The 71,468-nt window shown below is 32.7% G+C and overlaps 8 protein-coding genes and 1 pseudogene across 8 annotated transcripts; 2 read left to right on the top strand and 7 right to left on the bottom strand.

Moving 5' to 3' along the window:
- Positions 1–3,641: 3,641 nt before the first annotated feature.
- LOC124840813 (uncharacterized) lies at positions 3,642–8,342 on the bottom strand. The gene is made up of 5 exons (XM_047316937.2): positions 8,080–8,342; positions 7,150–7,344; positions 5,802–6,465; positions 4,181–4,299; positions 3,642–4,098 (listed from the first exon to the last, which is right to left on the bottom strand). The coding sequence occupies exons 2-5, from the start codon at positions 7,243–7,245 to the stop codon at positions 3,904–3,906; spliced, it is 1,074 nt and encodes a 357-aa protein (XP_047172893.1). The 5' UTR covers positions 7,246–7,344; positions 8,080–8,342; the 3' UTR covers positions 3,642–3,903.
- An 804-nt stretch (positions 8,343–9,146) lies between these two features.
- LOC124840814 (uncharacterized) lies at positions 9,147–14,684 on the bottom strand. The gene is made up of 8 exons (XM_047316940.2): positions 14,367–14,684; positions 13,130–13,242; positions 12,972–13,021; positions 11,911–12,144; positions 11,622–11,774; positions 10,338–10,433; positions 10,216–10,236; positions 9,147–9,616 (listed from the first exon to the last, which is right to left on the bottom strand). The coding sequence occupies exons 1-8, from the start codon at positions 14,651–14,653 to the stop codon at positions 9,449–9,451; spliced, it is 1,122 nt and encodes a 373-aa protein (XP_047172896.1). The 5' UTR covers positions 14,654–14,684; the 3' UTR covers positions 9,147–9,448.
- Positions 14,685–15,513: 829 nt separating this feature from the next.
- On the bottom strand, positions 15,514–17,334 carry LOC124840818 (transcription factor bHLH30-like). The gene is made up of 2 exons (XM_047316944.2): positions 16,626–17,334; positions 15,514–16,183 (listed from the first exon to the last, which is right to left on the bottom strand). The coding sequence occupies exons 1-2, from the start codon at positions 16,935–16,937 to the stop codon at positions 15,710–15,712; spliced, it is 786 nt and encodes a 261-aa protein (XP_047172900.1). The 5' UTR covers positions 16,938–17,334; the 3' UTR covers positions 15,514–15,709.
- A 29,200-nt stretch (positions 17,335–46,534) lies between these two features.
- LOC124840819 (ketol-acid reductoisomerase, chloroplastic-like) lies at positions 46,535–51,531 on the top strand. The gene is made up of 10 exons (XM_047316945.2): positions 46,535–46,941; positions 47,068–47,160; positions 47,942–48,007; positions 48,582–48,722; positions 48,925–49,152; positions 49,240–49,357; positions 49,437–49,576; positions 49,877–50,044; positions 50,116–50,271; positions 50,997–51,531. Exons 1-10 carry the CDS (start codon positions 46,687–46,689, stop codon positions 51,363–51,365), a joined length of 1,734 nt encoding a protein of 577 aa, XP_047172901.1. The 5' UTR covers positions 46,535–46,686; the 3' UTR covers positions 51,366–51,531.
- Positions 51,532–51,894: 363 nt separating this feature from the next.
- LOC124840822 (senescence-specific cysteine protease SAG39-like) lies at positions 51,895–54,023 on the bottom strand. The gene is made up of 2 exons (XM_047316947.2): positions 53,277–54,023; positions 51,895–53,193 (listed from the first exon to the last, which is right to left on the bottom strand). The coding sequence occupies exons 1-2, from the start codon at positions 53,713–53,715 to the stop codon at positions 52,604–52,606; spliced, it is 1,029 nt and encodes a 342-aa protein (XP_047172903.1). The 5' UTR covers positions 53,716–54,023; the 3' UTR covers positions 51,895–52,603.
- Positions 54,024–55,167: 1,144 nt separating this feature from the next.
- Positions 55,168–56,692, top strand: LOC124840825 (senescence-specific cysteine protease SAG39-like). Its single transcript, XM_047316950.2, has 2 exons — positions 55,168–55,892; positions 55,971–56,692. The coding sequence occupies exons 1-2, from the start codon at positions 55,454–55,456 to the stop codon at positions 56,561–56,563; spliced, it is 1,032 nt and encodes a 343-aa protein (XP_047172906.1). The 5' UTR covers positions 55,168–55,453; the 3' UTR covers positions 56,564–56,692.
- A 10-nt stretch (positions 56,693–56,702) lies between these two features.
- Positions 56,703–57,456, bottom strand: LOC124840823 (auxin-induced protein 6B-like). Its single transcript, XM_047316948.2, has one exon. The coding sequence runs from the start codon at positions 57,205–57,207 to the stop codon at positions 56,929–56,931; it is 279 nt and encodes a 92-aa protein (XP_047172904.1). The 5' UTR covers positions 57,208–57,456; the 3' UTR covers positions 56,703–56,928.
- Positions 57,457–58,135: 679 nt separating this feature from the next.
- On the bottom strand, positions 58,136–59,405 carry LOC124840824 (indole-3-acetic acid-induced protein ARG7-like; annotated as a pseudogene).
- A 1,033-nt stretch (positions 59,406–60,438) lies between these two features.
- On the bottom strand, positions 60,439–61,774 carry LOC124840821 (senescence-specific cysteine protease SAG39-like). The gene is made up of 2 exons (XM_047316946.2): positions 61,310–61,774; positions 60,439–61,225 (listed from the first exon to the last, which is right to left on the bottom strand). The coding sequence occupies exons 1-2, from the start codon at positions 61,746–61,748 to the stop codon at positions 60,633–60,635; spliced, it is 1,032 nt and encodes a 343-aa protein (XP_047172902.1). The 5' UTR covers positions 61,749–61,774; the 3' UTR covers positions 60,439–60,632.
- Between the last annotated feature and the right edge of the window lie 9,694 nt (positions 61,775–71,468).

Below are 71,468 nucleotides of genomic sequence, written 5' to 3'. Positions count from 1 at the left end.
ACTCAAGCCTCCAATTGTCACATTTCAAAATTCAGTTTATTCTGTTAATTCTGATGTAGTTTACATTCTCATGATGTGTTTAAATACATGACAAACTCCAGTGTATTAGACAACACTTGATAACGCTTTACAACGCAATAATATTCAATTTAGTTTCATCTCTCTGTTTGTTTTCATTTCGTTCAGACTGTTCGATCATACACTGATATTGATCGGTCACGCCACTTAGCCACTCTCACACCGATCGGTCTAGGTCGCGTAGCTCTCTCAATTCTTTCTCCCCACCTCTCCAAAGAAATTCAACTCGAAAAAGTATTTCATTTTAGATTTTAAGTCAAAAGATTGATATGAATTTTATTTTTAATTATATCTTAAAAAACAGTCAACATTAAATGGTTTGAACATATCAATTTATATTATTTATATTTTAGATGTAAAATTAAGTTGAGTTGAATTTGAAAAGGACAAAACTGATTCAAATTAACTGTAAAGCTAGTTGTTGTTTGAAATTAATTTTACTTTTAGTTGGATCTGAAAAAAATGTTAAGCATATTTATATATTAAATGTGTTTTTATTTTCTAAATTTTAAACTAAAATTGAAATTTATTTTTGTTTGAAATTTTGAGACATTTGGGTTTTTAAATTTTAAAAATGAATGACTATAGTCTTTTTAATCTAATTGTATTAAATTTTTTGTTATATCGAACACATTTTCCAGCTGATAATGAAATAAGAACATATTAAAGAAAGTAGATAACTTAAATAATAGTTTAAAACGTATTTGATACATCAACAAAATTTAATATAGTTAGGTTAATGTGACTACATCTATTTATTTTTAAAAGTTTGATTATTTTTAAAGTTTGAGGATAAAAATATATTAAAATTTTGAATAAAGATGAATTCTAATTTCACATCAAAATTCAGATACTGAAATCATATTTAACTCTGGTCCATGCAAACCAAAAATTACTTTTAGTATTCTAAATGAAATCCAAACACACCTTTAATGTATTTTGCAAGCCTAATTTTTTATTTCTTCAACATGACTCAAACAAAATATGATATAAAAATGACAAATATTTTTGTTTCTTTCTAAACCATTTAAAAAGATTATATTTCATCCATAAACTAAATATATATTTATTTAATACCTATATTTTATAAAAAGTAATATAAATGTAAAAATTATATTATAATCTACTGTAACACTTAATTTATCATATAACGAATGTATCATTCATTTGTTAAAAATGACATTTTACATTACTTTTATAAAATATAGGATAAAATAAATAAATATTAATTTAAAGATAAAATAAAATTTTCAAAAATATATTTAATCCTATAAAGAAAACACCAACTAAGATGGTCCGAAAGATAAACAATAGCTATATTTTGGATTTTCATACACTTGCAATTGTAATACTTGATTTTTAATTTAAGCCAACAAAAAATATGAAGATCCCTTACTTGATCTCAAAGCAGGTGTTTTATTTTCAGTAGACAGAAACATTAATGTAAGATATATTTTGTATGGCACTATAGGTAATAAACAAAAGGGTCCCAAAAGTTTAGTCAATTATTTATGAAGTTGTGGTACTCATTCTATTACTATTTTTTTATTTTTCCCAACGCTTATATTATCAAAGTGTCGGTGAATAACACTACACCATAGATATGAAGTTCTTAGGTTGAGCTGGAAGTTCATGAATAAGGAGACAACAGTTAGTTAATGCCTTACTTAATTGTTACTAGGAATTGCTATTTGGAATGGAAAAAGAAAGTAGCTACTATAGTATAGTATTTATTATACTTGTATTATTTGTTTCTATTAATCAACTAATTAATGTAACCTAGATTGAATGAATTGTTCATAGCTGGCATAAATTATTAGCATGACTTGTTTATGCTCTTGTCTCTCTCAATGAATGAATTGCTTTTAGGTAGCTCATCTAAGGGTTACTTATAGGGTTCTTTTTTTAGATTCTGAGTTGTGCTTTTCAAACAATTTGGTCAGAAGTTTAAAAGATATGGCTATGATGATTTGTTTTTTTATTAGGAAATATTAGTTGATAGTTTTGTTAATTAGAGAAGTTGAATCTATAATTTCTTGCACCAATTTTTTTTAAATCTTTTCAAATAATCTTATATTTTTTTTATATATTGTAGTGGCTTAAATATGTTTTTAAACAGATTTTTATTGGTTAATTTTTTTTGTATATTATGAGGATGAAAGTAGAAATTACTCTAAGAAGATAAATTAGGATAATGACTAATAATAAACCATTTTAATGTTCACATAATACTTCCCATTAGTGACGAACTTTAACTAATATTTTAAGAGAGTTAAAATCTTTATATTGATGTATAAAATTTGTTAAGATTACCAAATATATTAAAACTAAAAAAATGTTTAAATTATATATTAGTTTATATAAATATAAAAAAAATAATTGGAGCCAAGGCACCTCTATGAAAGTCCTCCAATTCTAAGATTTTGTAATAAACTTTTGGAAAACATTACTCATTACAATGGCAATTTCTACTTCTTTACATTTCTTCCTTTACCTTCATAATTTTTTATATTTCGAAATATATAAGTAAAAAATAAAATTTATATTATATATTTTTTATTTTATATTATTGAATTTTTTATTTAAAATACATTTTTTTTGTATTTAAAACTATATAATTTATAATATATTTTTTATTTATATTCTAGAATATATAATATATAATACAAAATGTTATATTTCAGAATACAAAAATTAATGGGAGTGTAAGTTGACATTATGGAGGTACATGAAGAAATGCAACACTACAGTTTTCTCTAAGCCAACCAAATTCAAGGCTATTCTAAAAGAACAAAAATACACTTTAAATATTTTAGTTATTTTTATTTCAGTTTGATTTCCTAAATTTAAAAAGTTTCACTTTTAATATTAAAATGTCACTGATAGATGAAATTGATTTTTTCATCAAGTTTTTGTGGTAATAATGTTGATTTTAATTAATGTAATGAATATCTATATTATATGACATTTTTTACAGTTTATCTCATATCAACAAGTTGAATAAGTCAGTAACAAATAGATGAAAAAACAATTTTGTCTAGCAAGATACGCTTCTATTTTAAAATTCAGAAAATCAAACTGCAGAATAAAAGAGAAACCGAAAGAATTATTCAACCAATCTAAAACATCAAGTGAAACCTTAAATTCGTCTATAAAAATTTTGGCAATGAACATGTTACTCTTGTTAATAATACTAAAATTCTACATTACCACGAACATTAATCATATTAATCCTTAAACACAAGCTACTTTAGTCTTTGAAAAAAATCAATATAATCAGCTCTTGAGATTCAGAACTTAAAATGCTGTATTAATAAGAAATAATGTACCCTTTTTGTTCAAAATTTGAGTGTTTTCTCCACCAATGAGTTTAGACAAGAATCAGACTCAAAGTTCCAGTGGAGTTTTTTTGCATCGCAATTCACAAAGCCATCATTCAAGAGCCACCAAAAGTCTCATGTTGATGGGAACTACTTCTGATTATCACTTCAAGAGATATTTCAGGATCATGAAATTATGCAGAAAGGATGAGCAATTGATTATGGCAGTCAGTGGAGAATATGTACATAAAAATGTTCAGCATTCATAAAATAGATAGCAGTTTCACATATTTTATTCGAGGTTCTCATCTGAATGGCCTAATTACAGCTTCTCCTTTTCCCTTTTCTGTGAGCAGCAAAAAGAAAAAGGTTGGATAGCATAAAATATTGTATGAACTTAAATCATTTCAACATCTTAAATCTCCACAAGGACTAATGAGTGAATCCAAAGTAGCAGCATTGGCCGAGATTGTATCCACACAATTTAATCATACTGGTGTTAGAGTTAGAGAAACTCCCACTCAGATTCAGATATACTACGCAGAAGTGATTTCTTGTGATCCTGTGGTAAAGTTGGATCAAAATTCTCCATGCAATCTCCCTTTCCTTTTTCACTGTTCAGATGCCATGCTGCAAGCTCCTTATATTCTTGCTTTCTTGCAGATTTCTTGGACAAAGAAAAGGGTTGCCGCGATTTTTTCTTAAAATGGAAAAATATTTTAGTTAGAGTTGAGTGTGAACATGTATCAAATAAAGAGGAGGGGGGAAGTTGAGTGTGGTACCTTGTGAGTATTCAAATTACCACTTGCTTTGGGAGGTAATTGAATTTCATCTCCATCCACCATTATACAAGATTCCTCAAGCTTCAGATGATCTTGTTGCATTAAACAATGGCCTTGTTCTAAAACAGTACCAAACCATCAACCTTTGTTACACTGAAACTGGTTTTTAATCTCTTACATAACAGAATGTATGAAGTTACCGTGACATCAGAATTCACACCAACAAACAACAAAAAGACTTAACCCATCTATCCGCTTATGTATTCCTCAGCATGTCTGAGATATGGAATATAGCCTAATTATACTCACTGAGAACAGGTATCTGAGTGACTTCACTAGACTTCACTAATTATTGCAATCAGAAAATTTTGCTGTTAGAAATAATGTTTTGTTCATGGATGTGCTACTAGTTCTCCACATGTTCTCTAAAGCAAGCAGAGTTGTTTAGTGAAAGGGAAAATCCATTCAAGACAAGAAATGGAGTAGATAAAACATTTTTTCAGCCACTAATGAATTGGCTATAACACATGAATGTCAAGGAACCTTGGGCAAGAAATGTAAAGAAATGGGCAAGATTCTCGAATGGGAGACGATGATTGTCATAAAGTTTCTATATAGTGAAAGTATATACAACCAACCGGTAAAACTGAAAAAGTTTGTGAAAGAAAATTAGGAAAGTCACCAGTGTCATTAAAGAAAATAAATGAACTAATTCAATAGCCTGGTAATTTAATTGATCAAGTGCGACTAGCATTTTTGCCCTAGTAAAGGTTTATGATTAGCTTCCATGAACCATAAATTTTTCAGTTGTTGGATAGTTATCTATCTAGAACCCACCAAAGGGGAAAGAATCAAATCCATAAAAGATCTAAGTAAATTTAACTATTTAAGGATGGTTACTGCAAAATTTTTAAGTTGATCCTGGCTTGAAGATAAAGAAAGATGATACATTCCTCAAAATAAACTAAACAAATCCCATGTCACACACTCCTAATTCCTACAACCTAACGCAATGTTCCTTTTTCAACCACTAGGCTTCAACTGTTAAGGAAAAAAAATATGAATATATAGCTCTTTGACAAAGTAACATGAAGCAATAGATGGAAAAGGCTATGCAAATCATGGTTTGTGCCTATGTTTTTTCATCATATACTGTAGATCAAGAGTGGATCTTATACTTGAAGATTAAAAGAAATTCTTTCAATGGAATTGTTCCGACCTCTCAAATACAGCCAAGAGGTGAAATATCAAACATATTTTCGTTTAACATAAGAAAAGCCAACCTGTACCATGATACAGTTCCTCAAATTCAACTTCAACCAAAATGTCCATAGGTTGAAACCAATTAGAATATTCGAATATGTCATGTTAATACCTACAGTGTAAGCTCTTCAGAGTGATACCAGTCAACGTCTAAATTCAGTAACTACACAGAATGATCTGTATTTGAGATAGAAGCCCTTATTATAAGTAAATCATAGGACTGCAGTGTTCTATCCATGAGAAACCTACCAGAGAAACTACATACTTACCAAACAAAAAATATCAGAAATAAAAAGTGATCAACCTAAACGATTACTACAATTTTGAAACTATAACCAAGAGATACTTAAGTACTCACCAACTGGCTCTTCAAATGAGACATGAGAGGAAGAAATTGTATCAATTTTTTTCTCTCCAGCTGATTTAACTAACACCGGATAATTGGGGCACTGTGTGGTACTATCATTTTCAATTCCATCAGAAAAGTATGTTTCAAAGTAAATCCATGCCACTCCATGATTCTGGATTTGGTTTTGGTTTGAGGTCTCACAAGATTGTGATGTTATGCTTGCAATTGTTCCTGCCAAAGTGGTTTCAGCCAAAGTGGTTTCATCAATTATCTTGGTTGCAGCCATTTTATCATTTACTGGAAGGTTTGATTTAACATCCATTCTTCCAACAAATTGTCTTGAAGGTGAACTAATGGAACTTCTCAAAGATGGCATGAACAAAGCATCGGCCTTAGAAGTTCCATCATATGCAGTAGTAAGTGTGGCAACATTATCAACACCATGATCAATCCTTGAATCCTCAGTTGATTGCTTGGTATCAGTTTTTACATGTCTTTCGTTAGAAACTTGAAATGGCTTCTTACAGAGCCCAGCTTCAGCATGCTTATCTATAGACAATTCAATGCCTACCTTTTCATTTGAGGGAAGTAAATCTTCCATAATATCTGAATATAATTTTTTAACACTTTCTCTGACAGCCTGCATTTGATCCTCTATGTACTTAACTGTATCCTATACCCAATGAACAAAAAAAATATAAGAATATAGTATCTGGTGAGAATGTATTTTAACAGCAGGGTAGGGAACTATCTGTCTCAGAACAGTTTAACCCATCACTGTTAAAAAATTGAGAACATAAGCAGAAACCCTTTCAGAAATATTATCACAGATAACAAGACAAATATAAGTATAGTTGCATTCAACACTCATGTAAGATCAAGGGAGTCAAAGGAGAAAGGAACCTGCAAAATCCTAGGGGTTTCTGATGCAGGCAATATGTGTCAAAAGAGGGCATATCATACAAAAAGAAATAGCGTAAGCTTTGGAAAGAACACAATCAGTAAAATGCTTCTAGTTTGCACTGATTTTTCTTATATATTAGTCATGGCAATCATTCACTCTAAAATATATAAGATATGTTCAATCTACAAAATCCTAAGCTGTAGTTTTTCTCATATCACGTTGATCATTTAATATTTTACTAATCATAACAGGAAATGCATGCATTCATGCCTATTAAAGGTATGCACTTCAACAGCAAGAGACACCGATCCCTTTCCATTCACCTTTAACTACACTACAGTTGCTAATAAGTCATACAAAATAGCAACAAAGGAGATACAACTTTACTGGTGACAATGGTCAAAGCAAAACATAAAAGTTTAGGTATTCAATCAAGTGACAACGAAGACACACCTGGTATATCACGTCTTCTGCTTCAAGGAACATATTCTCAAATTTCTGGTACATATTTCCAACCCATGTTATGCCTTTTACATCCATAGTGATCATAATATCCTTTCTGGAATAGCAAATTGTCCTGATATTGTCTGATTATAGCAAGTTTGCAATTACTCTTGTCTCAACTCCAAGGTGGTTGTACTCAATTATCTGCAATAAAGAAGAAAGAACATACTCTCAACAGAGAGACTAAATTGATCGGGAAGTGCCATTCATTCATTATAATAACAAACATGTAACATGAATTGCAGATATATTCCAGCCAATAGCACAATTATATTTAATAAGCATCCATCCAACAGCCTATATAATAATGAAAAACCATTCACACATGTCCTTATCTAATAAATCTAAACTTTAAAATACAACTTATATTGTCCAATTAGACAACCTGCCAACAAGGGGACCACCCTATAACTTTATCTTCTAAAACATACTAGAACTTCAAGTAATTCCCCACACATAACCCTGAATGTTTAACTTCATTGTCGAAAACAATCTGCAGCTTCTAGCTCAAACCCTACTAGCCTCTTTTCCCAATCACCACAGAGAGATAATCTAAACACACACACACAGACTCACATATAATTGAGCTTTAACTTTCATTGATCAATTTACCATAGACTACCACTAAAGCAAGTCAAGAGAATAAATTTGCCTCAGAAAAAACTAATAACCAAATTAAAAACAAAAAGATACGCACACAGCAAATTATGTCAAAAGAATAAAAAAAAGTAAGAGGGTTTATTTAACGCCATAACAACAACTACCTAACAACTGCTAAAAAAGGAACGAGCTTTCGTTCAGAAAACAAAAAACCCATGTTGAGCATGAGGAGCGAATTCAGTAGTAACATATTCGATCATGAAAAGGGTAAGAGAATACCTGTTCTACGAAGAGCAAAGAAGAAAAAAATTTCATGAACCACTTGCAGGATGAGTCATGTGACACCCCAATTCGCCAATTCCGTTGCTTTCCAAAGGGACAAAAATGAAAAAGAAGATTCGAATACGAAAAGCTTGGGAGCAGTTCGATAAACTTGGGAGGATTTGTTAGTTTTGTGAAGAAGTGTACGAGGAGGAACAGAATAAGGAAACGTACACACTAAAGATTCAGCTCCTGACAACCCTACTTTGCACACGTGTACATGCTCTTCATTCCTAACATACACGTCATCTTCCTATTATATTCCTATGTTCATTTGGATAATCTGATTTTATATTTATATATAATAATTGTGAGAGAGAAAGTTAAGGTTTTAATCGTTGCATTGAGTTCTGTTTGCGATATGCATGGAATCTGGTGGAACGGTTCTGAGTATAATATATTTGTTATTCAGATAGATGATTTTGAAAATAGAAATAATCATCCTTGAATAAAAAGAAGTTAGTAACAAAGTTATCTACCGGCATTGAAATTCGACAATTTCGATAAAAATACGAGAAAATTATAATTTCTTTAAAAAGTCTACTGTCATGGGAGATTAAAAAAGTTATATGAAGAATGATCTTAGTTTTCTAATAGATTCTAATTCTAATAGTATATCTATACATTTATGTTACATTTCCTCATTTACTTTATTTTCTCTTCATTTTATTACTCCTTTTCTTTCTCTCCCTTTCTTGCTCCTCTTACATCAATTTATATGTTCGAAGTAGAAAGTTAGCTTAACTTTTTTACTTGCTTCACAAATAATTAAGTGCGTAGCCTTTTACCAGTTATAGAAAAAAAAGTCGTATTTTCATAAGAAAAAAGTATCTGTGCTCTCAAAAAAACTCCTTTTTGTACTGAAATGGCAACCAAAAAGAACTGAAAACAAAGTTATAAAGATAAAATTACATCTTGTACCTTTAACTATTGTCTTGTTATCTATGCTTACTTTTCCTTCAACGTTTACAATCAGAAGAGCGCAAGCAAACAAAGAAAAAGAGAAGAGATTGGCAAAACCCAAATAAGAAGGACACGACAGTAATTGATCGGTGCTTCAAGAAAAGGACAATAGTACATCTTTGGTAATGGATATTCATGCTTATGTTGAAAGGAATTTATGTTGCACCAGATCTTGGGATACTATACAAAACCAAATGATAATAACAACAGACCGTGGCACATTGATACATAACTAAAAAATTTTGGACCACACTATTAATTTGGAAATACGTCTACCAAGTGCTAACGTGCTTGATGCCAAACCCAAGAAGATGTTTGTGTACCAAGCAAAATGAAAATAAAAAGAATTTCAAGATGTGATGTTTCATTGAGGCACCGTTGCTGTAACTGTGACGTGTTTGGGGTCTGTAAGAATTGATGTTATGTTCACAAAACCAGCTTCCCTCAGTGTTTCTTCCATATCAGTCAAGACATACTCGTCCATGAAAGGCTCTGTGCTCTTGAGCAGTGTAAACAGGACAGGAGACAATTCCTATAAGAGAGAGAGCAAGGGGAAGAACATGTTAGATGATGTTCCTACATGGACAACAATGTACATGTACTACTAAGTTAATCATGAGTCAAGGATGACCAAATTTTCCAAGAAAATTAACCTAGAATTAAATACCAAGATCAAGCAGTCCCCAAAGGTACTTTGTGCTGCTCTTTATCTCATTTACGCATATTTTACTTGTTAATACTCATAGGTCTAGCACAGTTAAACAAAAAGGCCATAGCAAATATAATGTCTTTTTGGTTCATCTTATTTTTTTTATTTTTTTCATAGCTTAAAAAGTTTCACTTCGGTCTCTTTAAGCATCCCTTTGGTTCTTTGACTAATTTACAACACTACTTTGGTCAACGAAATAACATATGGCAAAGGGATGGTCCATCAGTTAAAATTAAGAGAAAACTGATTGAAGGATTAATTTAGTCTAACATACACTCTAAAGAATCAAAGTGGATCCTTTTAAACTTAATAGACCGAACTAAAATAAAAAATTAAGAGGAGAAACCGAAAGTGTATTTTAGCCTACAGAATATTTATGTAAAGATTACAAAAGAAAATTGGGCATAAAAGTAATACAGTACCTGAAGAACCTTTGACTTCAGCTACAGAAGGCAGAAACAATAATATGAGCATTTGTTATAGGGGGCATGAAACCAAAAGGGAAATGGACCAAAAGGAAAATTGTAATCATGACATTATATACCGACAAATCTGTCAAAGCTAGTGTGCCTCCAGGCCGAAGGAGACGAAAAGCTTCCCTCACTATATTGACTATAGCTCTTGTAGGACATTCATGAAGCTGCATATGGTCACGGATTCCAGATATTAAAATCCACTAGTAATTTTTCCAAATATTATTCGAGCAACCTATCTGTTCTTCTAGTAACTGTCATGGGATATGAAACTGGAAATTCACAACTGATTTAATGCAAGAACACTGAAAAATATTAGTCTCTTGGTAGAATTCAACGATTCAGTTATGTGAGTCTTAAAAAAAATTTGTATGCCTTTCAGGCCTTTGATTGAAGAAAAATCATATCACATTTCAAGAAATCATGTTCAACTGAACAAAGGGATTTCTGTATTCTCATTTTATGTTGACTAGATTGAGATAAAATATTTATATATATAGAAAAATAGTACATTTTCTTAAACCTTTTTTGGGTTTTTTTACATCAATGGATAGTTTTACCCAGTACTTACGAAAATGGGCGGTTGACTGGGAATTTACAAGACAGGGCAAGTCATTATGACCTAAGACGACTTTAAAGTGAATTCATATCGAATGAAGCTGCTTCACGAAATCAGAAAAAGAGAAAGCCGTCATATATGATAACGACTTCTTTGCAAATTTTTGAACTGAAGTCGTTATATATTCCAATTTCATTAGATGAAAATGAAATCATTAGATGTAATAATGATTTTCAATTGATCTGAAATCATCCCCAGTTATGCTAACCAATACTGTTAAACTCGAGGATCGGAAAGGAAATGAAAACTCATCTCCTTAATGATTTCACTTCAATTGGAAGTCATTATTACAATTACACCTAACGATTTCATTTTTTCTCAATGAAATTGTAAGTTGTTATAATACATAATGACTTCAATTAAAAAAGTTTTGCAAAAAAGTTGTTATCATACATGACGACTTTCCCTTTTTCTGATTTCGTGAAAAAACCGTCTTCATTCCATACTACTTCCCTTTAGAAGTCGCCTCCTGCCTCATAAATTCCCAGTTAACTGCCCATTTTCGTAATTATGGGGTAAACCTACCCTATTGATGTAAAAAGTTACCCTTTTTTGGTAGGTTTCTGTCAAGTATAAATCTTGCCCAACATATGATCAGACAATAAATGGTAGTACTTCTCCGGTAAGGATCTGAACAGTAGTTCACTATTTTATGAGAACAAACTAGTTAATTTCTCTAGACCCAACCCTTTTTGGTCAAACTTTAAAGGACTGAAGAGGAAAAGAAAAATCATACCACAAAGGCAAGAGAAACAAGGTCGAATGATTTAGAAGGCAAGCCCGTGTCTTCCCCATTTGCATGTATCCATCTTAGAGGAGTTTTCCTGGGCATTGCAGTCTTTTCTTTATGCTGAGCCACAGCTAGAAAATACGGTGACAGATCTAGCCCCTGGAACAAAAATATTAATCACAAAGTACATCAGTACCATGTATAACACTTTTATTCTCAGTAAATCCAAGTTCGAAAAGAATGATTTTATAGTATTAAGAAAGCAAATTCAGACATCCATTAAAAACTCACTCACTGTGACATTGGCTGTGGGGAACTTGTCTGCAAGATATTTTGTGCTTACACCGACAGAGCATCCAATATCTAGAATGTCATTAATCACAGATGATTCTGAATACTGTATATGGTGTTGTTCAATTGCAAGAAGCCAATTCCCGCGCAGTACTTGATTTGCTTCGTCCAATGAGGAAGCATTTGGAACTACTCGTCTAACCATTGACATTGTAGCAGCCTCTGCTTCTGCTGCGGCCTATAATATTTGAATCCAGATTTTATAATAAAATGCTTCTTTTTTTTTTTCGTTTGGAAATTACTATTACATTTCCATCCATATGATTGCCTGCTTAACAAACGAGCAAGTCCAAGACACCTTAGACTTTAACAATTTCTAAATAACATAAATACATCGGAAAATTACACGATTTTAGTCAATAGAGCGCATTAATAGATACTAATGTTCACAAGAGCCACTAAAGTTGACCATCTGCAAATATGACAACCTACAGATCATACACATGCTTTAGCCAAAACATGTTATTGAGGTTCAATAGCTCTGGCCAAAAGAAAATTTGCCAACAAAAAGTTGTCAAATATGGTCTTGTTTGGATAAATATCTTCGTTAATACTTGTAGGGAAAGAAAATAAGAATATGAAATGCATTAAGCTTCTTCAATAAGATGATATTAATTTATGTATCCTAACATTTAAGAAAAGTTACATGCATAGCTTGGATGGATATGTCAGGTCAGAAGGCACAGTGGTATATTTACAACAATAAAGTGGAACTTCTGACACAACTTATCTATAATTAGAATAAAATTTGAGGTGTTTCTGCCATGTCTACATTTCATGAATGAAAAATATTAATCATGGCTTCAATACTAATAAATTTGAATTAATGAAATAAACGAAAGTCGCACACAATGTGTACGTCATAAAAAGAAGTGCTGGGAGAAACAAGCACAACCAACCCACCGACCAAACAGGAACTTGTTAAGTATTGTCTGATTATCAAGAAAGAAGTGACCAAATTAAGCCATCAATTGACAAATGGGAAAATTCAGAATTATCACATACCAGCCATGTAAGATTGCCCTCCTCGTATGCATGGAATGGATTCAAATAATCTGTAATGTGATTGAAGGCATTCCATCCTTTTCAATGATATGCAAGAGTAAAGACAACGATGAATAGAAGGGTAACATAATGTAAAACCTAGATAGTCACAAACTTACAATCAGGGTACACTAAAGACTGGTTTTGAATGATGTCCATCTCCCTATACACTTCTGACTCTAAAATCTCTTTCGCCATCTTCGTCCAAGGTATGTTGTTCTTCTCAGCTGTACTGTGCATTCACATTGAAAAAATACACTCACTTCCCAACAAAACGATGCTTATCACATCTTCATTTCGTCATGTAACCAATAGCAACTGGATTCTAAAACAGTAGAATAAGAAGGCACACACACAAAGACAGTAATTTAACGAAGTTCAAAAATGTGGCCACGTGCTTGGGAGCAGAATGACTGTATTTCTATTAATATCAGAATTGGGATTACATTAAGTATATGTACATTACATTATTACCGTTGCTCCATACTGCGGGAGATGAAGTTCACAAAATGAGTCATGACAACATAATAATATGGAAGAGATATACATTATGGGACAAGCTAGAAGAACCCATAACCCTAATGTATAAAGGTTTTAAAAAGAATGTGGTGTCAAGTTCATTTGGGTTGTTCATGGTCCTTTGAAGAAAATCTCTCAATAACAGACACAATTGCACATCCCTTATTGTGTAGAGATATGACCAAGTTAGACACATGAACACAATTCCACAACCCACTCACAATTGTCGAGTCCTACAAATGTCATCCTTATTCCCATTCTCAAAGTGAGAGGGTGATGAAAAACCTAGAGATATAGTAAATTATAATGTACAAGTGAGACAACTCTAATCTTATAAGTTGATTGATTTTGCGGGATTGTGTTAGAGTCAAACCTAAATTCTAAGAGACACACCAATCAAATATTAGTTCAATAATGTAACATAACAACCAAACTCTTTTTCCTGCAAAACGGATTTGGTAACATGCATCAAACTAGTAGCCAGACCCTTTTAAACGTCAAAAGCTGACACAATACAACGATTATACGAATGCAGACAGATGAGTGTATTTGGAGGTGTGTGTGAAAGAACAAGTAGCGAGAAATCCTCTTTATTCTTATTCTCAAATGTTTTAAATCATCTACAATTGGCAAAATGTTGATTAACACAATACCATATAATGCTTCGATTAATAGAATTTACTCTGCAGCAAAAAGTTCCTAAACGAGTACAAATGTATATCCAAATCTTCAAACATGATCAACCGTCAAGTACACACCTTTCGAGCATAAAAAAGTTACAAAGTAATTATGCAAAATTCGAAGTTGAAGTAAAGGGAAGAAGGCGCAATGAAGAACCTTATCAAAACCCTTCTAGCACCAAGCTTGAGAACAAAGTACAAAGGCTTGAAGGAGATGATAGCTTTGACCAGCCGAGAAAGAGGGGTCTCCCCAGTCCACTTTGGTCGCTCAAGCTTCCCTTCTTCGTACTCGCCGAACTGCAGCGGGCCGGCGGCGCTTGTATTGGACGCCACCGAGTGAACCTCCCAGCGCCGCCCCTTCGGAGGCCGAGATGCTGCCGTTGTGGCATTACCGGTGGCGGAGATGACTGCGGAGAGGTTCTGAAGTGGCAAAGAGAGAGCCATGTCGCTTCTAAGTTGTGTGTGCAACTGTCACCAACAGAAAGACTTTGCTCTGCATTACCACACAATCTCATTCGCGTATGCTATCTCGCCACGTGGAGTTTGGAAGAAACGTGATATCTTCTTGCTCCAACGTGGATTTTATAGTGTTAATATACGCATTATTTTATTGTTTTCAAAAAATTGTAATAACAGCCTTATGCTTACTTTCTAGATTTAAAAAAGAATTTTAATCTCTAAAATTGTTAAAATTGAAAAGCTAGGAAAAATAATCTTGTATTAGAGTCTTATTAAGTCCCTCTCATAAGAAATCAAAGCAGAATATTCCTATTAGAAATATTCATTTTTGTTCATTAAAGGTGTGGTTAAAAGTTGCCTTGATAAAGGCATTGGTTACCCTTTTGCCTAAACTTAATGGAATTACTTAATTGTTTTACCTCAGTATTTATATGATAATATAAATTTAACCATACTTCATGGAAACTCTTTTAAATGTTCTTTATACTTTATTTGCATGAAAAAAAATCAAAATTGATTAGAAAAAATTGAAAACCTTTCATAACCACAACTCATAATTTTGGGTTTTTCAATCATAGAGTCATCTCATTCTTTTCCTGCAGTCAAAATTCAGCTTCCACAGCAGCATTTCTTGATTTTTCTTTTGAAGAAAAGGTATAGGGACTTAGTAGAAACCATTGCCAAACCTTGACCAAATCAACAACTTTTTCCAAACTAACATTTTATATTTGTTTGCTGTATACTTCTCATGAAGATAATTCATACCAATTGATATCATAGACTCCAGTTTGTGTGGATCAAAGGATGAAAAGATGTTACTTTGATAAGTTAACCATCAACCAATCTGTCAAAGCAACTTTAACATTTTGTACACCCCAAAAAAGATGCCCATTATATTTTCACATGATTTGTCTTCTCAAAAAGTACATGTCCATATCAGAAAGCATGGAAGGACAACATTTGAGTATGTATACATGAGTCTACATGGTACATGAAGAACTTACTGCTATCACTCATCACATTAAGACTTGGAAAGGGAGGTTACAAGAAATCTTCCAAAGATGAAGAACTGAATATAGAAATCCTTCTTCTTTTCCTGGTTCCTAAAATGTCCTCTGAAACAGAAAATCTATTGAGCACAGATCTAAGAGCTTGGTGAACAGAACCAGCCAGAAACTGACGGTATGAAGCATCTTCAAAGTTGTGTTCTTTGCAGCTAATGATCACAAAAACATTCTTCATTCTGCCTTCTAAGGTTGCAATATCTGCCCTTGTTATCATAAGATGAAGAGAATCTAGTGCTTGTCTTATATCAGACAACAGGCCAGGTTTATATTCACAACATAGTGATGCTCTAATTGAATAAGGAAAACCATTCAACCCACCCTCTTGTTCTTCAACACTTATTTCATCATTGTCCTTTGGTATCATCAAACCTTCACAAGCCTGTGCTGCATTCCTTTTCAGCTCTTTCAAATGTCTGATAACCTCACCAAGTAATGATGCTTTGTCCATCTACATGTCCAAAAGTGAAGCTCAAGTTTTCAAACAATGAATGAATAGTGAAACATGTTTATTTCTACTGACATCTGAGCTTCTCAAATCAAACTAAAGTTCACATAGTTAGATAGAAAACTCAAATCGAGTCATTGACAGTCAAAAGTAACAATTAAATTCAAGCTAACAACACTTTTCATCAGGACACTCTGAGATGGTAATGGAAGCAGAAGAGAAGGTTAAAAGCTCAAATGAAGATGACGCAATACTACAAACATGATATGAACCAAATTCAGATAAAGTTAACCAGATCGTTATTGCACATCCCTTGAATTTCATGACCCAATTCAATTAAATGACTACCTTTCTGACAAACATTCAAATGGTTTACATGCTTTCTAATCATTTACAGGAAAAGGAAAAGAAAAATTATGCCTGAAAAAAAAAATGTTGAACAGACCTTCATAGCACCGGGAATGACACTGCGAAGAGTATCAAGATGTGCATTAATCCTTGCCCTCCTTCTCCTCTCTGCCTCGCTGTGGTTCTTCAAAGCTTCAGTGGTTCTCTCAGTGGACACCCCTTTTCTCTCCAATTTCACAGGAGCCTCCACAAGCTCCCCTCTCTCCCTATCCAAAACCAGAGAGAAAGATGAACCACACCCACTTCCAATCATTCCACTGCTTCCTTCAAAACCATCACTGTTCCCCTTAGGAACATCCCCATCAATGTCACCACCCCATAAAAATTCCTCCATTTCCATGATTTCCATGGCTCAGTAACAACAGCAACAGCAAGAAGAATAATAACAAAAGCTAGTTGGTCAAAAGGGTCGGCAGTTTCAGAAATAGCAAGTGAAACATAAAGTGGGGGCTGTTTTGTTCTTTCTCATTGTGGGTTTGGAGTGTATCTTTGGAGCCAAAGATAGAGAGTGCAAGTGGTGAGTGTCAGAAACTGTGTCAGTGGCAGCATATGAAGATGGCAAAGGACGTAATGGTAAAGATCTGAAGGGTACTTACTAAGTAAGATTACAGAAAACTTACCAGTGTTGCTAAGGATGGAAGAACACACACAAACACCTTTTATATTATATTCGACTAGTTTGTCCCAACAAAAATTTGAGTGTGCCTCCTGCAACATTTTATATTTTAAATATCTTTCCCGTACCAGAATCATGTAGAATCCATTCATTTTTCATTTTTAGAACAAATTAAATTCAGATCTGTACTTGCTCGGTCAAATCTTCCAATAGGGTGGTTTTCAAATCTACCAAAATTGATTTTTGAAGCAGTCCACTATTCAGGAATATATATAATTGATAAATCTGTGATGGAAATTATGCAAAAAAAATTGTCAATACCTAACTTCATACAGTACTCTATTTGTTGGTAGAAGGAAACTGGGTTCAAATATTTTAAACAAAGTCAAGTTGAAGGTTTTGGAATAAATAAGAAAATTTTTAAAAATTACTAAATGAGTAATTATTTTTTTATACAGTTAATCAGCAGTAAAAGTTGACATTACTACACACAATTTCACCAGAAGATAGAAAAATAGATTTTGAATTCTGGTAATTACTGTTTTGTGAGTACAAAAAGAAAAGGAAGAAAAAGTGATTGGATAGATGGTTTGAATCGAAGATAAAATAGTCAAAAATGAAAGGAAATGAACGGTAAATTTATAGGTGATTTAATTAATTAGTGTAGTGGAAAAATTTTATGTATATTAAAAGAATATTTCTAAAAAAATTACAATATAAATTAAAATTAAAACAAACAATTATTATTAACTTTTAATGAATAAAACATTATAATTCAAAATAAATATATATTAAAATGAATTTATTTATTATTATAATATATTTATTTTAATTACTTATTACATTATGATAGAAATATAATTATAATTACATTAAAAAATTAATTGATTATATTAAAATATAATTATGTTAATTGATTATATATTTTCCAAGCAAATAGTTCTTCAGCTGCCAAAAAGAGTTTCTTATGTATAATGGTTTTTGTTGAGCGATTTACATATTTTTATTATCTTATTTTTTTAAACTTTATTTTTGATACAATATTTCTGTGTGTTTCTTCTCTCCGAAACAATACCTTCTTATGGTCAATGTTATATTATAAAAACCAGAAAAGTATTTTAATAAAAAAAAATCTTATTTACATTTTTTATTAAAGGAAAAATGTTCAGATTTTAATCACTTACTTAAACTTGGAAATTTTTCAACAAAAAATTAAAAATGAGAAAATTTTATCTCTCTAGTTCTTAATGTTTTCATTGATAAAAAAAAAAGAAAATAAAATCGTCTTTCTTTTAAAAGTTCTACTTGAAAAAATTACAGTATTTATTATGTTAATTGATTATACTTTTCGCTCAAATACTTCCTTAAGAGCAAACTGAAAAATGTTTTTTTTTTCTCTAGAAACCAACACACTCTAATAATGAAATTACTAAAATGGTTAATATTAAGTTATAAGGAAAAAAAAACTACTCTTATTACAAACTTTTATTTTCATAAGGTTTTCTTTAACAAAACTCGTCCTTCTTTTAATACTTTTTCTAAAAAAAATATATATTATTTATTTATGTAACATCCCAATTAAATAGAACTATCTTACTAATTAAAATGTTATAAATTAAATATTAAGCATAATCAAACTTAAAATTATATAAAATTTATTTATAATTTCATGAAAAATTAAAATTTTAAACTTTCAAAATATATAAAAAAAAAACTTTGATAAATTAGGAAAAACTATATAATACAAAAGAAAATTATATATTTAAGCAACAACTCTCTTTTGAGTATCACTTCTTTACATCTTTCCCAATTTGCATCATCTTCTACTTGAGATAAACTTAAATTTTAAGGTTTTATTAATAATTTTTGTTTAAATTTTCTGTTATTAGTTTTGGATATAGTAATATTTAGTTTGATTTTGATAGAGATAAAATAGAAATAGGTAGTTATAATTTTCGGTTTATCTAGGTATAATATTATTTTATAACAAATTAAACATATTTTATTTGTAAGATAGTTGATATTTTATTTTCAGATTTTATTTTTATTTCGTAATATTATAAATGTCACGGCTATTTAAAGTTCTTTAATTATCAATAAATACAAGACTCAATTTTTGGAAAATATATGAGTGTGTGTAACGTGAGATTTTTTTAACTGAGTACTGAGAGAGAGAAAAAAAGAGAGAGTCAAACATCCTGAGAGAAAAAGTGAGTGCTTGATTTTTTTTGTGTGAGAGAGATGACAAATGTTATCAATGGTATGAGTGTGCCACAATTGACGAGAAAAACCAAATATGATAATTGGTGCCCACAAATGAAGGCATTATTGAGATCCCAAGACGTTTGGGATATGGTGGAAGACAAGTACGTTGAACTTGATGAGGATGAACATCAGACGACACAGATGACAACATTGAAGAAAACATGTGCAAGAGATGGGTCAATATTGTACTTTCTCTACAATGCAGTAGATGAGTCAGGATTCGAAAAAATAGTGAATGTTAAATCAACAAAGGAAGCCTGGGAGATATTGGAGGTTGTGTATAAAGGTGACAACCGCGTTAGACAAGTCTGAATACAAGCTCTGATAGGAGAGTTTGAAGAGTTGAAGATGGAGCTCAAAGAGCATATAACCGAGTACATAACTCAAGTGGAGAAGGTGGACAACCAAATCGGCAGGAATGGAGAACAAATGCCATTTGGCCAGGTTGTGGGAAAAATTTTGAGATCCCTTACAAAAGATTTCAAAAGTATCGTGTGTGCCATCGAAGAATCAAATGACTTGCCGGTTCTCACAATGGATGAACTTGTTGGGTCATTAAAAGCCCACGAACAAAGGAGAAAGGGTTGGATGATCAGGTTGAACCCGACGATCAAGCACTACATGTATAGTTTGACTTGAATAAAACTCGAATTACTCAGAGCCGAGATCTTGGCGGTAAAGGGCGAGGAGGCCGAGGACGAGGTGGACGTGGACGAGGTAATTTTGAGAATGATAGTGAAGAGCAAATCGGTCAACAAAATTGGCCTAATCGAGGACAAGGGAAAGGTCGAGGAGATCGACCAAGAGTGAAGTGTTTTAAGTGTGGCAAGTATGACCACTATGCAAACGAGTGTAGATCAAGCAAGTGCTACAACTGTGGAAAGGCTGGCCATATTGTGAAGTATTGCAAGACTAAGACAAAAAGGGAGATGATGTAGAAGAAGAGTGTGGAATTCTCTAAGAGCTCAGATGCAGTGGACATGGAAAGCCCAATTCCAACAATGGATAAAATGATCTCGGTAAAGGATGCAACAATTGTGGAGAAGGAAAACCTAGAGAAAGAACTCAAACATAAAGATGAAGAGATTCAGCGGATAGGGAGGCTTCTAGATGAAGCTAATGAAATTATGAATAAACAGAGGGTTGAACTTGAGGAGTTGAAGAAAGCGGCTCTTGAAAAAGAAGAGAATGAAAAAGAAGAGAAGGCATCCCGTGTTCTTGAACCAGACAAAGAGGAAGATGAAGATGTTGAAAAGAACCCAATGAAGATGTCAACCAAGATTGTTGAGAAATCGCCTAAGGTCAGAAACGAGTTGGTCAAGGTTATTGAGAAGTCATTATACTATATATTATTTGTTCTCTTGTTGTCATTATATTTTTGTTTTCAATTTTGGTAAATTAATTTATAGAAGTGATCATCTCAAATTACTATAAAATTTTATTATGTTATTTGGATCCATAAATTTTGAAATATTTTTATTACTTAAATATGCAAGTTGGTCGAAAGAAAATGATTTAAAGTAAGGAAAGTTATTTATGTTTTTTTTTATAAAACTTTATGATAAATAATTTGGATATAAAAGTGACAATATTTTGAGTTTTATGCAAAATTATGTGTTGTTTCAACTTACTTTTAATATTTGAGTTTAAGACGATAATTGTATAATTTGGATGAATGAAATTTGTTATATTATATTAATCCATTTTAGATAAATTAACTTAAATTATTTTTATTTGAAAGAAAATGTTTTGTTAATTAATGAGTTTGATGTAAAATATATATATATATATATATATATATATATATATATATATATATATATATATATATATATATATATATAATGAGTTTGAATGATCAAGATTAATTTGAGATGAATAGAGGATGATGTTTGAAGAAATTATGGTTTGAAACGATTATTTAAACTAATTAGAAATTCTATTATCAAAATATTTTTGAGAATATGTTTGGAAAATTAATTGATTTTGTTGATGAGACTAAGTTTTATTATATTTTCGCTTAAAAGAAATTTTTTTACTCAAATAAAAATAGAACGGAAATTTAAACTTCCTATGAGGGAACATATTTTGTTTTCTCAAGTGAAAACTGTAGCAAATGTGAATTATTAAACAATTCTAATTCATGTGCAGTAAGGATAAATGGAATGTTTCTTTCAGCAACTATTATTAATGGGATTGTGCACATGTGAATGTATATTGTAGGATATGTGAATGTGCAGGAAACAAAATATATTAAAATAGTTAATATAATAATAATAAAAGTTTCTATATAATGAAACCTAAGAAGAGGAATGAAAACTCTTTATTTATCTTTTTTCTTCCTTTCTCCACTTTCACATACATTGTTTTTATTTATAAAAAAAAAATCAAATTTCACATAGTTGAAAGTAACTTAGTCTATTGATTATTTAGTTTGGATAAGTTATTTTAAGATAAAAGAAGTTAATTGTTTTTCTAATTTGTCTTTTGATTGTGTTATTATACATAAAGGATTGATAAATGAGTGGATTTCCTTTGGTAGGATGATGATGATTGTCTAAGGATGACATTAAGGAATTTATAAGTTGTAAAAAAAACATTTATTATTTTATATATTTGATTTATTTATATTTATTGATTTATTTATTTTATTTTATTGTTTTTATTTTTTTTATTTATTGTTATTATTTTAATATTAGTGAGGTATTTATCACTTTAATTTTTTTGTAATTATTTTTATTTTATTATCTAGGTGTTAATAATTTTATTTTTATTTATTTATTATTGTACTGATAATTTTAATTTTATTTATTTATAGTTATTATTTTTATTTTATTAGTGATGTATTTATAACTTCACTTTTATTTATTTATTATTATTATTATTTTATTAATGAGGTAATAATAACTTCATTTTTACTTATTTATTGTTATTATTCTTATTTTATTAGTGAGATGTTTATAATTTTATTTTTATTTTTTATTATTATTTTATTAGTGAAGTATTTATAATTTTATTTTTATTTATTTATTATTGTTATTTATTAGTGAGGTATTTATAATCTCATTAGTAATGATCTATCATTATTATATTGTTAGTGAGGGTTGAGAACGTTTTTTAATTATCTATGGTTATTGTTTTTATTTTATTAGTGAGGTATTTATATTTTCATTTTTATTTATTTATTATTATTATTTTATTAATGAAGTGTTGTTAGTTTTACTTTTATTTATTTGTTGTTATTATTTTTATTTTATAAGTGAAATATTTATAGGATCATTTTAATTTATTTATTTATTATTTTATTTTATTAGTGAGGTGTTTATAATACTGTTTTTATTTATAAATTATTATTACTTTATTAGTAAGGTATTGATAACCTGATTTATTGTTCATTTAGAAAGGTTTTATTGTGCTTTTAGTTTATTAAGTTTTATAGGATTGATTAAATTATTCCTGGTGAGGTTTAGAACAAGATGATTATTATCTTTTTAATAATCGATTAAATCAGGAAGTTAAGAAATTAGGTTTTGAGATAATAGTTGATTACACTATTCTATAACTGATTAAATTTGTTTTTCCACAAAAAGCTAATTTAATCTATTAAAAGAAAAATTGTTGTAATTCTTTTCCAAAATTTAGTTAGAATATTTGATTAGCAGCTTGGAATAATTGATTAAAAGTGTGAATATCTCATTCATTCCATAACAAGAAGAATTGTGAATGGAAAAAGTGAATTTTGGGTGAGCAATTAAAGATATTTTAAATACTAAAAAGAGCTTTCAAGTTCTAAAATCATAAATGTTGTGTTATATTAAATTTGTGAATACTTTTCTTGTGAAAAATATTTTTGGTAAAAGAGATTCATTTAAGAAAAAAACAGCAAGGACGTTTGAGTTCCACAATAGAAATGAAAAAAATATCATAAAAAGAAAATTTATGAACTTAAAGTCTTAATATTTTGAATAATGGATAACATGAAATCTCTTATATAGATTGACCCATCCCTCACAAGTATCAAACATTTCGAAGGAAAACGTTTTCTCAAGCCATTTATTAGTATATCAAAAGATTTTGTAAAAGAATTAAAATAAAGTTCATTACATATACCTACTCCAGCCAGACAAACTTTCAAGCATCAACCAAATCTTTCCTAAATATTTGTAAAAACCTCAGGAAAAGTTTCTGTAATATTTACTTAATCATTTCTAAATTTTTTCTTTTTTAATCTCTCAAAATGCCTTTTTAGAACATAAATTATGAACTAGACAACTTTTTAAAAGTAGTAAATCTAACAATTTAGTGAACTTGTAATCAAAATACACCACTCTTACTCCCGTAGTTTGAATTGGAAGATTTATTATTATAGTTCTAATCTCTCATATAACTCGCAGCTTAAAACGTCACTTATAAATAGATTCTTTTTGGCTTAATTACCTACTTAGTCCCCATGTTCGGAGGTAATTTGCTGTTTAGTACCCGGTTTTAAAAATGTAGGCATTTGATACCTATGTTTTGAAATTTGTATCAATTGAATCCTACCCACTTAACGCCGTTATAAATCTAACGTTTTTCTGACTGTGTATGTGATTTGCGGACGAGCGTTTGTGGACGAGCGACGAGGACGCTCGTCCAACGAAGAGGACGCTCGTCCAGCGAGGCAGAAGAGGACGCTCGTCCAGCGAAGCGAACGCCCAGTCAGGTAGAAGAGGACGCTCGTCCAGCGAAGCGGACGCCCAGTCAGGCAGAAGAGGACGCTCGTCCAACGAAGCGAACGCTCGTCCATAACCGCTCGTCCACAAATCACATACACAATCAGAAAAAACGTTAGATTTATAACGGCGTTAAGTGGGTAGGATTCAATTGATACAAATTTCAAAACATAGGTATCAAATGCCTACATTTTTAAAACCGGGTACTAAACAGCAAATTACCTCTGAACATTGGGACTAAGTAGGTAATTAAGCCTAAATTTTTTGGCTATTAAAACTTTTCTAGAATACAATCAAAATAAGATCATTAAATTTTAATTTATATAATATTTTAAATATGATGATTGTCAGAACCAGTAAAGTCAAATGTCAGAACCAGTAAAATCCACGCACGTATCGTTTAGTGGAGTTCACGTGTCAGGATGGAGACTCGACACTCAGATGACGAATGCCAGGTGTCAAGCGAAGAGGATCCGAAAATCAGTTAGTGGAAAGCAGGTGTTGACTGAAGATGGGACGTTCGTTTTGACGTGTGCAGGAAAACTTGAATTTTCAGAAAAACCTACCCCACTCTCTGCATGAACCCTCTTTTCAAAATTTCTGAAGAATTTCATTCTCTCCTCCTTCTCTCTACATCCTCTTCATTTTTCTCTGAGAAAACACTCACTTTCTCTTCTCCGATCACTATTTCGGCACCGTAGAAGTACTTCCGGCGTCAAGAGCTTCCAGCTAAACCGTTCGGTTTGTGAAGCTGAGCTGGTAAGTCCTTCTCTGCACCCAATCGTTCGTCTTCCTAGGCATGCAAATCCAGTTCTGTTTATCTGTGTTGATCGCCATTCTTCAAATGAGTAGTCTGAGAGTGTTTTGATTTTCTTGGTTTAGTTGAAAAATTGTCGAGCGTTGAGAGTAGAAGAACCGGTAGCGGTGGACTGTACTTCTGCCTTTAGAGCGATCGTTCACATTAGAGGTAAGGGAAGCTTATTTAATTTAATTTGTATGTTGTTGTATTGTATGAACGTTCGTTATTTGACTGAATGATTTTGATGCATGATGGTTGATATGATTGGATTGAATGAACGTTCGTTGATTTAATTAGTGGAAATGAAATATGGCTGAGTTATGTATAATGTATGAAATATATGAAACTTATATGATATGGATTGTATGAAGTATGAAATTCGATTATAATATGAATGTATAAAGTTATGAAACTATATGTTAAGAAATGAGACAGATATAAATGAATTCTGAATATGAAATTTCTCATATGAAAGTGTACGTTCGTTACTGAACGGTCTTCGACCGTTCGGTTCTTCTAGTAAATATAGTTGAAATGGGATTCTTTCATTTGGAGAGAATCCTAGTTGAGGACGAGCGTCCTCGTGTGGTAATACTATGCTTGAGCGTTCGGCCAAACACAGTTGTACCTGGGTATCCTGTGATAAACTAAATTTCTATATGTAACGGTATATTTTGTTGTTCGTAAACACTGCTTCGATAGTATCTTATTATATTTATTAAGCCTTTTATTATAAGTTCATTAGTGCTCGGTCTTACACCAAGCGCTCGTACTGAGTAGTGCTCGGTCTTACACCAAGCGCTCGTACTGAGTAGTGCTCGGTCTTACACCAAACGCTTGTACTCGTTTCTTATATAATCTATATTGATGAAAAATAGCGTTCGTCTAACTTCAATAGAATTTTCTTCTCTACCGTGCTCGGTCATTGACTGACATTCGGATTTCTTGATGTAAATTCAACTAAGCTAAATATTCATAAGCGTTCGGTTTCTTCATGGAAATTCTTCTAAATATTATTACTGAAATGTCTTGATGAGTTTGTATCGATTGATTCTGGCCTAAAGTTGTAACACTTGGCGAGACCTTTCCAGCGTTCGGTTAGAGCTATCACGAGTCAGTCCCTATAATTGATTCACTTGGTAATGAACGATCGGTTCATTCGTTTCTTGCTATATTTATTACACTCGGTTTTTCTCTGAAACCGACCGTAACCCTCTCGGTCTTATTCTATTCTAGAACTGGAGACCTCTTGGTCTCGTTCCAAGTGTTCATCCTCATTCTGACTGAGGATTGAACGTTCGGTATCTGGTGTCTTTATAAATCTTTGAACAAAGAGGAAATTGAAATGATTGACAATGAAAGATGAAATTAAGATGATTGATAATGGAAGATGAGGAGAATATGATATGAATGAAATGTGTTGGAATTATGAACGAGCGTTCCGGGGAGGAACGACTCATGTTTGAATATTGAATTTGTAAAGTATGACTATGGGAAGCTAATGCTGGCGGTTCATCCTGATGTTCCGTGAGTACTTGTCCTCACGTAGAGGAGGGTAGGTCATGTGTGGGAACGGCAGGAGGTCCTAGTCCTTAGGGGTACTTTGGACAGATAGGGCTAACCTCGGGTGGCAGCTGTTGAGTGTATCCCAGTTACTACATCACCCGGGTTCACGAACGCCTGTACCTACATAGATTTCATACAGTCCGGACAGTCAGTCTAGTGATAGGCTTTGTATGATACGTACGTTGAAATTTATTTGTTGTTGGATTATTTGAAATGTATGTTTATGCATGAATTAAATTACATAAGCTTACCCTGTGTTTCCTGTCGTGTCTGGTTTTGTACGTCCGTCCTTGTCATTGATCATTCGTGTGGATGTGAGCAGAAGGAGACGAGCTGCTGGAAGAGGCACTAGAAGAAGAAAATTTGGAAGAAATCGAAGTCAAGACCGAAGAGTAGGACGTTCGGTCAATAGTCTAGTTATAGTAAGGTGGTCGTTCGATCACCTTTTTTGTTAAGAATGGTCGTTCGATATTTTCTTCTGTAAACCGTTCGGTCAGGTTTGCTTATCTTGTACGGTTTAAATTTGTAACTCCTCCTGTAAGGTCGTTCGGCTATGAGCGTACGTTCGACTCTAGTGTATGACTGATCTGGAGTATTATTAATGTGATCATTCTATATTATAGTTTATTGTTGTTTTTTTGGGATGTTACAATGATCCTAATTATGCCAACAAATTTGAAGTGGAATCAGAATCTCTTATAAGTTTTAAATTATTTAATATATAATATATATTAACATTAAATTGTCATTATAATTAATATAAACACACTTCTTAATCACTATTAAAAAAAATAGAATTGAATTAACATTTATTCAAATGGAATTTCACCTCTTGTATTGGAGTTTTATGAATAAAAAAGCTAAAACATAATGAGATATAATTTAAAGTGATGAACTGATTGTTAATTTTTATAGTCTAGTATCACTAACAGAAAAAAAAAACTTTTAGTGTCTAGTATTTTAGTTTTTGACATCTTTTGAAGTTTTGAAGTCATGGCAGGTCGATGTAATTGACATAGGTTTGTGAGTGTTTTTTTTTTTTTTAATTTATCACCAATATTTTTTTCCATTGAACCCATATCAATATATAAGACACATCAATAAAAAATTTTAGAATTTTCTAAATATTCTGGATATCTCAAGTAAAGTTGGAAAATATGAAAAAATTGATAAACAATACTATAAAAAAAAATCTTATACCATGAATTTTTGAAAATTTCAATATCTCAATTCCATTTGAGATTGGCTAACACCTATGTCATCCTATTTCCTAGAACTTTAATTTTTGAAACATCTTGATGTCTATGGTAGAAGTTACGGTGTTTTAAAACTTTTCACACATAATTTTGAATTTGAGATCAATATGTAACATGTGAACACTTTAACTATTTTACACAAAACATAGAAAAGAAGATGAGAAAACACCAACTTTTTTGTAAAATACAATTAGAGAGAATGAAAGTTGAGCCTAAACGATCATCTCTATGTTAATATGGAGTGAAATGGATTGAAGATGAAATTACATCATGAGAGAACTTAGAAGAACTTTAACAAAAAAGAAAAATAATAATAAAAAGATTTCGTCTAAATAATGTCGTATTATTTTTTTTATGTTTTTAAAATGAGTTTGATATGAGATAAGAGTATGATAGACTAACATCATCAATTTGATATTATAAAATCTTTTGAGATTAGTTTTAGAACACAAACATCATAAATTTGACATTATAAAACCTTTTGAAATTAGTTTTTGAACAAACAAACATCAATTGATATATGTTACAAAAGAGCTGATAACAAATTTGATTTAAATATGTTACAATGTAACCGGCATCATTTTTGTGATTTTAATTATAAAAATATCATTTATCATTTTTAAAGTTAATTATTTCAAACCGTGATATAATATCATTAATTATCTATATATTTGTTTAGTTTGTTAGCTCCTTTTGCTAACAAATTTAACTGAAAAAAAAACATAATAACTATTTACATATAATATCCGAGAACTAAATAATTGGGTATAATGTCTAATTATATTTTATTTTAATATTAATAAATATATATTTTTTTATAAAATTCATATAAAGGATTATTTCTCAACTAAACCAATACTTGAGAATTTTCCTATCCTCCATCATCACATCAACCGTATTATAAAAAAAAAAGTAAAATACAAAAAATATGAACTAAAGTCAAATTAATATTCAAAAAGTAAAAACAAAAAGGCAACTGGAACATCTTTACAAAGGTGTTGATGAATATTTTGACATTTTTTTAATGTTTGGTGAAACTAAAGTTACCTAAAACTTTTGGAATGAAGAGAGAAAATGTTGAAATGAAATGGAATAAAGACATGTTGTTGGTATTGAGTGGTGGTAAAGTTTGTTTGAATTGATATAACCAAAATTAGCATTTTTGGAAGTGATGAATGAATTTGTCCACACTCACATTTAAGACGGCAAAATAAAACCCTCACTCTCATCACCTAAAAGAAAGAGTTTGGATAATGACAAATGGTGATTTGAGCAACTTTTCAAGGGAATCTTGTTGAGTCATTGAAGAATATATATTATCCATTATTTGACATTAAACCAATAGTGCCATTGATGTCAAATTAGCAGTGCTTAAGATCTTATGCAATCTCTCACTTCCTTTTTCTTATTGCCTTAATTTGCTTTTATGTCTCTTCCACACTTCAATTCATCACATTCACCTTCAATTTTCTTTTGGAGTTATGCATAGTTGGAGAACGTGAAATTTTTTAGGGTTTTTTTGTTGAGAAAAGACAACTTTTTTATGCTACCCTCATGGCTAAAGTAAGATCCATGTAATCCCTTTTTAAATTTAATTAATCCCTTTTAATCACAAGCTTTGACATTATAATTATAATATTGCTATGGTCCACATAATTGATCACACAAAACACCTCTTTAAGTGGACATATCCCATTAGATTCGCACCCTTTTGCTCTTAATGCCTATGAGAGTTTCATTTTTGTTAAATATTTTAGTTAGTTTTATGATAGTTGTGGTCACAAACCTAATTTTCATCAGGTCTAGTCTTCTAACTTTTCTTCTCTTCAGATTTTAGTCAAGATAATTTTAAATTGAATAAGATTTTCTTATGCGTAAGAATCGCATTTTTTTTTCTGAAAATAATTTTTTATGGAACTATGGGTTTGATGCTACTAACTATGCTTGACTCAAGTTAGTCTTTTAATTGAAAAATATAAATTGACTCAGGCTTTTACAAGGTTTTGGCATTTTACTCAGATAAATGACATCTAGCATCAATAATAAGAAAATATTACCAAGCTGTAAATATATATATATATATATATATATATATATATATATATATATATATATATATATATATATATATATATATATATATATATATATATATAAGTCTGGGTACCAAAATTAGTCCACACCATTATACATTATTTGCTAACTAGATTTGGTATCACATTTCAATTTAACCATTTTAACCTTTAATAATTTAATAAATAAATTTTACATATCTTGTGACCAAAAATTATATAGTTTTCATTAATCTCAACAATATTTTTATATAAGATAGAAAATTTACCGATCTCAACAAACATCTTTCCAAAATATAATTTATTTGACTAAAATTATAAATATCATATCTAGAAATTAATATTTAAATTAAATTTATAAAAACATTCACATTCAATAAATTAGACTGGAAAAATAAAACAAAAGGAGTTTTTTTAGCTTGATCAAAAATATGTTTATTTAAGCGGGAATTGGACAAAAATTAGGTTAAATTACAGTGTTATTTTCGTTTGAGTAAAAATCTTTTGTTTGAACAAAAATATAATTCAGAACAAGTTATTTTTAACTTTATTTTTCTTGAGCAAAAATAGGACTAAGAACAACGTCTTGGATCTTTGTTTTACTATTTGTTTAAACAAAATTCTTTTGCTTAAGTAAAAGTATTAGAAAAATCAACCTTAACAGCAAAATTAATCAAAGATTAATACGATCCTAGGAAGTCTTTTGAATTTTATGTGTAATTTTTATTTTTTAATTAAATATAAAAAATAATTGTACATATAATGAAGATTCAATACAACATTAATGAGCATTAATATTAGTTATTGAAAATTAATGTGGAATTCGTAGGATCTTACCTAATTCATCTTATAAAAAGATACACTTTGTAATATATTGATGATATATGAATTCTATCATAAAATTAAGTTTTTTTCTTTGGGATAACCTTTTTGAGTTATGAGATAAACAAACTACAATTTTGATCTTATCAGAGTAACTTGTAGCGATCAAAATAATATGCCTCTCGTCTCTCATTAAAGATAATCTCAAAAATATCGTAAATCATCCAACTTCTACACAATTTAATTAAGTAATCAAACCATGATTTACTTAATGTAATCTTTTACTCATTTTCAATCAATCTTGTTCCTTATTGAATATGTATTTTTATAAGTTATCATAAGGAAAGATATAGAAATTTACTTTATTTATCTAAATTATATTAAAAACATATTAAACGATCTTTTATCAAACAAAACTTAACAACATTCAAATTCATATTTCGTTCTTGGAAATTAGCTTTCCAAGAAACATATTAGAATACAATTCTCTTATCTTTTTCCTCCATTTCTCATGTGAAATTATCAAATTCGAGATTCTAAAACATTTTGACCAAGTTGATATTTTGACAAAGGAGTTATTTCTCTATTTGAGAATCTAAAATTCTAATTGGTTCTATGTACATAGATATAATTTATTTTACCAACACTGAATCACATTTTATGACATGATTGGGATCAAGTGAATATTTCCTTAACTAGGATATATCAAATATGTTGTGAAAGTTCCTTAATTAGGTTTGTCCTAACCTTAGGCCATCGACCCTTCTTAACCTTGAGTCTAGTTTGGTCTGTATCGATTTTTGGTTCGTCTTGATCTTTGGCTTGGGTAAGCTCATCTCAAACCTCAATGCAAAAGCACTTGTATGAAATTTTTGTTTGAAACAACTCGTTTAGACCTTCAGTCCAAGCCGAGCCATCTTGGCCTTCGATCCAAGACAATATGATTTGATATATATGACCCAGAAGGTATTGCTTTTAAGAGTTAATTAAGTTTTTATAGTAAGACTAAACCCAACTTAGCCTTGATCCTAACTTACTTTAGAAAAGGGCTTTGGGGCTGAGACTTTTTTTTTTACCCCTCAATTAGGGTTCTTAAAGGAGGCTTATTCAAAGATGAATTAAAACTAACCCATAGATAATGGGTCAAGTTAACCACTCTAATTGTATCTTAATATCTAAATTAAATTTTAATAATTTCTTTGATAAACTAATCTATAATGAAAAGGTAATATGATATCACAATTTAAATTATTTATTATGAAATGAAAATATAACTTGTACATTTAAATCTATTAATTATAAAAGTAAATCACAAACAATAATTGATAATATTTATTTCACATGCTTCTTCTGTTATGACCCTTGGGCTTGAGGCTATTTCTTCTTACATCACCATATTTTCTTCCTACATCCCATAGCTGAAATTAAATGACTTAAATATCCTTGATTAAAAATTATTAAAAATTAAAAAGACTATTTTTTTCCTCTGTGTTTGACCTAGCCGCCACATCTCCATAAGCTTTTGCACCTCTATACACAGTTTTTGCACCTCCATACACACAGGTTGTGCATCTCCATTGCCAAAAGTCACACTTCCATTGCTCGAAGACTACAACGACTTGTATCTCGATTTTTAGAAATCTCCATTGTAACGTTCTGCATGTCCCCATTGCTCAAAGATTGTAGAGAAGAAGTGGTTTGTCCTTATTATATGTCCCATACAGAGGTAATTGTACAATTAGACATATACAAATACATATTGGATTGTACAATCCAAAACACAACTTCCAAATTTGAGTCAGACGATAGAATCTGATATGTTAAAAATCTCAAAACACATTTTATTGGTTGTGAGCTACGATCTGTGCCCTCTCCATGATTGTCATAACCATGCCGTCCAAATTTGTCAATAAAAGACCTATGGATTGAGCAGGTTGGAGAAGCACAAGAGGTTGGAGTTCTCCTCATCACAACAATAATTCCTTTTGTGCTCACTTGGTACGATGGAGATGAAAGCAACAATTGTTGGAATGTGTCTATAGAACAATACAAAGATGGCATTTGGGATGGATGAGGGCATTGGTGGATTACGTGGAATGAAGGGTGTTGTAGCGGGTGGAGGTGCGAGATTGAGTAGAAAGGAAGAAGAAAGGGATAAAATTGACATTTTATCTACCATTTTTATCTTCAAAATCTTAAAAAATCCAAAAGTAGATTTTGAGATCTGGAAGAATCCCAAATCCAATTTTTTAAAATCCTAAATCATTTTTCAGAATCCTAGAAAATTTAAATCCAAATTTCGAAATCTAATAAATATATAATCCGATTTTGAAAGTTTGGAAAATCTAGAATCAAATTTTAAAATCCAGAAAATTTCGAAATCAGATTTGAAATCAGTGAAAGGATTATAAAGACATCACAATGAAATTTGGGGTCCAGAAGAAAAACGTGGGGTGTAAGAAGAAATTCTCAAAAGAAATCTTAAAATCCTACAGATCTTAATTAATAACTGTAGCAAAAGAGAAGCAGTATTAATTGGGTTAGTACTTCCTGCACCTTAGTAATTAATAACTGTACGGGTTATTACTTCCTCACCCTAGTAATTAATAATTATACGCCAATAATAATAGCAAAAGAGAAGCATTAATAATTATACGCCAATAATAATAGCAAAAGAGAAGCAGATAGAAAATGTGGGAAAAAACTCAATCTAGAAAGATATTTGACTTAACATGCACATAATCGAAGTTTTTACTCGTAATTTCTTGAGAAGTCGAAAAGATAGGTCGGAAATCGTGATAGAAGACGACTCAAATTGCCCTGTTGGAACCAAGTTATGATGACAAAGTAAAAGGAAACGACATTGGATCATGAATGTATTGACTATGCTAATGTTGCGAGAGATTATGTTGCATGATTATATACTTTGCAGTTAATATGATTATCGTATATGCCATATTATGGTATACCTGGTTGCTCACCCTTACTTGCTTGTGATTGTGGTTTCCACCTAAGATGATCGTACTTGTACGAGAGTAGATGGTGTTGCAGATAAGGTCGGTATGAAGTAGCTGACGAGAGTGAGGAAGTCTAAGTTTGAGATTTTTTTAATACTTTGTTTTATTTACTTTGAATTTTAAACTTGGTGTTTCATGTAAAAGTGACGTTTCGAGATTTTCGTTTTGTTGGATTACGTTTATAAGTGTATGTTTCCTATTTTCGTCAACTTTATTTGATGCGGAATTCATTTTTTCCGAATGTTCAAATAGTCCATAATTTCGTAATTTATAGTCAATTTGATCATTTTTGTTGACGACGTTTAAATCGTTAACGTCACAAAATCCAGATCAGCCATTAGTGAATGAGTTAGTTTTTTAAGATTTAAACCCTTCCTTGGTCTTCATTTTTGTATGAAAATCTCAGTTCGGTCCTAATCTTTTCATCTGTCTCAATTGAGTCATATTTTTTTTTAAAATAAACATATTTTACCTTAACCGTTAACTGGTCTCAGACGACGTTAAATTAAGGCCACGTGTGGTGTGGTGTAGAGAGAATGTGCTTATGTGTGTTCCTCATTTACGTAGAGTGTTTTGATTAAATTAACAGTGGTGATGTGACATTATTTACTTATCTTTATTTAATATTTTTAAAACCAAGTTTTATTTATTTTTTATTTACTTTATAGAAGACTTTTTTTTAAGTTTCACCACCTACAGGATATAACCTGGGTTAGAACAGAGTTATTCTTCAGAATTAAATTAGTTTACTTTTAATTATTTATTTTATTTATTTGATAATTTTTATTTAATATTTTAATTTTCAAATTTTACATAATATTTTAATATTATCTTTTTTCTTTAAATATAAATACATAAATATTAATTTTTATAAAAAACTGCTTAAAATAATTGTAATCATTAGATATATAATTTTATTACTTTGAAAAGTTAAAAATATAATATATATGTGAATTTATTTAAATTTAAAAATAAAATAATTTTAAAAAAATATAATAAACATATTTTAGTTTAAAAAGAAATATTTTGTGAGACCTCGGAAAATGCACACCCTTAATTACCTGTCACCTCCCTTTATTAATCCCGAAAAAAACCCCTCTGCAGTGCATTAAAAACGCACATGCATTCTCTCTGTCGCACTGCCAAGTGTCACCGAGATAGAATGGGAGTCAGTAATGGGGGTACAGGTGTCGACAGGGGAGACGCACGTTCGTGCGAATGTGGGAAGGAACAAAATGAACTTTTCTGGAAAACCCTTCCTCTCTCTTCTGCACTCATCTTCTTCCCTTCAATCTCAGACCCCATTTTTCTCCTCCTTCTCTCTAGAACCTTTCATCTTCTCTCTACTGTAACTCACCACCATCTCCTCCGATCACGTTTCAGAAACCATAGGACTGTTCACGGCGTCGTGAGCTTTCACTGGAACCGAACGCTTTAGAGTTCTGTAACCAGTAAGTTATCAAACTCTAAACTCTCCTTTCTGAGTTGCATGCGGACCCAGATACAGCTGCATGTTAGGGTATAAACTAAGTTCTTCTACGTTTCTCTTGGTTAGACTTAGTGGAGCACTTGAGAAGAACGTTGAGGGTAGGAAACCATAGTTGGACGAGTCAAAAAATCACTCGCTTAGGGCGTTCACTACTGGACCAGGTAAGGGAAGCTTAGTAATTTAATTGATACTGTATGTTGCATGTAAAAGCATGAAGTGGACTGGATGTATGAATTGTATGTTGTTTAATTATGCATGAACGAACACTGTGTTGATTGAATATGGGTGATATTGTTTGAATTGTATGATGATGATGAAACGTATGAATTGGAAAATGGATAAGTTATGTAGAGTATGAGATGATAATATGAATTCTATAGAGTATGTGATTTATGATGGAGATAAAATTATAAGATATGAAGCGTATGAAAAATGTGGAGTTAATGTAGATGAAAAATCTGAAAAAAATGATATTCCTTACCTTGATAATGCACGCTCGTCATCGAACGGTCTTATACCGTTCGGTTTCCCCTGAAAATGACTTAGAATAGGAATTCTTTCATTCGGAAAGAGTTCTGTTTGAGAACGAGCGTCCTCTTGTGAAAGGCTAGGTTTGAGCGTTCGGCTCAGCCTAGTGGTATCCAACGAGCGAAATTAATTGAAGTTATATTAGTAACGCTCGGTTCTATAATCCGGCGTTCGTTATAGGTAGCGCTTAGTCTTATATTAAGCGTTCGTCCAAATGAGCTCTCGATCTTATATCGAGCGTTCGTTCTAGTTAGTGCTCGGTCATCTACCTAGCGTTCGTCCTAAGTAGTGTTCGGTTTTATACTGAACGCTCGTCCTTACCCTTGAATTCTCAACGTATGAAAATAGCGTTCGTCCAAACAGTAAATTAATATTCGTTACCGCGTTCGGTCATTGACTGGCGGTTAATATTTTTTTTATATATAAATTCGTATCCGTATCAACATCTAAAAGTCTTGCGATGTCATTATTCATTTGGATTCGATCTAAAGTCCTTGAATTTAAATTATTCTAAGTTTCAGTTGAATCGTTCTAGAGTCAGTCCATTTAACGGATTCAAGTGGTCATGACGTCCGTCCTTGGAAAGATGTTCGTTTTCTTTCTTTCAGAAACGAGTATCTCTTGGTATCATGTTAACGTTCGTCCTCATTATGAAGGGGACTGAACGCTCGTCTTTTTATGAAAGTGGAACTAAGAATGAAAAGGTGATCTATAGGAAATTGTATAATGTGTGAACGATATATGAGGTGATATTATGATTATGGAATTTGAACGAGCGTTCCAAGGAGGAACGTCTCTATGTTTTGAATATGAGAAGTTGTGTAGTATGACCATGGTAAATCTGCTGATGGCAGTTCATCCTGATGTTCCGTGAGTGCTCGTCCTCAAGTAGAGGGGAGTAGGTCATGTGTGGGAACGGCAGGAGGTCCTAGTCCTTCTGAGTACTTTGGACTGATAGGGCTAACCTCGGGTGGCAGCTGTTGTGTGTTTATCAGTTACTACATCACCCGGGTGCACGAACGCCTGTAGATACATGGATACATACAGTCCGGACGGTCGGTCTTGTGAGAGTTTGGATGAATTGTTATATGCTTTGATATATTGTTAAATGTCTTGTATGTTAAATTTTATGTTGGTAGTATGAATTAAATTACCTAAGCTTACCCTTGTTATTTCCTTGTGTTGTCTACTGTTTATGTACGTCCGTCCTGTTAATGCAATGATCATCCGTGTGGATGTGAGCAGATGGAGACACCCTTTTAGAGGAATTGGTTGAAGAAGAGAACCTGGTGGACGTCGAAGTGAAGGCCGAGACTTAGATCGTACAGTAGGCTTAGTTTACTTTAATTTTGGACGTTCGGTTATTAGCTTTTGTAAACCGTTCGTCATCGGGCCTTGGTTGTTATTGTATTAATTTTTGAACCCTGTATTTAATTTAACGTTCGGCTTTGATAGCTGTTTTAGTTAAGACTGCACTGTTTAATCATATAAATGTGATTAGTTCTAATTTATGGAAATTAATATATATTGGGATGTTACATATTTTCTCTCAAATAGTCATATAAAAAAATATTAAACAAGTTATTATTAATTAAATTGGATTATTAATTAAATTAATATATTATCTTAATGTATTTTTTAATATTATTAAAATAAAATAATCAACATATAAAAAAATCATAAATTAATAGGTAGGATTTTAAGACTTTATAAACATTTAATCATATAAACTTTTTCATAAAATTACTTTTACTTCTATTAAGTTTTTTTATCCCAATCTGTATGATTTAGGATTAAGTTCTATAAAATGAAATAATTTAACAATATCATATTAAAAATACTAAAATAAATCTTTAATATATTATAAGATGCGATGTTTTGTCTTATGATAAAATAATATTATTATAGTCAATTACGGTATTTTATATATTTTTTATTTATATAAATTTATTTTTAAAGGAAAGCTCAGAAAATTAAAAAGAAAATATATACTTAAAAAGTTTACTTAATAGATTGATGTACAATAGTTAATTATTTATCTATATTATTTTTGTATGAATTTCATTAAAAAAAATATAATTAATATAAAAAATTGAAGAGAAAATATGGTGATGTGACTTTAGGGATATTCACTTTAGGGATTTCATTTCCTTTAATCAAAACACTCCACATGAATGAGGAACACACATCAACACATTCTCTCTACACCACGTGGCCTTAATTTAACGCCGTTTGAGACCAGTTGACGGTTAATGTAAAATGTGTTCATTTTTACAAAAAATATGACCCAATTGAGAAAGATGAAAAAATGAGGACCAAACTGAGATTTTCATACAAAAATGAGAACCAAGGGAGGGTTTAAACACTTTTTTTAATATACGTGGCAAATTAAAAGAAAATATGGTATTTGGCAAATTAAAAGGAAATCTGGTATTTGAAACTGGTTTTATTGGAACCCTGACCCACAAATCCCGAGAAATAGAATCCAAAAACGCAAATGTCAAATTCGAAACCCTAACCCTCAAATCGCACCAACAATATGTAGATGAGCATCAAGAACACATGAAATTCCCAAACTAGAAAATCAAGAACACAAGGACTTCTCAAAACAACATCCAATTTCAAATTTCAATTTGAAACCCTAATCTAAAACGCGAAAACATAAAGGAACCAAAATTTTCCAAATTAGAAAACAAGATCACAAACCCTAAATTACAAGATTGAAACCACGATTCCCTCTGCTGTCGTCGCCGGTACCCCTTGCAACGCATCCCCGCTGCCTTTGCCAGCCACCGTGACATTGTTTGCACCCAAACCGTGTCGACCTTCGCGGGTTGCTTCAAAGGGGAAAACTCTACCACTACGAGAATGCGTCTTTGCGCCACAGAGACGTCGCCGCTATGAAAGGAAGGAGAAGAATATCTCCCTGCCCGATGAAAGGAAGGAGGTGGGCGGAGGAGGTGGGGGAGTTCACAATGACGATGCAACGACAATGGAGTTTAATTTGTCACATTCAAATACCAGATTTCCTTTTAATTTGCCACGTATATAAAAAAAACAAACAACTCATTCACTTATGACTGACCTGGATAGTGTGCTACTAACGATTTAAACGTTGTCAGCCAAAATGACCAAATTGAACAGAAATTATGAAATAAGGGACTACATTGAACATTAAAAAAAATGAGTCCTATATTGAATAAAGTTGATGAAAATAGGGACCAACAATGATATTAAGCCAAAATATTTTTTGAGTACATTTCATGTGCTCCAAATGCTCTTCATCTCATGTTTTATCATTTCAAAAGATTCATTCTAAATGATATAATGCGCTTTTTTAAAAATTCATTCTAAAAAGCTTGTTGTAAAATATATTTCATGCATTTTGGAAACTTTGTTCCAAAATTCTCGTTCCAAAACTTTGCTTCAAAAATTTTGTTCCCAACACTGGTACAAAAACAACGTACAACGTCGAATATTTTTGGCTTTTAACGACGTATTCGCGTTCAACGTCATATCGTGAGACGTAATTTTGATGTGAAACACCTACAGCTCGACGTTACGCCTTTATATCCACTCTATAAAGTTCGACGTCTAATATCTGAATAACTAGTTATATTTAACGGAATATTTGAGGTCAAATGTAAGGGGAGAGATATAAAGTTGACGTCAAAAACAAAAATGTATGACGTAAAATTGACGTCCATTTATGTAAGTCGATGTTACTTATTGTTTAAGACACGTCGAATAAAGTGTTTGACGTTTAATATTTGAATAAATATTTATATTCAAAAAAAAGTTTGGCGTTGGAATGGAACCACGTAAAGCTAGACTTCGAAGTTAGCCGAACGACATCATGTTTTACGAAACTTGCAAACATATAAATTCAAAAGTTACTTTTTACGAAAAAAAATCAAATGGTCATTTTAAAAATTTGAGGTGATGCTCATAGAAAGTGTGGGAGTGGAGGTAGAAAAGCCTACACATTAGCAAATGTTACTAACTACTTTATCTCTCATATCATTCGAATAAGAAAAATGATGTTTTAATACTCTGTACAATAAAATATGTTTATTTTACAACTCATACTAATAATACTTGCGGGGAAACACAGTGCTATCGCGTTTCTATATCCGTAATTTTCTAAAATCCATGATATATTAATTGAGTTAATAATATTTATAATTTTATGATAACATTTAATTCATATAAAATTAAAAAGGTATAAATAAATTCTCAAAATAATATAAATATTAAGAATTTAATTGTAAGAACTTAGAAAATAGAGTATTAGAGTTGGTAGATGTATTAAAATAATGAGACAGAATATTTTATTATAAAATAACCTTATAATAATATAAATAGAACTTTCTAAAGCTGAGTTCATTATCTAAAATACTTCTATCTCTTTAAAACAATATTCTCTTCTCTTTTTCTCACTTCTCTCTACAATTTCTTACTCCTCAATCATCTCTTCAACGATAAGGAAGTGTCTAGACGATCATTGCGTCAAGGGCTACCAATCTGACCATTCAATTGGTTGAATCGAGGTAACCCCTTTTCCCTTAGTGTTTAGGGTTCTTGATCATGTAAAGTGGTTCTGTTTTGCATGAGTCAAGAATCCCTCTCCCTTAATTCTTAGTTGGTTTGTGGTTCTAAGGTTGGTCTCCAATCACCAATCGGTGATTTGTAGGTTTTCTAGAAGTTCCTTGTGTTGCAAGAAATCTGTGGAGCGTTTAAAGGTTTTGGAGCTGTTGAGTCGAGGTAAGGGAAGCTAGATAATTGCGTTTAATGGTATGTGAGTACTAAACTGTTTGTATGAAAAATGTTATTGTGTGATAATTGAACTAATTGGGTGATATGGATGATTTGAGTGACAATGAATGTTGTATAACATGTTGAATCTGTTATATGTATGTTTGTGAGATTAGATTTGATGTTGATGAAGTAAATTGTGTTGATTGAACTGTTAGAGGAAAAAGAGTAGTCTTGGTTGTAATTTTGTTGGGTTAAGTGGAGGTTTAAGGTAGTGAAATGGTGAGAAATGGTTGGTGAACTGAATTGTTGAAGTTGGGGTGTTTATGAACTAGTTTGGATTATGTTCAACACTTTAATTGGGAGAGATTTTCAGTTTAGGGTGAGTGGTGGTAATTGTGTAGAGTTCAACTTGGTTTAGACTCAAATGGAGGAAGTGAAATAGTGAAAACTTGGTTTTGGGGTTCTGTGTGCAAATGGTCATTTTGAAGAGCTTTGGTAAGTTGTTTGGTACTTGTTTGAGTCCCTAAGTTGCTTGAGATTGTGCCACAAGTGGTGGAATTCAATTTGAGTCTCTAAGTTGAGTTTTTGTGAGTTTTTGGTTGAGATCTTGTAGCCATTTGTTAAAAATAGGTTTAGACACACTTATTTAAGTATAATTGGGTATATAACATGATCTAGGGAGATTAGAAGTTGGGAAAAATATGTTCATTTGGTCAAGAGTGGTTTGGGGGTAATAATTTTGCAGTTTTCGTGCTGTAGAATTATGCAGACTCGCTGAGCGACTCTATTCGCTCAGCGAGAGGTCAAGGAGTCAAGGTTACCGTCTCAGGTTTTTCGTTCAGCGAGTTGGATCGTTGAGCAAATGAGTTGGGGGTTTGAACCACTACCCTTTTATTCGCTCAGCGAGTGGGGTCGCTGAGCGAGAGGACTTTATGGTCACTCAACGCGCTTGGTCGCTTAGCAACTAGTCCAGGGGGTGTTTTATTCTTTTTATTTTTGTTTTCTTATGGAGTGGAGTTACATTTCTATTCATTGTGAATGATGTATAAATATGTATGAGATTACGATCAAAGATGTGATGTGATGATGATGTTCAAGTAATGTGTGAGGTGTGGATTTCAAGTACCATGTGAGAAAGGAATTCCAAGGAGGAATATCCTAAGTTGGTTGTGTTATGCTATGTATTGATGTAGGGGCTCTTGGATTGGGGAATGATCGTAATGCTCTTAATAACCCCATTTCATGTAGAGATGGGTGATTATGTCGTAGAGAGTAGTAGGATATCCTAGTCTATGGTTACCGGTTAGTGCCATAGATGTTTGACGGATTAACCTTGGTGTATGGTTTTATTGGTGGTGGTTGAGAATGTGGTTATTATTATTATTATTTCTGAGCTAGGTTGCTCCACCATACACGGGTGCAGGTTCTCCATGAGTCCGATATCAATGCATCTATCTGGATAGTAAAAAGTGTTTCAAGTGGATTGGACAAGTTGTTGTGTTGTTTGATTCATCATATGCATGTATATTGTTATTGTTTTAAATAGTATGTAAAATCTTTTGATACTCTCGCTTACCCTTGCTTTTCTGTGGTTTGTCTTTGTATGTTGTTTCTCTTTCACGATGATCACCTCAATGGTGTGAGCTTAAGGATGTAGTCTTTTCAGTTGGTGTAGCTGAAAGTGAGGAGTGAAGCTTATAGTATACATAGTTATTTTTGTTCTTAAGACGAAATTTTTTATTCACCTAATATATAGTTTTTGTTCTATCATTATACATGTAATGTTCAATTTAGTAGTTTTATATTACTAAATTTGGGATGTTATATTAATAATAGTTTTGCAAAAATAATTAATGAAGTATAAGATTAAGTAACACATATGTGTACATGTATTTACGTTAGTGGCATATTATTTTGTAAGTGATACAATATATATAAATATAATATTTGTTACGATATATAATATTTATTTATCAAACTAATTTTTTGTCAGGTCGGACATAAATATAATGCTTATTCGTTATTTAATATGTAATAAAAAAATTATATCCTATTTTAAGTATTTTAAAACCTATGAATATTTATAAATATTTTAAAAAAATATATTTTATAAAAATTTAAAATAAAATTAAAAAAACATATAAAATATAATACAAATTAAATTAAATATAAATTAAAATTTAATTTTAATTAAATTTAATATAATAAAATATAATTTAATTTTAATTTTAATTAAATTTAACATAATAAAATATAAATTAAAATTTAATTTTAATTTTTTGCATGTAATGAATACTCACAGATACGGATAATAGAATATTGTATCGGATCCATTTATAAACAAATATTAAAATATTCTTTACCCAACAGATAATAAATATCCATGAATACTAACTATCTGTCATGAATTTGTATGCGAATAGTTATAAACACAAATAATTTTACCATTTTTAATTAAAGTTAAAGAGTTGAACCTATGACCTCTCTTGCTCTCATTTCCAATTTTTATTACTAAATTAACCTTATAGCTTCCCTACCAAAATAATGAGTTTTAATCTCATTGTATTACACTATAAACTACTTAAATATTCAAATTTTACACTTTTGCAAATAAACAATTAGTTTTAAACTAATCTTTCAACAATCCTATATTTATTTAATCCTACACTTAGATGTCCCGGCTAAAATTATTGTCACTAACCATTTTCGAAAATCTACTACAAACAAAATTGTAATTGTGATAACAACATCAAAAAGCTTTAGGATCTTTCTCAATTTTCCACATAATCAAGAATTGAGAGGAAATAAATCTTCACACGTAAAGTAACTATTAAAGTTAAATATTGTAATATTTTGTTTAGTATAAAAACTATTAAATAAAATGTTATAAATTTTGATAATGTACAACAAATAATAAAAAATATATAAAATATTAATACAATTATGTTAGAGCGGTGTAGAGGAATGATTAGGGCATTTAGACAAATATCGAGATGATGGGGTGAAATGATTTCTTGTGCTTTGAAAATAATTTTTCTTTTCTCTTTCTAAAATTTACTTAACAAATAATATCAACAACAATAAAAAATATAGGAAAAGAGAGATTTGCACAAGTATTTTTATACTGGTTCAGATCCCAAGGATCCTACGTCTAGTTGCTAATCCCAAACAAAGATTAACTTCCACTATCACAAAACCAATAAACTATTACAATCACACAGAAAGACAAGTTTAAGGGTTTAAAACACTTCTCTTGTCACGCTAAGAGATGATACTCACTTCCCCTGAAAACCACAAAAGACGAACACCTCCTTTGAAGGTTTCACGAAGGATAAACACTAATTCCTTTGAATCTTCACAAAGGATGACAAACTTCACTCAACAACAACAACAACACTCGATCACACTCCTAGTGAAAGTTCTTGCTCTATGCAAACACCAAGTTCTCAAAGCCACAACATAAGGGTTACAGAAACCCTAGATCACACTTCACCCAATTTAACAAGTGTAGTTGCGTATGTTAGAATGAGAGTCTAAAACATCTTTATACATACCTCACTCAAGGACATCTCCAAAAATTCATTGTCAGCTATTTGACGCGTGATAATTGATTATCCACTTATGGTAATTGATTATGCATTTAATGAATGCACAATGGTTAAAAACATGCCTAAAACTCCAACGGCTAGTCGTGATAATCGACTATGATAAGTCATACTCGATTATGGATAATCGATAATCGATTATCATTAGTTTGTAATAAATTATTCCTGACCAAAAATAAGTTTTTAGAGTTTTCTGATTCCTAAAACAAAGTTCAAAGCACACAATACATGGAATCAAAGATAAAAAACACCCTATACATAATTATACTAAATTACAAAGGTTTTAACATAAAAACAAATCTTCATGAAAATCTTTTTACAACTTGAGCGCTCGAGACTTGATTTTGAGACATCATCAAAACTTTTAAGCTTCATCTTTATACTAACAAATTATCCATTGTAATAACTATAATAATATAGTATATGTATAAGAACACAAAAGAACTATATAAGTTTTCCAAAAGATAAGATAAAACCTATTAAAGAGCCAACTAGCTAAAACTTTAACCATCACTTTATAACATCTCGTCCTCCACTAAAGACATGTCAGCACATAACTCATCCTTTGCTCACATCGAAAGGTGATCATTGCAAAAAAAAAAAGTAACACACAAAAGAAAAGAAAAACAGGGTAAGCTAGTGTTAAAAAATAAACATCATAATATAATGGAATTATATCAAATACTAGTTCAACATTTATAAGGTAATAGAATTCATAAAAAACAAACATACAATTAACCCTATACTCAATTATCTGGATATAAGCTTTGACATTGAGCTTCATTTAAGTCCACAAAACCAACTTTTAAGGTGATGTTTGCACCCACTATATACTCTAAATGTACCTTACTGTAGTCGATGTGAGTCTTCCAATAAAGAAAATGAGAGTAAAGGATTTAGGAACCCCATGTTTACAAATAATAAAAAAAGGAAGCTACTTTCTATATGTTATAATTATAATCGATATAAAACTTTTTCTTATTTATTACAAAAGTGACACTGTTTCTATTTTCTATACGGGTTATAATTAGAATTAGTGTAAAAAAATTTCTTATTTATTACAAAAAATTACAAAAATGTCATCACGTTCACTTTCTATATCGATTATTATTAAATCAATATTTCTTATTCAGTACAAAAATACCACTGTGTCCACTTTTTATACTAGTTATAATTTGAACAGTATAAAAAATTTTCTTTTTTATTTACAAAAATATTATTACGTCCATTTTATAGACCGTTATAAATAGGTTTAATAGCCAATTTAGTCCTCACTTTGGTTGAAAAATCTCAATTTAGTCCCTCGTTATAAAAGTGTTTTGAATTAGTCCTAACTTTTAAAATAGTGGGTCAGATTGGTCCTTTCTGTTAAATATAAGTTAACAAAATTAATGGATGATGATGTGACACAACTTAAAGCTAACGAGGGACCAATCTAACACATCATCTTTAAGCTGTGTCACATCATCATCCATTAATTTCGTTAACTTATATTTAACGAAAGGGACCAATCTGACCCACTATTTTAAAAGTTAGGACTAATTTAAAACACTTTTATAACGAGGGACTAAATTGAGATTTTTCAACCAAAGTGGGGACTAAATTGGCTATTAAACCTTATAAATACAATTAATATAAGAAAAATATTATCTTATTTATTATTGTGCCATCATATAATTTTTTATAAAATATAAGTTTAATAGTATTTTTTTTCTAGTAATGATTAAACTTTTTTATTTAATGTAATTTTATATTTTTTAAAAAGATTTCTTTCGTATTAAATCAACTAATGTTATTTTTCTTCTTTTGTTTTTGAAATTGAAAAAAACACACTTAAATTTATCTCTAAAATTGATTGATAACTATTTAAAATTATCTTGTACCATTTCTTTCAACTTTATCATTAAGTCATTTCGTAATTATTTTTAAAAAGTAAATAATTATATTAGTGCATATCAAGTTATTATTCTCAGCATAAACATTGACACTAAAATATTTAACAAAAATACCACATTGAACTTTTTAGAAAAATATAAAAATACATTAAATAGAAAATAATAAAAAACTAAATTATTACTATAGAGATAAAAATAAAAATACCATTAATTCTAAGCTATAAATACTACATAAATTGTGAAGTATACGCTAATAAATCATGAAATATGCTTTAATAAAGTAAAAAGGATATCCACTCTTATCGTTTTAATGTCAAAAGCATAATGATCACAAACAGTATACCCACTTGTTTAATTGGTCTATGTAGAATCCACTCATAAAAATATGCATCACAGATACTCAAACTGTACTAAAGACCGGAATAGTTACTTATTACGTTACCATATTTATTATTTATAAAATATATATAAAAAAATTCATATAACACGTGTGGTTGCAAACCACGAAAACAAATAAAAAAATCTAGGTAGCAGATAAGAAAACAAAACAACGCAGCACAACACAGCGAGCGAGTCGTGTCGTGTCGACGCGGCGCACGTTAGCCGAGTGTGGCGCTAATCCCTGCGCATAAAACACACCGTTTTGCTGCGCCGATTGTTAGCGTCTCCGCTCTTACTTATTTTTTCTGGCCTATAAAATGTCGACAACCGCTTCTTCTACTTCACTCTGCGCCACTTCCAGAACCTTCTACGCTAAGCCCGTCCTCACCAAAACCTTCGTCGCCCTTCCCAAACGCGCATTTTCCAAGCTCGCCTTCCAATTCAGGCCCCTCTCCATGGCCGCGCTCGGTGCTCGCAATGTGGCCGCGCCCGCCGTGGCCCCGCCACCCTCGCTGGACTTCGAAACCTCCGTTTTCCGGAAGGAGAAGATTAACCTCGCCGGACACGACGAGGTTCTGCACCGCTGTGCTCAGAATTTCTCGCCAATTAAATAATTAATTGTTAATTATTCTGAATATTTTATTTGGTTAGTTTAGTGAAAAACTGAATTGACCTCGGTATTGGTTTGTTGCATGCAGTATATTGTGAAAGGAGGGAGGGACTTGTTCCCTCTGCTGCCGGCTGCTTTCAAGGGGATTAGGCAGATTGGTGTCATCGGATGGGGTTCGCAGGTAGAAAACGGTTTAGGACATGTTTGGATGAAGATTTTTTCTAAACAGTTGTAAGAAAAAAAAAAAAAAAGGAAACAAGGTTTACTATAAGTTAAATTTTACTAATTTTTAGTTTATATAAATTAATTTTTAAACATATATAAATTTTAAGTTTAGTTTAAGGTGGTTGTAGCTTACAGTGAAGTTTATCTATTTTGTTTTTTCTAAAGATGTTTTACATAAAAGCTTATCCTAACCTCCTAACATGTCCTCATTAATTAATAAGCGATAAGTTTGTTCGTTTATGAACATGTAAGCGGTAAATTTTGGTTTTGGACTTTGGAAATTTAATAAATAATGTGTTTAATGATAATGTAGAGTGGTTTCTTTTTTTCTTTTTTTTTTAAAGTTTTATATAGAGACATCGATGAATTTTATAGCGAGTAGTGATATGTTAAATATGACATCTGATGGATTGACAGTGAAAATATATTATTAAACTCAAATAAAATTTAAAGTTCTGAAAATGCTGATACAAATTAAATAAAAATGAAATAATATGAAAATTAAAATAAATTATCGTTTTTTCCACATTGAAATTCTCTCCCGTAGTCAATCTTGTTGGAAGCACTGCCAGACGGCTTTCTCAAGTGACCGTGGTTCGAATAATTGTAGGGACTAGTAGTCCCAAAAGTAGTTTTTTGAAAGACTAAAACTATTATTTGATTATATTATTCTTTTTATTCGTTCAGCTCTGTGTATAACTTTTGTTTAACGAGATTGTTTTAACTGCATTCACCAGGGACCTGCACAGGCACAGAATTTGCGGGACTCTCTTGCTGATGCAAAGTCTGATATTGTGGTTAAGGTGATTCTGGATTGATTTAATTGATCGGTCACTCTTGGATGTTGAAACTGCGTTTAATTTAGGTTTAATCCTTTACTACATCCCTATTTATGTACGAATGTTTTTTAAAGTGCATCAAAATGGTTCTTAATTTTGAAAATTCATATCAATTGAGTCCTTTCCGTTAAGTTGGCTGGACGGCGTTAAAAAAATTGATGAGTGAGATGCTAAGATGACGAACGAACGCTCGTCCACCAGTGAACGAACGCTAGTCCACCACTGAACGAACGCTCGTCGACCTCTTACCGCTGGATGACCGTTCGTTACACACTGGACGACCGTTCGTTCAGTGGTCGCCGAGCGTTCGTTCGCTGGTGGACGAGCGTTCGTTTGTCATCTCAGCATCCCACTCATCAATTTTTTTAACGCCGTCCAGCCAACTTAACGGAATGGACTCAATTGATATCAATTTTCAAAATTAAGGACCATTTTGATACACTTTAAAAAACGAGGACCCAATTGAGACATTCGTACATAAATAGGGATGTAGTAAAGGATTAAACCTTTAATTTAACATGATGTTTTGGCAATGCAGGTTGGCCTCAGGAAAGGTTCTCGTTCCTTTGGTGAGGCTCGTGCAGCTGGTTTTAGTGAGGAGAATGGAACTCTGGGTGACATATGGGAAACCATCTCAGGCAGTGATCTTGTGTTGCTGTTGATTTCTGATTCTGCACAGGTTGTTAATTGAAGAGAGTGCTCATTTAATTATTTGTAAATAATTTTGATAACGTATTAAAGTTATTGTGGTGATATCTTAATGTTTCAAATTATGCTGATTTGACAATAATAATGAACTAGTTGCTCAATTAATGCTGCAGTGATTTGAAGTTTCCTGATATTTGGTGTCTTTGTAATTCTTTTTTATTCACACAATGCAGGCAGATAATTATGAAAAAATATTTTCCTACATGAAGCCAAATAGCATACTTGGGCTGTCACATGGTTTTCTTCTTGGGCATTTACAGTCAATGGGACTTGATTTTCCGAAGCACTTCAGCGTAATTGCTGTATGCCCGAAAGGTATGGGTCCTTCTGTAAGGAGACTGTATGTCCAAGGCAAAGAGATAAATGGGGCTGGAATTAATTCAAGTTTTGCAGTCCACCAGGTGTGGTGTATTTTCATCTCGTTTTACTTCCCTCCTTTTGTTGTTCCTGCTAGGAATCATTATATTTGTATTAATTATTTTCTGTAGGATGTGGATGGCAGAGCTACCGATGTTGCTCTGGCATGGTCCGTTGCCCTTGGTTCCCCTTTTACATTTGCCACTACATTAGAGATGGAATACAGGAGTGACATCTTTGGAGAGAGAGGCAAGAATCTTTCTCTTACTTCCTTGATGTTGTCTTTGAAGTCGTCTTATTGCCTAATTTCTGCTTTTATGGTTTATAGGCATTTTGCTTGGGGCTGTTCATGGTGTTGTGGAATCCTTGTTTAGGAGGTACACTGAACATGGAATGAATGAAGATTTGGCATATAACAACACTGTTGAGAGCATTACAGGAACTATATCTAGAATCATCTCGACTAAGGTTGTGATCTCATACTCACATTTTAGTGATTTTGTCCCTTTGGATCTTTTTCCCTGATTATGTTTTATTTTAAAGAAACAAAAATATTATTAATACTGAATGAGTGTGATATGGTACAAGATATGCCTCACATTTCAAGTTTCAGCCCAAGAATCACCTGGAAATAAAACCCAAGGCTTAGATACTTACATTCCACATTTGCAATGTTACTGTTATGCACCTCTGAAACATAATAACAAAGCTTTTCCCAGAGCATGTGAATTTGTGCTTCTGAATTAACTTCTTTTTTTGTCTGTATAGGGCATGTTAGCTGTATACAATGCTTTATCTGAAGATGGAAAAAGGGAATTTGAGAAAGCATATAGTGCTTCATATTATCCCTGCATGGATATTTTGTACGAGTGCTATGAGGATATTGCTGCTGGGAGTGAGATTCGCAGTGTTGTCTTGGCTGGACGTCGCTTTTATGTAAGTGCATATTCACTTTCCATTTAGAGCTGGGCATTGTGCAATATCTAAACTGTACCTGTATTTTACAGGAGAAAGAGGGTCTGCCTGCCTTTCCCATGGGGAAAATTGATCAAACCAGGATGTGGAAGGTTGGTGAGCGTGTCCGATCTACTAGGCCAGCGGGTGATCTAGGTCCATTATATCCGTTTACGGCCGGTGTCTACGTGGCATTAATGATGGCGCAGGTATGTTTACTTATTCTGTTAGCAAATTTTCAAGCTGTTTTTGTTAGGAGTTGGTATTATATATTCCCTGCGACAAGTTGGTCTTATTTACTGATAAATTTGGGAAAATGTTGGAGCATGAATGTCTCCGAAGTAGCAATATTCACTCTTAAGTTTTCTTGGGGTGAAACTCATAATGAATATCACGAGTACATGGCACAACAAAAACTGTAAAGTCTTAGTAGGTGAAACTCATGTTAAATGATCAAATAAAATTAATTTGTTATTTTAACCACAAATCACAAAAGTTAGATTTTACCTCTCTAGCATAAATTTATGAAAAACATAACAACAAACATTCCTAAAAATATTATTTCTAAGAATATATTCTTTTAAAATAAGCCAAACATGAAATCAATCGGTCTCTATCTAAGATTCCTGAAACTAACAATTTTTCATTCATCAAATGCAGTCATTCTTGCATACTAAGAATTGTACAAGGGGAAAAGAAAACAGCTGACTTGCATCTTTAGATAAATAACACCTGACTTGCATCTTTAGATGAATTTAATCTTCAAATTGGGGAATTGGGACTGAAAGTCATCTAGTATTAACAAAGGATGGAATTTTTCCTATGAATTTCGATATTTATTCTAATTTTTCTTGTTTATCTTAACTCGGGTAGCATTAAAACATAGAGTTGACATTTTATTTTGCTTTTTAAATTTATGGTTACGAAATTCCAGATTGAGATCTTGAGGAAGAAGGGACATTCTTACTCTGAAATCATTAACGAGAGTGTGATTGAGTCTGTTGACTCTTTGAATCCTTTCATGCATGCTCGCGGTGTTTCTTTCATGGTTGATAACTGTTCAACCACAGCAAGGCTGGGTTCAAGGAAATGGGCTCCCCGATTTGATTACATCCTAACCCAGCAGGCCTTGGTGGCTGTGGACAATGGAGCACCTATCAACCAAGACCTAATCAGCAACTTCCTGTCAGACCAAGTCCATGGAGCCATTGAACTTTGTGCTCAATTGAGACCTACAGTGGACATTTCAGTGCCACCAGATGCAGACTTTGTCCGTCCTGAGTTGCGTCAGTCTACCAGTTAGAACATGACCCTTTCTTGAGCCTATTCCTTTCTACGGAGTGCTTAAACTATAATGTTGATTTGAGTTTTGTTATTATGGTTGAGTGCTGCTATGCAAGTATGTATTATGACTAATGTAATACTGTACTCAGACTTTAATAATGAGGAATGTTTCTTAATGCCGAGTAGACGAATGCAGTTCATTTAGAGGTTTTCATTAAGTATTACAGTACCAGTAACTTGATCTATCCACTATGAGTCGTCTAAAATCATTAGGATCTTAGGACTAACTGCAATAAACAGCCCTCAACTTTGGACAAAAGGTCTAAAATTTAGATTAGGCTTAATTAAGTTTTAAATCCTTAATGAATTTAGTAATTTTAATTAAGATTTTATTAAATTTTTATGGTTAATTTTATAATTTGAGGTTGACCACATCTATATGACATGTTTAATCATTTAGTAGGTCAGACAGATAAGTACGTAGTATGTTGCACATATTAAGGAAACGATTGTCACCGTCTTTTAACAACGGTAAATTAAAAAAAAATATCAAAGTGTCTCATGCATGTTTGTCATACTTCTTTCTCATTATCACATGAATTTCATTGTCGTCAATTCGACAAAGTGTAAAGTTTTAGTTCAATCAAAACTGAAGAAGTGCCTGTGCCCCCATTATCCAAAACTTCATTCTTTAAGTTTTACAATAAGTTCGTGTCAAATATCTCGTGATTAAGCCATTATGTTAACTTCAAGAGAATCGAGTTCAAATTAAAAAAGGAGTATTCCAATCTTTATTTGGCTTGCCTTGGCCACTGCTATAGCAACAGTTAAGAGGAACAGTGTGTGTCGCTCCGGTCAATCCCATGTCGTCTAACAAACCCAAGAACTTCCTATGAAAATAGAGCCTTCCTCAATAATGATTACATATTTTAATAACAAAAAGAAAAATGTAAAACAAAACATTTGGCACATTTGCTGGTGGCTCAGCGATATGGTTCCAAGACGTCAAAAGACATGTTGGTAACTGGAGTTCCAAGAACAGACGAAGGTTGTAGTGGACCCATAACTTGGGATACAGTAGGAGCTGATGAATTGCAAAATATAAACTATGAACCATCAGAACATGTTTAGTCACAAGACAAATTTTTCATTTCATCATTAATAATATTTCCAAATACAATGATTCATGAGAAATACACTGTTATACACAACATAACACAGTTTAGAAATACAAATAGTAGTGTACAAATTTGATAATTATGCAGTAGGGTAAGATGCCATCATAGCTATGCCACAGAGTCCTTCTTGAGCAGCCACACCTCTCTGCATCCTAATGTAACCTTCTTCACCCCACTCTGTTCCCCATGAGTTCTTAACCAACCAATACTCACTTCCATCATCACTGAGACCATATCCCACAGCAGTCACACCGTGGTCCAACTCAGTTCCACATGAACCGGTGAAGACACCACTCTTGTAAAACTGAAAGTCAGAGCCACTGGCATCAATGGCAACAGAAACTGGTTGATTGGCCACAGCCTTTTGCAGTGCCTTCTCACTGTTTGCAGGGACATCCTCGTACCCAGTAATGCTAGCAGCATTGGCTGCTGCATTTGCATTGCATTTTCCATCAACACCCTTATAGGGGTAATTGGCTTCGGTGTTGAGTCCATGATTTTTAATGATGAATTTGAAAGCATCATCCATAAGACCACCCGCACAACCTTGGTCCACCCCCTTTATGTCACAATCAACAAGTTCTTGTTCTGACAAAGAGATCAATTTTCCAGTACTCAGTTTGTGAATTCCTTCAGTTGCTGCAACAGCAGAAAAAGCCCAGCAGCATCCTACACAAGGTAAATTATTAATAGTTAGATCATCAAGCAATTTAATTTTACTCAGGAATGTGAATGAGTAATGAAGCACGTACCACACTGGCCTTGGTCCTTGACGGGTGTCACTGCACCCTTTTGCCTCCAGTCTACAGTGGATGGTACTGCAGTCACATTTTCATACTTAAAAGTGGTTGACCTTATGATTGAGGAACACATGTGCCCCTTGAATCTATTTCTTGAAGCTATGAACTCCTCGTTGGTGAGGTCTGCAAATTGATTGATGGCTAACTTATAAGGTTTATTGGCAGCACTGTTGAAGGCTTCAATGTAATTCACATTTTCCTTGAATATCCTGAAACGCTTTTCCCTTTCTTGAGGGTCCTTGTACCATTTGCCATAACGAGCCATCCATTCCTCATGCCTCTCATACATGGTGGCATCTTGGAGGCTGCGACACGAGACTTGAAAAGCCAAGAATCCCATGCAGAAAAGCAATGCTAGTGAAATATGATAGAACTGATTTTTTGCAACCATGGTGGCTCCTGTAGTGTGACAGACAATTGGAATAACTACTTTTAGGCTGGTCAGTGAAATGTTTGAAAGATGTGTTGTGGTGTGCTATTCAGGATTGTTTTTGGTGTTTATATAGGCATATTAGCGTTGAATTCTAAATTAGTTTGTTTTAGTTTCCAACTTAAATCTGAAAGCTCCTCTTTAGTGTATGTAGCTGAGATTTTTCTGAATGAGATCCTTGCTAGTGGATATTGGCAGTGTGGACAAATCACTTGTCAAACGTAACGTATAAATGGTGCGATGTATGGTGCCAAAGTGCTTGTCAAAGATAATGTGCGTATTGGGAAAGTTTAGAATTATAAAAGAAGTATGAAAACTTTATTAACTTCGTGCACGCAAATTGCTACACCATAACCATATAAAAGTCGCATTTTTCCAAATCAAATAAATATAGGATGATATTTAGTAATTTTAATAATATATTTAGTCGATAATAAATAGAACACAAATGACTAAATTAAGAAAAGTGTACGTGATGATCAGCATCATAACATGAAAACAAACTAACCAAGTAATAGGTTTAATTAAGAGAGTTTTGCTCTAGTAACTAAATGTTCATGTATCGAAGAAACCGAGATGATAGCGTTCATGAGAACTGATACCGTCTAGGTTTTCCCGACTAAAATGAGATTATCTTAATAATATGAATAACATTAATAATCGGACCTAAGTTAATCTAGACTCATTAATCCATTAGTAATATTACTGTTCACTTTTTTGCTACATTTATTATATTGTTTATGCATCACGACAGAATGTGTTTAAAGACGCTATCGATATTTCTCCTTTCAAGTGCTCGGCCAAACACTGTAGGATCATCAAAGAGACTCACGATCGTAATCTTCTCGTGTTAGTCTTTCTATGTATATTGATTTTAGTACAGTCTTCAATTTCTTTTCTCATTTTAGTTTCTTAAAATATAAATTATGTTGTTTTTGGTTTTAACGTTTAACTATGCTAAACTTAGTATAAATTAAGAAACAAATGAATTATATACATTTTATTTTAGATGATAATGAATTGATTTTAAAAAAAATTTACTAACGCACTTTAATTTAGTAAAAATTTAATTAACGAATATACCCAATTTGATTCATTTCATAAAAATATAACCAAATCCATTGTTTTACTAAATGGATATCCCATCCATCCATACAAACGATAACTTCAAAAAGATTAAAGTAAACATATATGCCAGTTGATGGTTTATCAGTTTTTAAAATTCTGTATCATTATAAAACTGCTATAAGAAATCTAACAGTAAGAAACGGCTACAAAAGGCATACACAGACTAAACTTATTGATATTTGGAAGAACACTAAGAAACAAGAACAAGCATAAAGATAAGAAAAATAATTTAATCTATACTATATTATATTATATTGAATTTGGAAGGCTGGAAGGAAGCATACTGCTACTTTATTTGGTTCTGCGTCATAGCAATACATATGCATGCACATAAAACAAAACAATTTTCAAACCTTCGTTTTTATAGTTCCAATCCAAACTTTTACAATACCAACAAAGAAGGCATCTTTCGAAAACTATTTCATTGGTATATTAAGGAAATGTGCTTTCCGATTTGAATTGAAAATACAGAAGGTTAATTTAGGATTCAAAGATAATTTAGTATAAATATAGCATCTTTTACATATTTCACTCACCAACATCAAACACTTGTAACAATACGCCAGCTACCATGGCTACCAAAACACAATGTTATCACATCTCTTTGACATTGCTTTTCTGCATGGCATTCTGGACTTTTCAAGTCACATCTCGCACTCTCCAAGATGTGTCCATGCATGAGAGGTATGAGGAATGGATGACTCGTCATGGCAAAGTGTATAAAGACCCACAGGAAAAGGAGAAGCGTTCAAAAATATTCGAAGAAAATGTAAACTACATTGAAGCCTTCAACAATGCTGGCAATAAACCTTACAAGCTCGGTGTTAATCAATTTGCAGACCTCACCAATGAGGAGTTCATAGCAACAAGAAATAGGTTCAAGGGTCACATGTGTTCCTCTATCACAAGGACAACCTCGTTTAAGTACGAAAATATGACTGCAGTTCCATCCTCAGTGGATTGGAGACAAAAAGGTGCAGTTACACCAGTCAAGGACCAAGGCCAATGTGGTAAGTGCTTCATTATTTATTTACCACATGAAATTCAAAAGATGTAGTATCTAACTAATCATTTCCCTTGCAATGTAGGATGTTGTTGGGCCTTTTCTGCAGTTGCCGCAACTGAAGGAATTCATGCACTCACTGCTGGAAAATTGATCTCTTTGTCGGAACAAGAACTTGTTGATTGTGACATAAAGGGTGTGGACCAGGGTTGTGAAGGTGGCCTTATGGATGATGCTTTCAAATTCGTCATCCAAAATCACGGACTCAACACCGAAGCCAATTACCCTTATCAGGGTGTTGACGGACAATGCAATGCGAATGCAGCAGTCAAACATGCTGCTACCATTACTGGGTACGAGGATGTTCCTGCCAACAATGAGAAGGCACTGCAGAAGGCTGTGGCCAATCAACCGGTATCTGTAGCCATCGATGCAAGCGGCTATGACTTTCAACTTTACGAGAGTGGTGTGTTCACTGGGTCATGTGGAACTGAATTAGATCACGGTGTCACAGCTGTTGGATATGGCGTTAGTGATGATGGAACTGAGTATTGGCTTGTAAAGAACTCATGGGGAACAGAGTGGGGTGAAGAAGGCTACATTAGGATGCAGAGAGGTGTGGCTTCTCAGGAAGGACTATGTGGCATAGCTATGCAAGCTTCTTACCCTACTGCATAATTAAAAAAGTTGGACCCTGTTATAATATGTACAATTCTATGTATCCTTTTTAAGAACTCATTCCTGTTATAGGTCGTGCGTATCGTTGTATCCTTTCCACCAACACAGCATTGTAACTAAAATGTTATCAGTCAACTACTAATGAAAAGTAAATCACAGTTATATATATATATATATATATATAGTACAAACAAAAGGCATCCTTGGAGAGAAAACTGATTTTCCTAATAAAGAATGTGTAACTCTTTACAGAACGTTGTACAAAATGAATTATCACGTTAGACTCAGTCTATATAATATGAATTTTGACGGCCAATGCACAAAATGTCTTCACTGATGGACCTTATTCTCCAAAGGTGTGCGATTTATTTTGAATTCAAGCCAGAAGTTATGCGTTGGAAGACATCTTCGTTGCAAGGAATTGTGAGACCACCCATTGGATGGTAATATCCAAATTCTTCCTCACCTTGACTCAACAAGTCTTGGAATAGAGGTTGGTTCAAGTATGATACTGGGATCACAAATCGCTTCATTTTCTCCCCGACATAGACTGCGAGATAGCCCTTTGGGGCATCCACCGCTTTTGAAGATGCTTGATTTGCTGCATATAGTGCCTTTCTGATGCCAGGTAGACGAAAACCCATTGTGGTGTTGTTTTGAGAGAAGTCTTGAGAATAAGCCTTTTGAGTTTTGAAGGGTTTACAGGATGTGAATGGCTTGTGGTGATTCTAAATGCTTGAAGGCCTGAATATTTATAGGCAAAAGATATGTAGCAAAGCCATTGCCTAGAAGAATTATTGGTGAAGGTTGCTACAGAATAATGGGACCAACTGAGAGACAAGGGAATATGGTATTGTGTTTGAGCACTGTCTCATGAATCAGCGTACCATGTGATAGTAGTTAAGATAACAGTGTCCCTCTTTCTCTAGTGAAGGCCAAAATGTCTCCTCATTTAAAAAGAAGGATATGTGAAAGAAAATTGAAAGTTGATCATGTTGAAGATTATGAAGTGGGGTAGTGAGTTAGAATTTCCGTACATAAACAATGTGGACCAAAGTTTATCATGAACATTGGTTCTCTTCTTACCTCCAAACACTTAGAGCTGTCAATCTGGTCTGCTTAAGATTTACTGATCAACACTATCTGTCACTGATATTATTGGTACATTTTATATCTATACAACTGTCATCTTAATTATTTGGAGAAGCGTGTGTCAACCACTGGATAAGCTATATTGATCACAATGCATGAAAAAACAACAAATTCTCAGGTGCGTAATTTGTTGGCCACAATCTCAAAAGGTGAATATGAACTAGCAGTGAACTTCCTAATCCTTGAGAGAGACCTGTGAGACAACACCATGTGATCCTTAGTCCCTCAGTAGATTATTGAAAAGAACACGTTCTTTGACTTATCTCGACAGTGTTATAGATAATGAGCCATACCATTTGTGGTGGTATATACTAAAGCTACTATTTCATAGTAGGCCAAGTTAATTGAAGCAAAAGTCTAACTTTATGTTGCAACCACACCCATTTGAGCAGATGATCAACCTCTTTTGTTAAGGCCCTAGCTTCTCAAAATTTTTCTTTCCTACGTATAGTTTTATTAATAACCTAAACTTCCCAATTAAATTTGTTTCCTCTTTGGTCCCAGTGAAAACCTTTTCGTTCTACCGTTCTAGAAATCATGTGATCTATTCCTGCTTTGAAATTTCACAGAACAAAGTCTAGTTTTAGAACAGGACTTAACCTTGTTCATGCAGAAAGAAGTGAACATTGAAATTGGTAAACTAAAAATACTGAGTAGTTCACTTTCTTTGCTCAAAAAATATCATTCTTTCTCACAAAAGGGAGATCTTTACAAGTTAAGAAGCCTATTGTACAAAAATGTCTCTACTAATCTACGTTAGATCCCTAAAGTAATGACATTTATTGTCCATTGAAGCAAGAAGTTATATGTTGGAAGACATCTTCACTGCAAGGAATTGTGAGGCCACCCATTGGATGATCATATCCAAACTCTTCCTCTGCTTTACTCAACAAGTCTTGGAAGGAAGGTTTGTTCAGTATGATACAGGGATCACAAATCGCTTCATTTTCTCTCCCACGTACACCGCAAGATAGCCCTTTTGTGCATCAAATGCTTTTGAAGATGCTTGATTTCCTACAGATATTGCCTTTCTGATTCCAGGTAAACGAAAAACCATTGTTGTATTGATATGAGAACAGAACGGTTTGAGAAAAGGATTGAGAATAAGCTCTTGAATTTAGAATGCTTTGGGATGTGAACGATTTGCGTTGGTCCTAAATGTTTAGGCCATTAGTATATATAGATAAAAGGATATTCATTAATTGGTTACTAAAATTATTGGTGAAGGATGGATACGAGATAGCTGTCGCAGGAGCAAAGGAGAGACATAGCATGTGTTGTAATAGATAAACAAGTCCAAAACTGTGATCTATGAAAAAGAAAGAGTAATTTGTTCGTAGAGCGTCATAATGTGATCATGTATTCAATGTTGATTCTCTTCTTATCTCTTAGCAATAGTGCATGACATTTGCATTAATGATGTCTCCGATGCTTACAATCTTGAATGAGTTTCAACATCAGAACTTCTTTATCATAGAAACAGAGGGTGGATTCGCATAACGTGTTACAGTTATTCTGAAGAAAGTCCTCTTAGACACCACCATATGCGCTCTCTCATTGGTGCATGGCTCCTTTCACATTAGCTGTTTAAGTATTTTTAGTTACGATTTTTAACTTTTTCTTGACAGAACTGGAAATAACTTTTGTGAATGCATTTATGTTGTCTTCCTTAACTAAAAGGTTGTGAGAGATTTTTGAGATCCTGGACAAGTGTTCTGATATATCTCCAGATGTATAACAATTTTGGGTTCTTTGGCACCTCTCTACATTCCATCTTGTGAGAAAAAAAGTATTAAGGTCAATGTTGTTTCGACCATAATCACTAGAATGGGGCAAGTTTCTCCATTTTCTGTTAATAATGTATTTGAAACAGGGACACTGATTCAAACGAATGAAAATGGTATACCCGTCAAAAGGTGTGGTATGCCTCCATGGTAACCCACGACAAATCCTAAGTTGTATTTGTTGGTTCTAGATATTAGAAAACTCAACCCCACAAAACTATAGTAGAAATTGGGTGGTCCGATAACGCCGGATAGCGGGTGGAGTAGAAATGCCTAAAAGACAAGAAATATCGCTAGGATAGGCTTTAACCATGACTATGATACTATGTTAAGAAGTTGACTTTAAGCTTGACTTAACCCCACAAAAACGGCTTGTAAGGTGAGGTTTGCACTTTACTTATATATTATAAATTGGCCTTATCTCTAGTCGATCTGGGACTTTCAACACTAAATGTAGGACTTTCGGGTAAAAATTCCATTAATTCTCCAATGAAATAAGAGGCAAATTGTTCCCTTACAAGTGATATTGTTAGGAATCCCTAACGCCGATCAAGAGGGCTTGTACCGTATGATTGTCCGGTCAATTGTGGACGAAACGGTCTAGACGGTCAACCGTGCCACGAACATGACCATAGACTACTCCCACATCTGTGCAATTACAACCAATAGGCCGAATCATTAGCTTACAGAGATACATTTCCTCTAACATTGATCAATTTAAGACAAAATATGATTATTATTAGTTGAGTCGTAATTAGACCGTCAGTAATTAAAAGTCTATTCCGAAATCTATAAATATAGGTTTGAGGTAAAGAGATAAGTGATTACATTTAATATACACTTAATACTTTAAGCTGTTGAATCTTTATTGACTTTGCCATTAAAGTACCTTTTGAAGGTAACCTCCAAGCATAACATACAAACAACAAGGAAGATTGGTAACGTAAGGACGAGCATTCATACCACTGATAACACATGTGATAATTGGACCATTGACTTTTATCTCACACCCGAAACATTTAATCACAAGACAAAATTTTCATTTCATCATTGGTTATATGTCCAAATAGTAAGAGAATAGACTGTTATGTCACAAAAGAACACAGTTTAGAAATAATGTACAAATTTTATAATTATGCAGTAGGATAAGATGCCGTCATAGCTATGCCACATAGTCCTTCTTGAGCAGCCACACCTCTTTGGATCCTAATGTAGCCTTCTTCACCCCACTCTGTTCCCCATGAGTTCTTAACTAACCAATACTTGCTCCCATCATCACTAACGCCATATCCCACAGCAGTCACACCGTGATCTGGTTCAGTTCCACAATAACCAGTGAAGACACCACTCATGTAAAATTGAAAGTCAAAGCCACTGGAATCAATGGCTACAGAAACTGGTTGATGGGCAACCGCTTTCTGAAGGGCGTTCTCATTGTTAACAGGGACATCTTCGTAGCCAGTAATGGTTGCAGAATCGATGGCTTCTGCCTTTGCATTGCATTTTCCATCAACACCCTTGTAGGGGTAATTGGCTTCTGTGTTGAGTCCATGATTTTTAATAATGAATTTGAAAGCATCATCCATAAAACCACCTTCACAACCCTCGTCCACACCATTTGTGTCACAATCAACAAGTTCTTGTTCAGATAAAGAGATCAGTTTCCCAGTAGTGAGTGCATGAATTCCTTCAGTTGCTGCAACCGCGGAAAACGCCCAACAACATGCTACAAGATAAATTAATAGTTAGATAACGATGGAGTTTATAATTTGAGTTGGAAATGCGAATGAAGAATGAAGCATGTGCTTACCACAATGACCTTGGTTCTTGACGGGTGTAACTGCACCCTTTTGCCTCCAGTCCACTGTAGAAGGAATTGCAGTCACATTTTCATACTTGAAAGTGGTTGACCTTATGATTGAGGAAAACATGTGCCTCTTGAACCTATTTCTGCGTGCTATGAACTCCTCGTTGGTGAGGTCTGCAAATTGATTAGTGCCTAGTAGGTAAGATTTATTGGCAGCATTGTTGGAGGCTTCAATGTAATTCACATTTTCTTTGAATATTCTGAAACGCTTTTCCCTTTCCTCATGGTCCTTATACACTATGCCATAACCGGTCATCCACTTTTCATGCCTCTCATACATGGAGACATCTTGGAGGGTGCGACATGTGACTCGGAAATCCGAGAATCCCATGCAGAAAAGCAATGTCAATGAAATATGATAGAATTGATTTTTTGCAATCATGCTAGCTTGTTCTTGTTTGTTGATGAGGGAAGTGTGCTGTGGAGTGGTATTGAGGATTGTTTGTGGTGTTTATATAGGCATGTTAACGTTGACTTAAAAATTAGTTTTTCAGTTTACAACTGAAATCTCGTAGCACCTCTTTCTTGTAGGTAATAAGAAATTATAGCCTTGTTGTGCTGTTATGGACAAATTGTTTGGCATAATGGAAAAGCTGACCAATACAAAATGGAACTTTGAAAGCTTTATCACGCGTGCAGCCAAATTGCTAATGCATTAGCAACGAAAACATAGAATCTTCCAAAACAAGTTATAATATATATTTTTGGCACATAAATATATAGTAAAACAATGTGTTTAATGAGGATGATCTTTTATTCTATATAGTGATTAATCAAGTGTAAGAATAACAAGACAAAAACCAAGTAGTTGGTTTAATTACACAAGTTAACTTTTTCTTCTAACTAGTTAATTAAATTGTAAAATGTGACGCAAGTATTAAAGTTTATTAATTAATTTCAGACTTTTTTGCATGCATCTTTAAATGGAAGTTACTTTAATCTCCTTCAGATCCTATTGGGTTTCGTTAATGAACATAGATATATGCATTTCTTGGAATAAACTCTAAGTCCTTTGTGTATATAGTCACTCCAACAAATATATAAAGTGATATCATCAAACAAAATCAACTTAGTTTATTAATCTAAAGTGGTTATAAGATATTTAAAGATATATATTTTAGAATAAATATTTCTATATTAACCGTCTATACGATCAAATCTTCATTTGATTACGTCAGAATTCTTTAATATCATAAAATATATGATATACCACACATAAGATATTAACAACAAGTTGTTATTTTATTGATATTATTATCTAAATATTTGTTTTTATCATATAAGTTATAAAATTTATAAATCTTATAAATACATATGATATTTTATTAAGAAATACACTATTTCATATTCACTTTCTTTTACTCAAAAAATCCAAACTCTCTTGACTTGAACATTAGATAATCTTTTATAGACAACTTTTTTCCTATATGTTTTAATCTTCAGGATCATACTAAGAATACTTTCATCTACTTAGATATTGTCACCTGTCATGAAGTCCACTCTTCCGATCCTAGTAAAAATGTAATAAAATATAATGGTTTATTTTATAAGAAAATATGAAAAATAAATTAATCATAAATTTAATTATTAATGCCTATTCATTAAATCATCAGTGATCATATATTACACTTTTACAAAAATTAGATATGTTTTAAAATAGATCATGTATAATAGTTTTAAGTGATCATATTTTGGTTTAACATTTTTTAAATATGAATAACAAAGTAAAGAGATTTAGTGGTATTTAATTAGAATAGTTATTTAATTATAATAATAATGTCCAGACTATATTTATATTGGATTGAAATTTAATATCATAAATAAAAATAAAAGATATCTAAAATAAAATCCTAATTAATATTAGAACATTTAAGAGATAATATTAGAAAAAATAAGATGCCAATATTAATTTTTTTTACAACATAGACATCAACCTCCAAATTAGATGTCAAATCCCCCTATAGACGTCAGCTCCCCTAGATCAGACGTTTAAAAGGTTCAAAAACAAACGTCGGTGCCTCCCAAATCAGACGTCAAATCCTCTGCCGGAAGCTGCAAAATTAGAGTTGAAAAATCACCTTTTCAGACATTAGACGTCGAACGTAGAGGGGGCCGACGCCTAATACAGATTAGACGTTAGATCCCCTTTCCCAGTCGTCAATAAGCTGCGAAAATACCCAAAAAATAGCGCCAAAATGAATTCTTTTAGTAGTTAGATGTTGGATTTGGAGGGGAGCAGACGTCAAATACTCTTTTAAACCCCAAAAACTCAGAATGCGAGCCTCACTTTCTTTCGCGTTTCATTTAGGTTTTTGCTTTGTTCGTGTTCGCCATTGGTTCTATAAGGTATGTTTGATTAATTTTCTTTCAATTAATTTATTTTGCACCGATTAACTTTAGTTTGCACTGATTAAATTCCGTTTGCACCGATTAAACTTTGTTTGCACTGATTAATTTTGTTATGATGCAGTTTTATTCGTGAGTTGATGAATCTTGGCGGCGGCAGCGAGTGCCCAATCTCCATTGCTTGAAACTCATAGTATATACAATTTTATGATATGCTATAATGATTTTCTGTATTTCAGGTGTGACAATACTATAGAAACAAATTAATTTAAAAAAATAAAAATCAAAAGGTTGTCGGTATAGGAGGGGTCTGACGTCAAAATTGACATCCAGGGAAGAAGATCCGATGTCCAATTGACGTCTCCCAATAAGACATCAGATCTGAATTGGACGTTGAATGTCGAAAATAATAGACGTCAAAAGCCTTTTTCTGAGTAGTGTTAAAATAATTTTTTAAAATTTATACATCAAATAACTTTTACTAACTGGTGAAATTAATTTGAAAATATATCTATTTTAAACTTATAACTTTGTTAAAATATTAATAATGTTAATTTGTAATTTTTAAATTTTAATATTTAAAATAATTTAAAAAAATGTATTTTTCTTTGTTAGCTTAATTATAAATTTAATGTGATAAACACATTTACATCTTTTAACATAATATATTTTACATCTTTGTTAGCTATTTATAACTTTAATATGACAAATATAAAAATTTAAAATTTACAAGTGTCATTCTACATTTACACTTTTCATATTTTTAAAAGAATTATAAATTTAAAATTAGAGATTTTTTTATTGAAATTAAAAATGTAAAAATAAAATTAATTTAAATACTTGGTTTGAGTGATTTGATATATAAATTCTAAATGAATATTTTGACAACTATAAATTAAGTTTAATTATTAATTTTATCTCATTTTGAAGAAAAATAATATTATTTTATTTAAAAATATAAAATTAAATTAAATTAAATGCAAAGCACTATTATGTGATACTATGTGACATCAACACTGCTGCTCTCTTGTGCTTGCGCATGTTGGAAAAGCTGACCAATAAAAGGATGGGAAAGCTGACCAATAAAAAAAAAATGGAACTTTAAAGCTTTATCAACTGTGCAGGCAAATTGCTAACGCATTAACAAACGAAAACATAATCTTCCAAATCAAATTAATATATATTTTTGACACAAATATATTGTAAAAGAACATGTTTATTGAGAATGATCTTTTATTCAACATAGTAATTAAAAAAGTCTAATAGTGCACGCCATCTTCAAGATGAAGAATATCAAGACAAAAACCAAGTAGTATGTTTAATTACTCAAGTTAACTTGTTCTTCTAACTAGTTAATTAATTAACTTGTGAAAAGTGACGCCGCAAGTAAAGTATTAAAGTTTCTTAATTAATTTCAGACTTTTCTGCATGCATCTTTAAATGTAAGTTACTTTAATCTTCTCCAGATCTTATTGAGTTTGGTTAATGAGCATAAGTATTTGCATTTCTTTTCAAGGGTTTTCAAGTGCAGTTATACATGTGTGGGTTTTAATTTTTTGCTATATCTATGTAGATAATGTACATATATTTTTTGTGAATTATAATATTTCGCTATTTAAATGAGTAATGCACCGATTATTGTTTTATTTGGATGGGTAATACATCACTGTTACATTGGTTGATAATGCATCTATTGTGCTATTTCGATGAGTAATGCACTAGTTATTTTGCTACATTGGTGGATAATGCATCAATTTGTGCTATTGTGATAGGTAGTACATTATGCTACCTCGGTGGATAGCGCACAAGTTATATACATTTTTGGGTTGTAGTTGTGCTATCTTGGTGAGTAGTTTACATATGTACCAAGTGGTTAGTAATTTTTGTTGGGAAACAGCGGTACTTGTTCCCTCCTCTGTGAACCCCAAAATGGGCACTGTGCGGAAGCGTAAAAATGAAAGCGTAGAAAAAGAGAAAATTAACACTGAAAATTTTAACGTGGAAAATCCTCTCGGAAAAAACCACGGGACCTAGTCCAGAAAATTATCTCCACTATGAAAGTAGGATTACAGTGTTTCTCTCATTCTCTGAGGATCTTTCTGTAAAATATCTCACCCCCTCGGATGGTACACAAAACTCTCAGTTTTTACACACTCACAAAATAGACTCTCTCTATTTTTCACTCACACTACCGTGGTAGCTATCTCTGTTTTTCTCTTTCTCTCTTCACCGAATTTTTCTTCTTGGTGGATGTCTTACATTCTGCTGCACACACTGGCTTCACTTTATAATAAATGAAGGAAGTAAACGTTAAGAAAAAAGGATGAGTGGTTGTGCTGAAAGTCTGGAAAAGTTGCATGCATTATTTTGGGCATGGGAACAAGTCTCCTGCATTTCAGCTTATCATTGGGACCCATAATTTTGTTTTATCCAACAAAACTCCCCCATAAAACAAATAAATGGGTCTTCTATCTGGAAGATACCACCAGACCAGCATGGCAACAATCTTCAACCTTCTTGGTTGGAATTGACTTAGTCATCATATCGGACCAATTCAAGTCTGTATGGATTTTCTCAATCTTCAATTTCTTCTCATCCAGCGCTTCTCGTATCCAGTGATACCGCACGTCGATATGCTTCGAGCGTGAATGGAACATGGGGTTCTTGGTTAGATGGATGGTACTTTGATTATCACAGTTCACCACATAATCGTCTTGATCATGTCCTAATTCACTTAGGAAATTCTTCATCCATAACATCTCTTTAGAGGCTTCAGTCACCGCTACATACTCTGCTTCAGCAGTAGACAATGTCACACATTTCTGTAGTTTTGACTGCCAAGAAACAGCTCCCCCTGCAAAAGTAATCAGATAATCTAATGTTGACTTCCTTGAATCGACATCTCCAGCCATGTCTGAGTCTGAATATCCGATTAGCTTTAGATCTCCATTGCCAAAACACAAGCTTCTTTTGGCAGAACCTCTTAGATACCTTAGTATCCACTTAACAGCTTCCCAATGCTCTTTTCCTGGATTTGACAGGAATCTGCTCAGAACTCCTACAACATAGCCAATATCTGGCTTTGTACAAACCATTGCATACATAAGGCTACCCACGGCAGAAGAGTAGGGTACCTTGCTCATTTCTTCTTTTTCTTCTTCATTCTTTGGACATTGCGACTTGCTAAGTTTGAAATGTTCAACAATTGGAACACGAGCAGATTTGGCATTGTGCATGTTGAACCTTTTGAGAATCTTCTCAATGTAATCTTCTTGAGATACCCATAGCATTCTTCTAGAACGATCTCTGGAGATTTTCATTCCAAGTATCTTCTTTACTGCACCCAGGTCTTTCATGGCAAAAGACTTACTCAATGCCTTCTTGAGAGCAGTTATTTTAATTTTATCCTTCCCTACAATCAACATATCATCAACATACAAGAGAAGTATGATGGACTCACCATTTTCATAATGCTTCACAAACATGCAATGGTTTGCGGAGGTCTTCTTGAAATTATGTTGGATCATGAAGGAATCAAATTTCTTGTACCATTGTCTTGGAGCTTGCTTCAGACCATAGAGACTTTTCTTCAGACGACACACCAAGTGTTCTTTGCCTGGTTCTTCAAAACCCTCTGGTTTCTTCATGTAAATTTCTTCCTCTAGGTCTCCATGTAAGAATGCTGTTTTGACATCTAGTTGTTCAATCTCCAGGTCTAGTGTTGCTGCCAGACCGAGAATTGCTCTAATGGATGTCATCTTCACCATTGGTGAGAATATTTCATCGAAGTCTATTCCTTTCTTCTGGTTGCACCCCTTCACGACAATTCGTGCTTTGTACCTTGGGCTTGGGTTGTTCTCTTCATTCTTGAGCTTGAACACCCATTTGTTCTGCAATGCTCTCCTTTCTTTTGGTAATTCTACCAAATCATAAGTCTGATTTTCCTTTAAGGATTGCATCTCCTCTTCCATGGCTTGCAACCATTTGTCTTTGTCTTTCATCTCCATTGCTTCTACAAAGCTTTGAGGTTCACCTTCATCAGTAAAATTAACATATTCATCTAAAAAATACCTTCTTGACGGTTGCTTCTGCCTTGTTGATCGTCTCAATTGGGGTTCTTGCGGAGCATCCTCAATTGGTTGATCTTCTTCCGTCAAATTAGGTTGATCTGCTTCTTCAGCCATTTCATCAAGTTGTAACTCTGGTTCGGCTTGATGAGTTTCTCCCCCTAAGTTGTTCATCACAATAGGGCTTTGATCACTTATAAGCTTAAGTGTTGGTTTCTCCACTTTCTTGATGTCTTGGATTGTCTGATCTTCAAAGAACACCACATCTCTGCTTCGAACAATCTTTCTGTTTGCAGGATCCCATAATCTGAAACCAAATTCATCTCTTGGAGAACCAAGGTATATGCACTCTTTCGCCTTAGCATCGAGCTTTGCTCTTTCGTCTTTCGGGATGTGAACTGATGCCTTACATCCGAAGACTCTCAAGTTGCGATATGAGGCCTTTTTACTGGACCATACTTCTTCTGGTATTTTACCGTTTAATGGTCTTGATGGTGATAAGTTGATCAAATCAGCTGCTGTCACCACTGCCTTCCCCCAGAATGACTTGGGAAGTTTTGCGTGAGACAACATGCTCCTGACCTTCTCGACAATCGTTCTGTTGAATCTTTCAGCTACGCCATTCATTTGAGGTGTCTTGGGAGGTACTTTCTCATGTCTGATCCCATGAGTCTTGCAATAGTGCTCGAATGGACCTCTATACTCTCCACCATTATCACTTCTCAAACATTTCAACTTTCTACCAGTTTCACATTCAACTGAGGCGTGAAACTCCTTGAAGATTTGTAGAACTTCATCTTTTCTCTTCAATGGATAGACCCACAATTTTCTGGAGTGGTCATCAATGAAGGTAACAAAATATTGAGCACCACCAAGGGATTTTTCAGATGTTGAACAAACATCTGAGTGTACAAGATCCAAAATATGCTCTTTTCTTCTTCCATTTTCAGATCTACGGAAGGACACTCTACGTTGCTTACCTGCTAGGCAGTCTTCACATAATTCAAGTGGTTGTCCTTTTATACTCTGGAGATGATCTTTCGCAAGGATCTCTAGTCCTTTCTCGCTCATGTGGCCTAGTCTTTTGTGCCACAACTCCTTACTTTCTTCTTGAACAACATTTGTCTCTCCTTTGCATATCTTTCCTTGCATGACATACAAAGAGCCTTCCTTTTTGCCACGAGAAACAGTCATGCTTCCTCAGCTAAGTTTCCATTTTTCATCTCCAAACTGGTTGTTCATTCCAGCATCATCTAGCTTACCGACTGAGATAAGGTTTAGACGCATCTCTGGTACATGTCTTACCTCCTTCAACACAAGTTTGTTTCCATTTTGTGTCGTCAAAGTCACTTCTCCTATGCCCACAATTTTGCTTGTGACATGATTACCCATCTTCACTGTTCCAAAGTCTCCTTTTTGATAGGATGAGAAGAATCCCTCATGAGGAGTAACATGGAAAGCTGCTCCGGTATCTACTATTCAAGTGCAGTCATCAAAAGCAATATTTAGATAGTTTACCTCAGTGATAAGGAACACATTCTCATCATTTGATATCACCACTGTTGTGGTCTTTTCCTCCAACTTCTTTTTGGGATCTACCATATCAGGGTGTACAGTTCCATTCTTCTGATCTCTCTTCAGGAATCTACATTCTTGCTTCTTGTGACCATCTTTTCCACAATAAAAGCATGTCAGACCTTTGGAACGAGACTTGAATCTTCCTCGTGACTTTTCACGTTTTCCTTTGCTTCTGTTTTCACTCCTTCCTCTATTTTCAACAACATTAGCTTCTGAGTGACTACTCGATCCCCTTTCTTTCCTTTTGGATTCTTCATTCAGTAAACTGTCTGTGATGTTATCCAGACTGAGCTTTCCATCTGGTGCTGAGTTACTGAGAGTGACCACTAATGTGTCCCAGCTCTCAGGTAGAGAACTAAGGAGTAAAAGAGCCTGTAATTCATCATCAATTTTCATATCTGCTTTCATTAACTGGTTCACAATACCTTTGAAGGTATTGAGATGCTCGATCATATTCTGGTCGTCAGAGTACTCCAACTTTACGAGTCGTCTGACTAGGTGAGCTTTGTTCCTGGGAGTCTTCTTTTGAATCATTGATTCAAGCTTTGTCCATAACTCATACGTATTAGTATAAGTTGATACATGCTCAAAGAGACTTCTATCGATGTATTTCCAAATCATAGCCACTGCTTTACGATTCAGAATCTCCCAGTTTTTTTCGGTCTTTCCTTCTGGAATTTCAGGATTTGTGATCGGCTCATACAAATCCTTGCAGTATAGATGATCTTCCATCATCGGCTTCCAGTAGTAATAATTATCTGCAGTTAGCTTGAACATGTCTCCTTCCATCTTGAGTTTCACAGGACCGTGACTTTTCGAATCGGTAGCTCTGATACCACTGTTGGGAAACAACGGTACTTGTTCCCTCCTCTGTGAACCCCAAAATGGGCACTGTGCGGAAACGTAAAAATGAAAGCGTAGGAAAAGAGAAAATTAACACTGAAAATTTTAACGTGGAAAATCCTCTCGGAAAAAACCACGGGACCTAGTCTAGAAAATTATCTCCACTATGAAAGTAGGATTACAGTGTTTCTCTCAATCTCTGAGGATCTTTCTGTAAAATATCTCACCCTCTCGGATGGTACACAAAACTCTCAGTTTTTACACACTCACAAAATAGACTCTCTCTATTTTTCACTCACACTACCGTGGTAGCTATCTCTGTTTTTCTCTTTCTCTCTTCACCGAATTTTTCTTCTTGGTGGATGTCTTACATTCTGCTGCACACACTGGCTTCACTTTATAATAAATGAAGGAAGTAAACGTTAAGAAAAAAGGATGAGTGGTTGTGCTGAAAGTCTGGAAAAGTTGCGTGCATTATTTTTGGCATGGGAACAAGTCTCCTGCATTTCAGCTTATCATTGGGACCCATAATTTTGTTTTATCCAACAATTTTGTGTTACTTTGGTGAGTAATGCACATGTAATTTTGTGGCCAATTGTGCTACCTCGATGGGTAGTGGACTAGTATCCTTGTAGGTTGTAATTTTATCCTACCTTGACAGGTAGTGCACATGTACAACTATGAGTTGTAATTTTGTATTACTTCGGTGGATAGTACACATGTACCTCTTTGTAGACTTATCAAATAAGCCCATATAATAGGACTTAGTTCTAGCTCACATGGGTTGGCGAAAAAAAAACCTACAAGACCAGCCATGAAACCCATTAGAGTTGTTTTTAAAAGAAAATCAATCACAAAGCCTAACCTGGAAGGAACATCGAAGGTTTTTAATCAATGGGACGCCCACTGACTAAAAATTATATTCCTAAGCAAACAAAAGCAAATGTAAATCACACTTATATGCTCTTATATGAATACGAAGCAATAACATGGAAGAAAAAAATGAATTCCTAACTATTTCCCTCACAAATCAAGTCATTATAAATAGTAACTGAGTGCTTTAAACCTGTAAGAAAAAAAATATTAAAATATAAATTATATTGGTTTAAGTGTTCATTTACAATAGCAAACAAAAAAAAAAACAAAAATTTTGAACTTACCCATCTTCAGACTCACAGATTATAACTTCAACATTTAAAAGCTAAGCTAAAAAAAAGATAAAAAAATTATACTTACCTTCACTAGAAGGTCTAATTCAGGGGGTTTAT

Source organism: Vigna umbellata, chromosome 6 (genome assembly GCF_029865625.1).
Source record: "Vigna umbellata cultivar VRB3 chromosome 6, Vumbellata_1.0, whole genome shotgun sequence".
NCBI lineage: Eukaryota > Viridiplantae > Streptophyta > Magnoliopsida > Fabales > Fabaceae > Vigna > Vigna umbellata.
Note: the sequence above shows the minus strand (reverse complement) of the source record. Positions and strands in the feature narration are given on the sequence as shown.

Bases quoted from the DNA above. Each gene is read 5' to 3' on its own strand.
- LOC124840813 (XM_047316937.2), bottom strand. From the start codon at position 7,245: ATGATCACTATGGATGTAAAAGGCATAACATGGGTTGGAAATATGTAC. The intron at 4,300-5,801 runs GTGAGTACTTAA...GTACTGTTTTAG, and splicing joins CTCATTTGAAGAGCCAGTTG to AACAAGGCCATTGTTTAATG. The intron at 4,099-4,180 runs GTACCACACTCA...TTCCATTTTAAG, and splicing joins GTAATTTGAATACTCACAAG to AAAAAATCGCGGCAACCCTT.
- LOC124840814 (XM_047316940.2), bottom strand. From the start codon at position 14,653: ATGGCTCTCTCTTTGCCACTTCAGAACCTCTCCGCAGTCATCTCCGCC. The intron at 13,022-13,129 runs GTAAGTTTGTGA...ATCACATTACAG, and splicing joins GTCTTTAGTGTACCCTGATT to ATTATTTGAATCCATTCCAT. The intron at 10,434-11,621 runs GTATGATTTTTC...GACCATATGCAG, and splicing joins TTGTTTCTCTTGCCTTTGTG to CTTCATGAATGTCCTACAAG.
- LOC124840818 (XM_047316944.2), bottom strand. From the start codon at position 16,937: ATGGAAATCATGGAAATGGAGGAATTTTTATGGGGTGGTGACATTGAT. The intron at 16,184-16,625 runs GTCTGTTCAACA...TTGGACATGTAG, and splicing joins TCATTCCCGGTGCTATGAAG to ATGGACAAAGCATCATTACT.
- LOC124840819 (XM_047316945.2), top strand. From the start codon at position 46,687: ATGTCGACAACCGCTTCTTCTACTTCACTCTGCGCCACTTCCAGAACC. The intron at 48,723-48,924 runs GTTGTTAATTGA...CACACAATGCAG, and splicing joins TGATTTCTGATTCTGCACAG to GCAGATAATTATGAAAAAAT. The intron at 49,577-49,876 runs GTTGTGATCTCA...TTGTCTGTATAG, and splicing joins CTAGAATCATCTCGACTAAG to GGCATGTTAGCTGTATACAA.
- LOC124840822 (XM_047316947.2), bottom strand. From the start codon at position 53,715: ATGGTTGCAAAAAATCAGTTCTATCATATTTCACTAGCATTGCTTTTC. The intron at 53,194-53,276 runs GTACGTGCTTCA...TACCTTGTGTAG, and splicing joins CAAGGACCAAGGCCAGTGTG to GATGCTGCTGGGCTTTTTCT.
- LOC124840825 (XM_047316950.2), top strand. From the start codon at position 55,454: ATGGCTACCAAAACACAATGTTATCACATCTCTTTGACATTGCTTTTC. The intron at 55,893-55,970 runs GTAAGTGCTTCA...CTTGCAATGTAG, and splicing joins CAAGGACCAAGGCCAATGTG to GATGTTGTTGGGCCTTTTCT.
- LOC124840823 (XM_047316948.2), bottom strand. From the start codon at position 57,207: ATGGGTTTTCGTCTACCTGGCATCAGAAAGGCACTATATGCAGCAAAT.
- LOC124840821 (XM_047316946.2), bottom strand. From the start codon at position 61,748: ATGATTGCAAAAAATCAATTCTATCATATTTCATTGACATTGCTTTTC. The intron at 61,226-61,309 runs GTAAGCACATGC...TTTATCTTGTAG, and splicing joins CAAGAACCAAGGTCATTGTG to CATGTTGTTGGGCGTTTTCC.